General features: G+C 37.5%; 2 pseudogenes; both read left to right on the top strand.

Annotated features, from left to right (window-relative positions):
• Positions 1-2755: 2755 nt before the first annotated feature.
• Positions 2756-7378, top strand: LOC106007921 (R3H domain-containing protein 1 pseudogene; annotated as a pseudogene).
• A 22357-nt stretch (positions 7379-29735) lies between these two features.
• On the top strand, positions 29736-66054 carry LOC106007922 (uncharacterized; annotated as a pseudogene).
• Positions 66055-72089: the final 6035 nt, after the last annotated feature.

The raw sequence follows: 72089 nt of genomic DNA, 5'->3' as shown, positions 1-72089 counted from the left end.
ACATTTTGAATCAGTTTAGGACACTGAGACAGCCAGAACAGCCCAACTAAAGAGACTTCCAGAACTACTTTAGAAAGTGAGAAAAATGATGGGATAAGTGTATTTGAAGCATGGGGGATATTTTGAAGAGGATTCATGTCAGTGTGTCTTTTACTGTAATTTAAAAAAATTAAAAATTCATACTTTTTATCACACCTCATACAATGAAAACAGCAACCATAAGAGAAGTAGAAAGGGCATTATAAAATAAAAGTATATTTTAAGATAAAAATTGTTATTAGAGGTAATTAGCTCTACTTTATAATAAAAGGGTCTATCCTCAGGGAGATAAACCAATTATGAGTATATATGCACTTAACAAAAGGGCTCCAATACATGCAGTAAAAAGTGACAATTGTAGAGAAGTATTTCAGCAATATTCTTTGGCGACTCCATATCTCACTTTCAGTAATAGAACAAATAAGAAGAGAACCAACAAGGATATACTCTACAAGGCTTCAGCAATGTAACACACCATGCCGGAGATGTAGCTCAGTGGCACCACACCTGCCTGGTAACCGAAAGGTCTCAAGTTCGATCCCCGGCACCAAAAAAAGAGTACGAACAATGTAATACAACAACTAGACCTAACATATATAGAGCACTCCACCCAATAAAAACAATACGCATTTTTCTCAAGTGCATATATCCTCTGGAATATACTATATTCAAGGCAATAACAAGCTTTGATTTTTAAAGCCAAATTTTAAGGTTGAAATCATACAAAATATGTTCAACTACCATAGTGGAGTGAAATTAAGGATCGAAGATAAGAAGAGGACTTCCAGGAAGATGATGGAGCAGTAAACAATCACAAATCAGCTTCTCCAAGATTTGGAATTCAGACTGGAATGCAACAATGTGGGGAAGAAATGAAGAGAGAGGTGGATCTCTGAGACTCAGGATGTGTCTGAAGGGAGAGAGAATTGGAGCCCACAGGGAAAGTGAAGAAACAGACCTCAGTGCAGAAAAAAGAGGTGGCCAACTGCACTTTCTCCCAACTCCTGGCTTGTGGCATGAGAGAGGAGGCCCAAATCTATGGAGACAGAATGATAGCAGGTGACTCCACAGAGAAACACAACAGTGGACTGGAGTAGTGGATGCTATGAACTACAATAGCTGGTGACTCCAGTCCCATCATTCCTGGAGAGAGTGGTTGGCCAGATGCCATTTTAGGGAGTGGCCAACTGAACCCAGGACTAGGAGCAGCCCTGAGTTGGCTTCCTTTCAGGGCTCCTAGGGACTGGGTGAGGTACAGCTGTGGAACACAACTAGGGTCAGTGAGCCAAGGCCAGGTTGGAAAGAGACACCCAGAGTGTTGTAGGTTGAACAACTCAGACCCCAACACCACAACCAGAGGCCAGTATCAGCCTTAACTTCTGTGGAGTTGAAAGCACCAGAATCAGCACCCCACCCTATTCCTCCTGCAAGCTTGCTGGGATTATTCAGCACCCCACCCTAATCCTACTGCAGGCTTTCTGGTATCATCCAGCATGGATCTGATCTCTGTGTGCCTCCTTTGACTGCCAGTGACAATGGAGACATGCCCAGAATTGGGCACTACAGCCAAACCATAGATTCCAGAACATAAAAACAAGCTTGAAATTGCAGGGAAATCTTTTCTCTCTTTGCTTTTATTTTTTCCTTGATTGTTTGTTGTCTTCATTATTTTTCTTATCACTGAGACAAAATATCCAACACCCATGAGTTCAGAAATGAAGGGTTTATTTAACTCACAGTTTGTAGAGGTCTCAGTTCATAGTTGGCTGGCTCCAAGGCAGGGTGGCATGGCAGAGGGGCATCACAGAGGAGAAATAGTTCATAGCAGGCAGAAGACAACAAAAGAAAGCAAGTGACAAGACAAGCCTTTTTCGGTCCCTTAGATCTTATCCAGACTACCTGCTCTTACAGCGGGTAGCACTCACACCCTTAATCCTAGTGCCCTTAATCCTAGCACTGCACCATGAATCAATCCCAGCATCACACACTATAGATCCATCCACCTCTGAAAAGCACCACCTATGATTTCATGAGACTTTGGGGACACATCTAGACACAAGCTATAACAGTCCACCCCTTGCCTCACAAAGACTCATGCATATCCCTTTGTGAAAAAGGCATTTAGTCCATCTAGAAGAGTTGCCAAAGTCCGAACAGTTTCAGCATTGCTAAAAAGCCCAACTCCAAAGGCTCTTCTGAGACTTAAGGCAAACTCAGCTTCAAGTCCCTGTACAAATGAAAAGAAAGTTTAAAATGTGCAACATTCAATAGCACAAGATAGACATTTCCATTACAAAAGGTACAAATACGGGAACAGAACGGGATGGGAACAAAGCAAGTCTGAAGTTCAGCAGGGCATACATTAAGTCCCGTAGTTCCATGTCCACCATCCCTAGCAATCTATGACAAGATGTGAACTCCAAAGGCCTTGGGTAGCTCCACTCCTATGGCACTTCTGCTGGTTTTATCTCCCATGGCTTCTCTCTCTGGCTGGATATGTTCCTTTCTTGTAGTTTTCCTCAAACAATCCTCTTTCCTGCCCTCTCCAAATTTCCAGAGTCTCCACTGCATCTTTGGGTTCACACTCACAGCTTCACACATTACCATCTCAGGGGCACACTACATGGCCTCTCTGGCCTTCAGAAATCTAGGTGGAAGCTTTCCTGACCCCCACAACTCTTATATTCTGCACACACCTAAAACCAGCACCGCCTGAATGATGCCAAGGTCTGTTGCCAGCTGGAGTAATAACCAGGCTCCCTTATCACTTGGCTATAGGGGTGAGTGCCTATAAACCAAATCTCAAGCATAGGAGAAACTGGTCCCTGAAAAGACTAGCAAGAAGAAGCCAAGTATTTCAGAAAAAGGCAACAGAAAAGATGACCCGAGGACATCACAAGAAGCAGCAGGACTCCACCCTTTGAAGCCTCAAAATTGCAAAAATGAAAGACTTTGCTTTGAGAAGACAGCCCCAGAGCACTGTATTCCAGAATGGAAGCAGTGTAGGGAGTTGAGATTTCCAAACCTTTCCAAACTCTTCCCACAAGCCAGTTCCAAAGGCTCCTGAAACATATGGTCAGGTACAGTCCCAGCAATGATCTCACTTCTCTGGTGCCAAATTCTGTCTTAGTTACTTTTCTCATTGCTGAGACAAAATACCCAACACTCATGAATTAAGGGAGGAAAGGTTTGTTTAGCTCACAATAGTTGGCTGACTCCAAGGCAGGGTGGTATGGCAGAGGAGCATTACAGAGGAGAAATAGTTCATGGCAGGCAGAAGACAGCAAAAGAAAGCAAGTGACAAGACAAGCCTTTTTCTGTCCCTTAGATCTTATCCAGACTACATGCTCTTACAGAGGATAGCACACCCTTAATCCTAGTGCCCTTAATCCTAGAATCAATCTATTGATTAATCACTATGAATCAATCCCAGCATCACACCCTCTAGAGCCAGCCACCTTTGAAAAGCCCTACCTGTGACTGCATGAGGCTCTGGGAGGACATCTAGACAGAAGGCATAACACTTGTTTTTCTTTTATTCTGAGTGTGAATATTAATTTTAGTTTTTAAAGTTTAGCTTAGTTTTGTTTGTGTTTGTGTTTTGTCCTTCTTTCTTTCCCTCCAGTCTTCTTCAAGACTTTCCCAAAGCTTGGATAATCTTCCTTTGTCCTTCAGCCTTGCTTCTAATTTCCTTCTCTTTTTTATCTATTTTTTTCCTCTCATCCCTTTTAAATTTTCTTCCATGAGGGTAAAATTACTCTATCAAGGGGATATTTACTGTATATCATTTTCTGATTTGTTTTAGGTTTTGTTACATAACTATAAATCTTATACCTATGGTTAAAGGAGGCAACTGTTATCACAGTTTATCATTTTCTAGATTGTGCTTGATGCTATTGGGTATTAGTTATTGTACTACTTTAGTCAAGGTGACATAGTTGTTGTGATCAGTTGTTCTACCTTGTGTGGCAGAACTGAGATTGTCTGGCAGTCATAAACAATACCATAGTTCAGGAGCAAAGAACTGGGTAGTAGGCTAAATAGGCAGCAACTTCTCTTCCATAATAAACTGAAGAGACATGATCTTGGTACAGACTAAAAAGACAAAGCCAGCTATACCTAGATGATATCTCTGAAAAGTAGTCATTTCCTAAGGAGGTTTCAATACTAGTAATGAAGCAATTTGCAAGGCAGAAACTAAATTTTAAAATGTAGAAACTGAAAAGATACAAAACCAAGATGTAACCTCAGACATCCAGCTCATCCAAGGCAAATCAAGGGGGCATTTAGGTAGAAGAAATCAAAAGCCACACAGCTGAACTTTCTGAAATGGTAGTAGTGGAGGTAATAAAGTAGATGAATGAGGCTCTAGAAAAATCAAATCAGAAATAATTTCACAGATAACTAAAGAGATAGTGGCCATAATGAAGAACATGCTTAGGGAATCTAGGTAGGTAGAGATTTAAAAAATAGTGGAGCTTAGGAATGTGATGAAAACCATGAGGGCCCTACATAGGAAATAACTGGTTCCATGAAACAAATTCAAGCTGACATCAAGGAGATTAAAAATTCTATTGAAAGTATATGCAGCAAAAACAACCAATGTGAAGACAGAATATCAGACCTAGAAGACAGGTTTGCTGCTAGGAATCATCAAATGAAAGACTTCCTAAAAATAGCATGTGGCCACAAAAACTCAATCCAACAGCTGCTGGATAATGTAAAGATAACACAAGATTGATAGGAATTAATAAAAATAAAAAGATACCACAAGGAAATAATCAGCTTATTCACAGAAGTAGTGCATAGAAAAGAATTTGAATTTAATAATAATAATACAAATGTTATTTTTAAAATTTTTAAATCTAGGCAATTAGGAACACAAAGGATGAAATCACAAGGGACTGCCAGTATCTACTTCAAGAAGCAGTACTCTAATAACATGGAAAATGCAAAAAAAATGGACAAATTTCTAGATACATATGAATTACCAAAGCTAAATCAAGAAGATATAAAAATTCTAAATCATCCAATATCAGTCAATGAAATTGAAGAGGTAATTTAAAAATCACTAACAAAGAAACACCCAGGTCCTGACATATACGCTGTTGAATTCTACAGGAAATATAGAGATAATCTAATGCCACTACTCCTCAAACTCTAATAAAATTGAAAGGGAAGCAATACTCCCTAAGTGATTCCTCAAAGCAAGCATTACCCTGATATCAATACCAGAGAAGGATCCAACCAAAAAAGAGAGCTGGATCTGGAGGTCAACCTCCCTAATGAACATAGGTGCAAAAGTCCTCATTAAGATACTGACAAACACAATGCAGAAAATCATCAAGCAGATTATACACCATGACCAAGTAGGATTCATCCCTGGGATGCAGGGATGTTTCAACATAAGCAAATCAATTAATGTAATACACTATATTAACAGAGCCAAGAACAAAAACCACATGATCATCTCAATAGATGTAAAAAAAGCATTTGACAAAGCCCAATACTAATTCATGATAATGCTACCGAAAATTGGAATAGATGATCTTCATGTCAAGCTGATAAAAGCCACCTATGAAAAACTAGAAGCCAACATCATACTAAATGGTCAAAAACTGACAGCTTTCACTCTAAAATTAGGAACAAGACAAGGATGTCCACTGCCACCACTCTTATTCAATATAATTCTGGAAACATTAGCTAGACCAATTAGACAAGAGAAAGAAATAAAAAGAATAAAGATATGAAAGCAAAATGTTAAATAATCATTATTTGTGTGTGACATGATACTATACATAGTAGACCCCAAAAACTCTACCAAAAGACTTTTAGATTAAATAACCAAATTCAGTAGTGTACCTAGATACAACGTCTACACTTAAAAATCAATTCCTATATACAAATAACAAACTCACCAAGAGAGAAATTAAGGAAAGCACACCTTCCATAATAGCAACCAAAAAATTTGAAATATTTAGGAATCAATCCAACAAAAGAAGTAAAAGACACATCGAAAGCTACAGTACCCTGAAAAGGAGACTGAAGGGGATATCAGAAAATGGAAAAATATCTCAGCACTGGATTTACCTTCCAGGTGCAGCACTCAGGCAGTCTTCTCATGGCACAGCAGTTATCTATCCAGCTGTCAACACTCATAGTTCTCTTTCTTTCAATGGTGGCCTAAATGGGGAAGTCACATCTCCTAGTACTACCTTCCTTTTGCTTCCTTTGAAAGTAGCAGGCATACCACCTGGCAGTATTCTGATCAACACATGAATAGGTCAGGCCTTCATAAACCCAGATTGGAGTTCAGTCATATATAATCCTCCTACGACTCAACAGCCAGTTAGAACCCAAGTGCCTGAACTTCCACAGCCACCTCTGTAACCCTTACCACCTCAACAACCAGTAGCTAATCACATTTTCTCACAACAGGATAACCTTGGTTCTCAGTTCAGCCACATGAGTTTTGCCTGCCAGCCATATGCTGGTTCTGACCCACATGCCACCACATTCTAGTCTACCATTGTTCTTCAGTCTCCACAGCAATCCAGTTATATTGTGACAGCAGCACCCCCATCCAATCCTCCTCCTCCACCTCTGCCACCTCAACCTGGGCACCTCTGCCACCTCCGACCTGGGCAGAGGGTCACTACTGCTGGCTATTCTGCCTCTGGTTATGCTGTCAGCCAGCCTGTGCTCCAGCAGCAGGCATATATTCAGCACCTCTCACCACAGATGCCAGCCTGTTATTGTGCAGGCCACTATGACTCCAGTCAGCCTCAGTATCACTCTATCCCTTCTGTCCATTGCAGTTCACATCTAAACCAACCACTGTCAAACCCTGCACAGTAAACAGGTTATCAAGTTATGGCCAACCAGCACCAAAACCACCAAGGAATAGTTGGAGTTCAGCAGCCTGAGTCTGAGCCTAGTTGGAGGCCAAGCCAACAGCATTGGAAATCAGATTCAAGGAGTGGTCATCCCCTATCCTTCAGTGCTATTATATCAGGTTTCACTTCCTCAAGGTTCTCAAGGAATAGCCCATCAGACTTATCAACAGCCTGTTATGTTTTCTATTCAGTCTAATCAAGGATCTATGCCCACGGCAGGAATGCCAGTTTACTGCAGTGTCATTTCACCTGGCCAACAAAATAATTTAAGGTATGGTCAGCACAGCTGCTTTAAAGGCTGTTAGATTCTGGATCTGGAGGACTCTTATTAAGGAAAAGATTATGCCAGGCAACAAAAATAAAGGTAAAGAAGTGGGAATACATCAAACTAAAAATATTTCTATACACCAAAAAAACCAACAGTACAAACACAGCTTGAAGAATGGGAGAAAATATTTGCAAATCATGTATCTGATGAGTTAATATGTCAAATATAGAAGGAATTCTTATAATTCAATAGCAAATAACCGATTTTTTAAATGAGTGAAAGATTTAAATAGAAACTTCTCCAGAGAAGTTTTATAAATTGCCAACAGGTATATAAAAAATGCTCAAAATCAATAATAATCAGAGATATACAAATCAAAACCATCTCACACTTGTTAGAATGGCTATTATCAAAACAATGAAAGATAAAAAAAACAATGAAAGATAGCAAATGTTGGTGAGGATGTAGAGAAGAAAGAACCCTTGCACACTGCTGGTAGGAATGCAAATTGGCCCAGCAAATATGGGAAACAGTACGGAGGATACCCCCAAATTAAAAGTAGGACTACATTATGACCCATAAATCCCAAATATTTTTGAATTTTATCCCAAAGAATTGAAATCAGGATATCCAAGAAACAGTTGCACTCTCTTGTTCATTACTGACAATAGGCAAGATGTAGAAACAATCTAAGTGTTCATCCACGGATGAATGGAAAAAGAAAAGGTGTGTACATACAATGGAGCATTATTCAGTCCTAAAATTAAGGAAATTCTACAGTGTGCAGCACGACTGAACACTGAGGACATTATGCTAAGTAAAATAAGTCAATCGTAGGAGGATAAACACTGCATGATTCCACTTGTATTAAATATCTAAACTAGTCAAACTCAGAAGGATGGAAAATGGATAATTGCTCATCAGTGGATCTAAAGTTTCAGTTGTACAAGATGGTTATGCTCTATCAACTGTCCAACATTGTGGCTTTAGTTAATAATACTGTATCACACACTTAAATTTTTGTTAAAAGAATAAATTTCATTAAGTGTTCTCACCACAGTTAAAAAAAAAGAATAAACCTGAGATATTTTTAGGTAAATGGATGCACCTTGAGACTATACTTTTAAGTGAAATGAATGGACCACATATGTTTAAATATTGCATTATTTCTCTTGTGTGAGAAACCAAAAGTGTAGATCAAGACCAAAATGGATGATACATATTGGGCAATAGGAATAAAATGTTCAAATAGGAAAGGGAACAAGGGAGGGAGGAAGGAGAAGGGAAGGAAGTGAAAAGGAAAATAAAAGAGAATTGAAGGAAAAAATGGAAGGAAGGCTTTTGTTAATAAGGAGAGGAAGTTGAAAGAAGCAGAGGGCAATTGAAACAAAAGAATCAAGATATATTATGTACAGGTATAAATTCCCTATGATGAATGTGATCATTATGCATATCAAAAGAGCACCAATTAAATTAATGTTTCAAAGTTAGACCTGTCAGAAAATTACAAGCATGTGGAAGTTCAACAACACACTCCTACATGATCAACATGTCAATGAAGAAATCAATAAGAGATATACCCTGAGATGAATAAATACAAAAATGTCCCAAGAATTATGGGAACAGCAACAATACTGCTTAGAGGGAATTTATCATTATAAATGCTTATATAAAAAGTTGTCAAACCAATAACCTAGCTTTCCAGCTTAGAAAATTGGAAAAAGAATAGAAGACTAAAGCAAGCAGAGGAAAGAAAATAATAAATGTTTTTTCAAATAAAAGCTACAAAAATAATAGAGAATATTAGTAAACCAAAAAATGACTGAAAGTCCAAGATCAAAGTGCTGACAGGAATGATTTCTTCTAAGGCATCTCTCTTTAACTTACAAATGGGAGAAATCAAGAGACAAAAAGAAAGGGGGGGACTTGAAGTCACATAAGAACATCACCACTGCTCATATTAGATTAGAGCCTCATCTTTATAACTTCATTCTATTCTAATCATCTCCAAAAACTTTATCTCCAAATAAATCCACTTGGAGATAAGAGGTTCAACATCTTGTGTGAATTTAGGGAAGGATACAATTTAGTCTATAACCAGCAGAATACAAATAAATTAGATAACTTAAATGAAATACACAAATTTCTAGAAAGACAAACTACAAGAACTGACTAAAAATAAATTGAAAATCTGGATATATCTATAACAAAAATATTGAAGTAGTGATTTTTTAACTGCCTACAAAAAAGTTCCAGTCCTAGATGACTTTACTGGTGAATTCTATCAAATATGTAAAGAAAAATTAACACTAATCTGTCACAAACTTCAGCATAAAATAGAAAATAAAATTTTCCAACTGTGATGCCAATATTACATTAATATCAAATCTGACAAAAACATAAGAAAACTACAGAACAATATTCTTTTTGAGCATAGAAACAAAAATCACTCCAAATACTAACAAGTAAAATCCAGTATCATAGAAAAAGTTACATGGATTGTGACTAAATTGGATTTGTCCTAGAAAGCGTGTGGTTTTAAAATGGAAAATCAGCTAATGTAATACACCACACTAATAGAACAGAATGAAAACCACATGATCTTGCCATTACAATCAGAAAAAAACACTTTGTAAAACAGAACACCATTCATAATAAAAAACGTTTAGCAAATTACGAATGTAAGGGAAATTCCACAAGCTGATAATGGACATTTGTGTGAAACCTATAGCTAATCTCATACTTAATTGTGAAATGGAGAATGTTTTCCCCTTATGATCAGGCTATCCAATGAAGACCAGGATTTCTGCTCTCACTACTTCTATGGAGGTCCTAACATGAGCAATTGTTTTAGAAAGGGAAAATAAAAAGAATAAAAGACATTAAGAGTGGAAAGAAAGAAGGAAAACTATCAATATTTTGGGATATCATGTTCTTGTATAGTGAAAATCTTAAATGCATATTAAAAGAGCTGAGTACAAGTGCGTATGATATAATAGGACAGAAAAATCAATTATAGTTTTATACCTTAGTAGAGAAGTTTCCAAAAATGAATTCACAGAGGCTATCCTATTTACAGTAGCATAAATAAACTTATGAACAAGTTTAGAAAAGTAAGTGCAAGAAGAACACACAGAAAAATGTAAAACATTGTTGAATGAAAGTAAGGACACCTACAGAAATGGAAAGGCATTACATATTCATGGTTTGGAAGATAGTTAAGATGACAACATCCCCTAAACTGATCTTCAGATTTTACAAAATCTCTCAACAAATCACAGCTGGCTTTTTTGGAGAAACTACAGAATTCATAGAAATGCAAGAGATGCAGAATAGCCAAAACAATCCTGAAAAGAAAATGAATTTGGGGATTCATACTTCTCCAAGTTCAAGCCTTACTAAAAGCAACTCTCAGAAATGTGGTACTGACACAAAGACAGACATGTAAATCAATGGAATACAAATGAGAATCTATAAATAAGCCTATTTGTGGGGCATCAATTGATTTTTGATAATGATGTCAAACAATTCAGTGGGAGTAAGAATAGTTCTTTCAAAAATAGTGCTGGGAAAAAATGGATATCTATGTGCAAAAGAGTGAAGTTGGACCACTACTTCATACCATATGCAAAAATGAACTCACAATAGATGGAAGACATAAAGACAAGAGCTAAAACTATAAAACATTTAAAAGAAAATGTAAGTGTAAATATTTGTTGTTAGGTAATTGCTTCTTGGATATAATGCCTACAGCACAAACAAACTAAAAATGTAAAGTACACTTCACCAAAATAAACCTCTTTTGTGCCTCAAAGGACACTATTAAGAAAGTCAAATATAACCCATCAAAAGGAGAAAAATATTTGTAAATCATACATCTCATAAATAGCTACCAGGATACATATAAAGAGCTCTTATTTATATCTCAACAAGAAAAGGATAAACAGGTCAATTTAAAAATAGACAAAGTATTTGAATAAGTAATTCTCAAAAGAACATTAAAAAATAACCAATAGTCACATGAAAAGTTTCTCAGCATCAATGTCTATCAACTGATGTATGTATTATTCAGCAAAAAAAAAGGATTGAGGTATACTGATATATGCTATTTAAAATGTCATATATTGTATAATTTCATTTATATGAAATGTGCAAAATAGGCAAGAAGAGATAGAAAGTAAATTACTGACTCTTTTGAGCTAGGGTGGGAAGGGTGAGATGTACTAACAGGTATTATGTTTTTTGGGGGGCATAACATTCTATAATTAGATCACAGTAATGGTTGTACACTTGTGAAAACCACTGAAATTTAAGACAGTGAACTTTATTTTATAGTATATAAATTATATCTTGATGATATGTTAAATGTATAGTGCTTGGAATAAGGATAAACTAATAAAATTGGTTTTCTTTAAAGTTAAAAAAGCTTCTTGATCAAAAGTATAGTCTTGATTTTAGAATCTTTAAAATATTTTCCTCTTATATCTACAATGGAAAAATTTAAAACAAACAGAAATGACAGTTTAGAGGAATATCTCTTTTTTGGGGGGGACCAGGATCGAATTTGCACTTGCGAGGCAGGCGTGGCACTTCTGAGCTAAATCCCTGGCCCCCTTTGCTATTGATATTTTATTAATATTGATATTTTATTCACAACTTCCACCACATCTCAGGCAACTACCTATTATAATGTGGAAGAAATATGAATGGTATCCAGTACTGGACACTACAAATAATTTATTGAAGGGTACTTGTTTGTACCAATCCAGGCCAAAATGACTTGAGATTTGAAATCGTAGCCTGAGTTTATCATGATATAGTTTAAATATGGAGATCCAGTGCCCAAACTGAAAAACTACCATGAGCTGTGGCAAGAGCTGAACCATTTGTATCTCCAGCTTCTTGGAGAATATTGGAAGGTCATCACCTACAGCAATACCAAAACCTTCTTAGGAGAGTTACTCATATTTCCCAATCTTTGGAAATATACAAGATAGGTGTTCCTCCTTCATCTTGTAAAATGATGATGTGAAATTGTTAATGACCCTCATCCAACAGATGAAGTTACAGTTTTTCAAGACCTACATACTTCTATTACTTGATATTAAAACTGTAGTTTTTCCCCCTACAGTCACATTCTGACCTCCAAACACTTCCTCTTGAAACAAAACAGGGAGCAGACTTGGATAGGGGAATGAAGGGATAGCCATAAAAATGGTGATACCCCAAAGATTATCCAGATTCCTTACTCTGACTCCAAACCTCATTTGTTCCAAGAAATTATTATCAGCTGATACACAGTGAAGCCTCTATATTTTTGTACTGCAATTCATAAATGACTTACTACCACACCTTGGCCCCAAAGTTTCTGAGGCTATATGCTCAAAACCATAAAACTATGAACGTTTAAATTTTAATTTTATTTATTTTGTTACTAGGACATATCTCTGATACATAAATACATTCATGGTTGGGAGATGGTACATATACATATACTTTCCTAATCCTTTTTACTTTCCCATCCCTCCCTTCTTTCCCTCCTCCCCTCCTTTCATTCCTAGATCCACTTACCTTCTCCAAAAATTCTCTCTTCTCCTATCACAACATCCTTCATTTGGAAGCATCTCAAACCGTTTCCCCTCCTTAACATCAGTAGTGTCTAAAGTTATTGTCCCAACCATGAGTTTGTAGAAAAAAATACAGAAAATGATCAGTCATTTCGTTTATAGTAGGATTTACTTCCAGTAGTGTTCTCCATCATAAGAATAAAGAAATCATCACTTAATTCATTTTTTTCCTTTAAATTTATTGGTACATTTTAGGTATACAATGCAGTTACATTCATCTTTGGGATCTTGTACCTTTAAATGATGTATCTTGGTTCTTATTTTTTCCCCACTCCCCTGCCCTCCCTTCAGCCCCTCCACCCTTCCCTATTTACAAAGACTTTGTTTCCATTTCTTTCCTTTTCTCATATTTTTCTTTTCCCTTCTTTCCTTTCCCCTACCCCCACTTCCCCTACTCCTTTAGAACATTTCTCCCTATTTCACAATATCAATTATACATTTTGATCCTTATTTACACTTTTAGTTTTTCACACCAGAGAAACTATACAGTATTTACACATGTGTGTCCTATTTATTTTACTTAAGAGTATGGCCTCAGTGTCCAACCACTTAGCTATAAATGTCTCTAATTTTTCATGCTTTATGACTGAGTAGTACTCCATTTTATAAAAACACCCACATCTTCTTTATCCAGTCTCCAGTTGAGGGGCAATTGTATGAAATACTGAATTGAGATTTAGAATCTTTCATAGTTTAACTGTACTTATATAGTACATTGAAAATAAAATTTAAGAGGCAGGTCTGTGGATGCAATCCCGAGGTTGCCAGTTGCACTGAAAACATGTAATCAGCCTGCTGCAGACAGGCAGGTCTGTGGACGCGGTCCCCAGGTCGCTAGTCGCGCTGAAAACACCGAATCAGGCCATGCCCCAGCAGCAATCCACTGGACCCTCCACTGGCTCCTTTGGCCTCTTCTCTGTATAGCCATCTGGTCCCACACTACAAAGACGCAGAGGACACCGGACCACCAGACCACTGTACTAGAGCTAATCAAGTTCTCAGCATTTAAAGAATTACTGCCCAGAGGTAGGGGCTTCTGAGTCGCCGTCCCACTGCTCCTGGTCCAGGGGAAGGGGCTTCCGGGACACCAACCATCCCTCCAATCCCGGCCAAGAGAAGGGGATTTTGGGCCACCATCCCTACCACTGCTTCCGGCCCCTGGCCCACCTCTCTCAGCACCAACCCGCTCCCCCAATCAAAATGAGAAAACAGGTACATAAGTCTCAAAACCAGACTTCCAGATCACCTACAGCAACCCTAAAGGGAAATGAGATGGAACCCTCTGATACTCAACAACCTGGACCCACTGAACTGGCAACAAAAGGGGATCTGGAAAAAATGAAATCAGAACTAATTTCTCAGATAACAGGAGAAATTGTGCTCCTAGTGCAGCACATGATTACTAAATCTAGAGAGGAGCTGAGGAACATGATGGAATCCTAACATAGGAAACAAATGGAATCCATAAAACAGATGCAATTAGATTTCCAGGACATGAAAAACTTCATTGAAAGTCTACACAGCAGAATGAGCCAATGTGAGGACAGAATTTCAGATATAGAATATAAGATTGCAATTAATGACCAGGAAAAGAAAAATTGCTTCAAAATTATAAGGGAACATGAGAAATCAATCCAGCAGCTGCTAGACAATGCAAAGAAGAATAACATAGGACTGATCGGAGTCCATGAGGCAACAGGAGAGAGTGCAGATGAGATAAGTGAAGCATATAGGACTCCAAATAGACTTGATCAAAAAAAATCTACACATAGGCATATAATTGTTAAGATTCCAGAAACTCAACAGAAGAACAAAGTTCTACAAGCAGTTAGAGAAAAGAAACAAGTCACATACAAAGGAAAGCCCATCAGAATCACAGCAGACTTCTCTACACAAACCATAAAGGCAAGAAGAGCTTGGAGTGACATATTCCAAGCCCTAAAAGAAAACAGCCTCCAAACCAGATTGCTGTACCCTGCAAAACTATCTTTCAAAATGGATGGAGAAATAAGATACTTTCATGACAAAGAGCACCTTAGGAATGTCATGAATAAAAAACCAGCACTCCAAAGAATTTTACACAATATCCTAGGAACAGACATTGAGGATCACAACCCCAGGAAGCAAAGCAGAATGAACCCATCTGGCATGAGAAGAAATTAAATGTAGAGGGGGAGAACCCAACAAAAAGAAAAAGTCATGGCAATGATTAGCAGTACGTTTCAGTTATAACCATCAACGTTAATGGTCTCAATTCACCAATCAAAAGAAACAGACTGGCAGAATGGGTCCAGAAGCAAAATCCAACAATATGCTGCATACAAGAAACACACTTAATTCAAAATGAAACACATAGACTGAAAGTTAAAGGGTGGAAAACAATACTCCATGTGATGGGAACCCCCCAAAAAGCAGGAGTAGCTATCCTCTTTGCAGATCAAGTAGATTTCAAGCCAATACTGATTAAGAGAGATGAAGAGGGACACTACATCCTTGTAAAGGGAACAATCCAAGAGGAAGAGATGACAATCATTAATATCTATGCACCAAACACTATTGTGCCCAACTATATAAAACAAATACTAATGGACATGAACAGTCATATATGCATTAATACAATCGTAGTGGGGGACCTCAACACCCCACTGTCACAAATCAATAAAACAACTAGACAAAATATAAGTAATGACATACTAGAACTCAAACTCTTGAACAAATGAATTTAACAGATGTTTACGGTCTTCCACCCCACAAAATCAGAATACACATTCTTCTCAGCTGCACATGGGTCATTCTTCAAAATAAACCACATACTCATTCATAGAACATGTTTAAGTAAGTGCAAAGGAATTGAAGTTATCCCCTGTATATTATCAGACCATAGTGCAATGAAATTGGAGATCCATAGCAAAAGAAACTCAAAAAATTTCATAAACACATGGAAATTGAACAACACACTTCTGAAAAACCAATGGGACACAGAGGAAATTAAAGAAGAAATCAGAGAGTTCCTTCAATTGAATGACAGTGACAATACAACATATCAGAATCTATGGGACACAATGAAAGCAGTCTTACGAGGGAAATGCATAGCAGTGAATATGCATATTAGGAAAACAGAACGAACTCAATTAAACAACCTGATGCTGCACCTCAAGCTTCTAGAAAAAGAAGAGCAGGACAAACCCAAAGCTCATACAAGGAAGGAAATTATAAAGATCAGAGCAGATATCAATGCAATGGAGATTAAGAGAATGATACAAAAAACCAATGAAGCCAAGAGTTGGTTCTTTGAAAGAATCAACAAAATTGACAAACCCTTAGCCAAACTTATCAGAAAAAGGAAAGAAAAGGCCCAAATCCATGCAATTAGGAATGAAAAGGGTGAAATTACAACGGACCCAGCAGAAATCCAGAGGATCATCAATACCTACTTCCAGAATCTATACACCAATAAGATGGAAAACACAGAAGAAATGGACAAATTCCTAGATACATGTGAATTACCAAAGTTGAATGAAGAAGGCCTAAAAATTCTAAACAACCCAATATCAACTAATGAAATTGAAAGCATAATTAAAACTTATCAACTAAGAAAAGCCCAGGCCCTGATGGCTTCACTGCTGAATTCTACAAGACATTTAGAGAGGAACTGCTGCCACTACTGTTTAAACTCTTCAATGAAATTGAAAGGGAAGCAATATTCCCAAATTCATTCCTGGAAGCAAGCATCACCTTGATCCCCAAAGCAGAGAAAGTCCCAACTGAAAAAGAGAACTATAGGCCAATCCCACTAATCAACATAGATGCAAAAATCCTTAATAAGATACTGGCAAATAGAATGCAGAAGATCATCAAGAAGAACATGCACCCTGATCAAGGGGGATTCATCGCAGAGATGCAGGGATGGTTCTATATATGCAAATCAATGTAATACACTATATCAATAGAGCCAAGGAAAAAAACCATGTGATTATCTTCATAGATGCAGAAAAAGCGTTTGACAAAATCCAACATGCATTTATGATAAAACTCTACAAAAAGTTGGAATTAGATGGTCTCTACCTCAAACTGATAAAAGCCATCTATGAAAAACCAACAGCCAATATCATACTAAATGGTCACAAACTGAAATCCTTCACACTAAAATCAGAAACAAGACAAGGATGTCCACTATTAACCCTCTTGTTCAATATAGTTCTGAAAACATTAGCCATGGCAATTAGACAAGAGAAAGAAATAAAAGGAATAAAGGGAGGAAATGAAGAAGTCAAATTGTCAGTATTTGCAGATAACATGATATTCTATATAAAAGACCCCAAGAACTCCACCAAAAGTCTTCTAGACTTAATAACCAAATTCAGTCAAGTAGCTGGTTACAAGGTCAACACACAAAAATCAATAGCTTTCCTCTACACCAATGACAGACTCACTGAGAGAGAAATAGGGCAAACAATTCCATTCCCAATAGCATCCAAAAAACTGAAATACCTAGGAATCAACCTAATGAAAGAAATCAAAGACCTTTTCTCTGAAAACTATAACACTCTGAAAAGACAGATTGAACATGATATCAGAAAATAGACAGACATCCACTGCTCCTGGGTAGGAAGGATTAATATAGTGAAAATGGCCATACTTCCAAAACTGCTATACAGATTTAATGCAATTCCAATTGAGATCCCAGCAGCATACTTCACGGACCTGGAAAAAAACAATCCAAAAATTCATTTGGAACAAGAAGAGACCCAAAATAGCAAAAGCAACTCTAGGTAACAGAGACATGGCAGGGGTTATCACAATCCCCAACCTGCACCTATACTACAAAGTTGCTGTGATAAAAACATCATGGAATGGGCAAAGAAACAGACCTGAAGACCAGTGGAACAAATTAGAAGATGCAGAAACAATGCCAGACACACTCAGCCACCTCATCTTCGATAAAGGAGCCAAACACCCTCACTGGAGGAAAGATAGCCTCTTTAGTAAATGCTACTGGAAAAATTGGCTTTCAACATGCCAAAGATTAAAACTAGACCTATATCTCTCGCCATGCACTAATTTAAAATCGAAATGGATTAAAGATCTAAATATTAATATAGAAACTCTGAACCAGTTGGAACAGAGGTTAGGTAGAACTCTTGAAGACATCGGTGTAGGAAAAGATTTTATGAACAAAAGCTCGGTTGCCCATGAACTAGCACAAACAATCAACAAGTGGGATCTCTTCTTATTAAAAAGCTTCTACACAGCAAGAGAAACCACCAGCAGTGTGAAGAGACAACCCGCAATGTGGGAAAAAATCTTCACCTGCTTTTCCTCAGACAAAGGTCTATTATCTTGAATCTATAAAGAACTTAAAAAGATCAGACCTCCCAAACTTAAAGACCCAATCCAAAAATGGGCATCTGAAATGAACAGACATTTCTCAGACAAAGAAGTAGAAATAGCAAAGAAATACATGAAAAAATGTTCAACATCACTGGTCATTCAAGAGATGCAAATGAAAACAATGCTGAGATCCCACCTCAGTCTAGAAAGAATGGCTGCTATCATGAAATCAACCAATGACAAATGCTGGCAGGGCTGTGGGGAAAGAGGAACCCTGCTCCACTGCTGGTGGGAGTGTAGACTGATGCAACCACTGTGGAAATCAGTATGGAGATACCTCAAAGAACTAGGACTGCATGTCCCATTTGACCCTGCTATTCCACTGCTGAGTATCTTCCCCAAAGAATTAAAAGAATCATACTACAGTGATATATGTATACCCATGTTCATAACAGCACAGTTTGTCATAGCTAAAACTTGGAAACAGCCCAAATGCCCATCAACTGGAGACTGCATAAAGAAAATGTGGTTTTTTTTAATAAACGGAGTACTACTCAGCCATAAAAAACGAGAAATTGTAGACATTTGTAGGTAAATGGGTGCACATTGAGGTGATACTCTTAAGTTATATAAATAGGACACACATGTGTAAATACTGAATAGTTTCTCTGGTGTGAGAAACTGAAAGTGTAAATAAGGACTAAATGTATAATAGGTAATGTGAAATAGGAAGAAAGGGGGCAAAGGGGAAGGAAGTGGGAGGGCTAGGGGAAAGGACAGAAGGGAATGGGATTAATATGAGAAAATGGAAAAATAGGAACAAAATCTTTGTAAATAGGGAGGAATGGAGGGGTTGAAGGCAGGGCTGGGCAAGGGTGAAAACTGGGAACCAAGAGAGACTATGTAAAGGTGCAAATTTCCAATGATTAATGTCATTATATTGTATACCTAAAATGTACCAATGATTAGAATTAATAATTGATAATGTAAAATAGGAAGAAAAGGTCCAAAGAGGTAGGGGTAGTGGGAGGGGCAGAGGAAAGGAAAGAAGGGAAAGGAAAAATGATGAGAAATGGAAAAAATGGAAATAAAGTCTTTGTAAATAGGGAAGGGTGGAGGGGGTGAAGGGAGGGCTAGGAATGGGGAAAAAATAAGAACCAAGATGCATTATGTAAAGGTACAATTCCCAATGAGAAATGTAATTGTGTTGTATACCTACAATGTACCAAAAAAAGAATTTAATACAAAAAAAAGAAATACTTAGGAATCCATCTAATGCAGGCAGTAAAGGATCTTTACATTTAAAACTACAGTACTCTGAAAAAGGCACTCAAAGAGGATATTAAAAAATGTAAGAAATATCCCTTGTTCCTCAGTAGGAAGAGCCAATATAGTGAAAATGACCATACTTCCAAAATTATTATACAGATTTAGTACAATCCTGATCAAAATACCAATAGCATACCTCACAGAATTAAAGCTGACAACCCTAAAATTCATTTGGAACCAGAAGAGACCTAGAATAGCAAAGGGCAATGAAGACAAGGCAAGGGACATCAGAATCCCTGATCTGAAATTGAACTACAAAGCTTCTGTGATAAAAGCAGCACGGTACTGTAAAACTTAAGCAGACCCAAGGTTCAATGCAACAGAAGATGCAGAAACATCTACAAACACACTCATGCACCTTATCTTTGACAAAGTGACCAAACACCTTCACTGGAAGAAAAATAACTTCTTTAATAAATCATGCTGTAAAAACTGGATTTCCACATGCTGAAAATCAAGCCTAGATCTATAGCTCTCACAATGCACTAAAATAAAATTGAAATAGAAATGCTAAATCTGCTGGGAGACAGAGTAGGTAGAGTTCTTAAAGACATAGGTATAGGCAAAGACTTTATGAACAAAACCCTGATCACACAGGAAGTATTACAAAAAATCAACAACTGAGATCTCATTTTATTAAAAATCTTTTGCACAGCAAAAGAAATTGCCAACAGAGTGAAGAGACAACCCAAAAAATGGGAAAAAAATTTAGCTATTGGTACCACAAACAAAGGACTAATATCTAGACTATATAAAGAACTCAAAAAATCAGAACCCCCTCAAATTTAAAGACCCAGTCCAAAAATAGGCATTTGAAATGAATGGACACTTTGATGAAGAAGTAAAAACAGCAAATGAATATATGAACTATTTTATCTCTTTTCTTTTTCCTCATTTCTTCCCTTATCCTCAACATACTAGCCTACTGAATCACTAAACAAGTTTCAAATTATATGATAGATATATGGTTGTTTCTGTAGCTGCTGATATAACAGATAATTTTTCTCTTTTTGCAACCCCAAAACTAGGACTAATTCCATTATGTTGATTCAGTTTAGGAGGTGTATAAACACCAACATAAAACCAAACCCAAGGATATATCACAGAGATGAGTTAGAATAGGAGAAAAAAAAACATAGTGAAAAAAGGAGAGAAGGAAATCGTAACTAAAAAATTGTCTTAAAAAATTGTCTTAAGAAGACTGGAACCAGCTGAAATAATCTAAGGCAATATATATTAGCATTTTGTGTTAAATTTAGACTCTTTTCAAATAGACCAATTATATTTTAATTTTTAAGGAATATTAAAAGTCCATAAATTGGATTAATTGAGAAAGTAAGGCAAAGAGCTTGATCCCAAGATAAATGACCAGATTGAACAAACTCAGAATGTTTAAATTGTCTATTTTTCAAAAAATGCCCATACCTATAAAATGGGCCTGTGCACTTCTGGGATGTGGGCATCCTTTTTTGAGAGGTTTGCCCACCCCTTCAAGAGAGGTACAAATGTTCCCAGTTCCAAAGTGTAATGCATCACATTTTTTAAAACACATGTACTTTGCTCTTTAGTGTGTCCTAAATCTCTGTCTCATAAACACTTTCTGAGCTTCTTAGGCCAATGTAAATCTTTCTGAAATCCAAAGATTGTACTATAACAATTCTCTGTTTTGAAGTTGCAACATTTCATTTGGAATATCTGCTTTGTTCCTTCATACAGTTCCTGCACTGTTCAACCTGTGCTCTGTTACTAGATGTAAGATCAATTGGAAACTGGTAAACTAATTGTTGAATATTATATTCCAATTAGATTGGGAGATGGGAGCAACAAGTTTGTTCACAACATCATATGGTTTATTACTATACAAATAAAAACCTGATGGCTGGATTCCAGGATAAATGTCTTAAAATGAAAGCATAATAATTCTTTGCATCTTCAAGGGCATACATTTTTATGCCATATTTTGACCCATTACTTTTCCATAAATCTTTTACATTCCTTTGATTACCATGAGAAATCCCACTAAGTATATAGCAGACCTATACCAGACCTATAAATGCTTTCAGTTCAGCTGTGAAGTGTCATAATAAATATAGTTTTTAATTCTGTGCATACAGAATATTTTACTTGAATTTCAATCTTTGTGTATTTCATAGCATCTTGTAGAATTTTGTTTGTTACAATTTCCAATACTGAATGGCAGTGCTGGCATTCTGTCCTCTACATTTCACCCCTGCCAAGAACCTCACTATATTTTTAGACTTAGTTCTAATATTGGATTGTTCCATTTGGTTCCATGGCCATTTTACAACATTCAAACTAGTCAAATACATACTCACATTGCTGTTTTCTTTGTCATCTGGATCAAGGAGATTTGCATTCCTTGTGTCTGTATCAGTCAATTCTTGCTCCATTTCATTGTCACAGGAACTTTGTCTCATATGGCCAATATCAAAGTTGTCATCATCATCATCATCATCATCATATACCCACACTACCCTTCTCTTATGAAAACGTGTATTTTACCATAATGAATCATCTTCATCATCCATGAATGAGTAATCTGATGATTCACTTTTGACCTTCTCCAAAACTTGCAAATCTGGTTTTTCATGTGCCATTGTACTGAATTGGGCTATGTATATTCCTTCATGTTTTCTGTATTCATAGTTTTGTGTGAATAATATGCAGGACAAAGCATTTCAAACACAAGCATGACAGCTCAGGAGATGATCCAGGACACCATCTTCCTGTAAGATGGGGCCCCAAGAGCCAAGAGCCGATCAGATGGGTGCTGAGAGCACAGAGCAGGCTACCTATGGCAGTTCATGGGCTCACCAGCTCCTCATGTTCCCCAGGGCCATGCCTCACCCTTCATGGCCAGCCCTAAGCTGCACAAGGGTCAGTCTGCACATCCCTGCCTGCCAGCTGAGCCACCTCGAGCCATAAGATTGTTTTCTTTTAGAACCTGAAATATTTCACTCCAGGCTCTCCTAGACCTGAGTGTGTTGAGAAGTCTGCTATGATTCTGATGGGCTTTCCTTTGTATGTGATTTGTTTCTTTTCTCTAATTGCTTTTAATATTTTGTTCATTTGTTGGATTTCTGGAATCTTGACTATTATATGCATAAGGTGTAGTTTTTTTATTATGGCTAGTTGGACTTCTATATGCCTCACTTATGTTTACGTAAAATTCTTTTTGCCTATTTGGGAAGTTTTCTGGGATTACTTCTGTGAAAATTTTATTTATGTCTTTTATTCTATTTTCTACTTCTTCACTGACTCCAATCAATTTTAAATTACTCTTTTTTGCATCATCTAGTAGGTTTGGATTGATCTCTCATGGTCCCTTGCTATTTTTAAGAAATCTTTCTTTTTGTTTTCACTAACTGCTATCTTGTCTTCTATACCTGAAATTCTGTTCTCACATTCATTTTCTCTGCTGTGGAAATTTTCAATGGAATTTTTAATTTCTTGAATATCTGCTTGGATGTGTTTTATGGTTTCCAATTCTTTTCTATTTTGAGTATTCATGAATTCCATCATTTTCCTCAGCTCCTTATTATTTTTTTTATCTGTATCTGCTCTAGAGTTTTTAATCATGTCTTTCATTATGATCACCATCTCTGTTGATATCTGAGAAATTATTTCTGATTTCAGTTTTTCCAGAGCCTCTTTTTTTGAGCCTCTTTCATTATTTCCCTTGTTACCAGTTCAGGGAGTCCAGGTGGTTGGCTTTCAGATTGTTCCATCTCTTTGCCCACCGAATTTGCTTTTGGTGATCTAGAGGTATGGGTTTGCATCTTGTTTAAGTGTCTTCTCATTTCTATTTTGTTGTTGTTGCTGTTAATGTTTTTTATTTAATTCCTTGCTTGATGCTTGTATATTGTTTATTGTGACTATCTTTATTGCCAGTATTTAGAACCCATAGGGGATTACTACTTCTCAGGGGTGTCTTCTAGGTATAGCTTGTCTTTGGGTTTTGAGTCTGCAATGACCCTTAGGCAATCTCAATCTTGGTATACCAGGACAAACAACTGAATAGAATAATTGTGTCACCTTGGCCAAGCAAAACACTCATCATCAACAATAGCATGAAGTCCACACACAGAGGAGGAGGCTTCCGGGCCACCATAGCACCACTCCACGTGCAGAGGAGGAGCCTTCTGGGCTGCCATACCACTGCTCCCAGCACAGAGGAGGTGAGCTGCACTGGTGGCATCAGCACATAAAAACACCCTCCTGCCCCATCAAAATGAGAAAACACATAAACAAGTCTCAAAACCAGACTTTTAGATCACCTACAGCAACCCTAAAGGGAACTGAGATGGAACACTCTGATACTCAACCACCTGGACATCCTGAATTGGCAACAAAAGAGGATCTGGAAAAAATGAAATCAGAAATAATTCCTCAGATAACAGCAGAGATTGTGCTCATAGTGCAAGACATGATTACTAAATCTAGAGAGGAGCTGAGGAACATGGGGAATCCCAATATAGGAAACAAATAGAATCCATAAAACACAAGCACAGAGATTTCCAGGAGATTAAAAACTCCATCGAAAGTCTACACAGCAGAATGAGACAATATGAGGACAAAATTTCAGATATAGAAGATAAGATTGCAATTAGTGACTAGGAAAAGAAAAATTTCTTTAAAATTGTAAGGAACCATGAGAAATCAATCCAGCAGCTGCTAGATGATGCAAAGAATAATAACATAAGAATGATTGAAATCAATGAAGAAACAGGAGCGAGTGCAGATGACATAAAAAACTGTTCAGAGAAGTGATGGCAGAAAACTTCCCAAGCAGGGGAAATGAACTTGACATACAGATAAGTGAGGCATATAGGACTCCAACTAGCTTTAATCAAAGAAAAATCTACACATAAGTATATAATAGTTAAGATTCCAGAAAACAAACACAAGAAAAAAATTCTACAAGCAGTTAGAGAAAACAAACAAATCATATACAAAATAAAGCCCACCAGAATCACAACACACTTCTCAACACAAACCCTCAAGACAAGAAGATCTTGGAGTGACATATTTCATGCCCTAAAGGAAAACAGCCTCCAACCCAGATTGATGTATTCTGCAAAATTATCTTTCAAAATTGATGGAGAAATAAGATACATTCAGGACAAATAGCACCTTAGGAACTTCATGAATACAAAACCAACACTCCAAAAAATTTTATACAATATCTTAGGAAAAGAAAACAAGGATTACAGCCCCAGGAGCACAGCAGAATGCATTCATCAGACATGATAAGAAATTAAATGGAAAGGGGGAAAATCCAACAAAAAGAAAAAGTCAAGACAATGATAAGTCAATACATATCAGTTATGACCATCAATGTTAATGGTCTCAATTCACCAATCAAAAGAAATAGACTGGCAGAATGGGTCAAGAAGCAAAATCTAACAATATGCTGCATGCAAGAAACACACTTAATTGAAAAAGAAATTCATAGACTGAAAGTGGAAGGGTGAAAAACAATACTCCATGAGACAGGAACCCGAAAAAAAGCAGGAGTAGCTATCCTCCTTGCAGATCAAGTGGATTTCAAACCAACACTGATTAAGAGAGACAAAGAAGGACACTACATCCTGGTAAACAGAACAATCCAACAGGAAGAGATGACAATCATAAATATCTATGCAACAAACACTAGTGTGACCAACTATATAAAACAAATACTAACAGACATGAAAAGTCATATATGCACTAATAGAATTGTAGTGGGGGACCTCAGTACCCCACTGTCACAAATAAATAGATCAACTAGACAAAAAAAATAAGTAATGAAATACTAGAACTCAATCAAACTCTTGAACAAATGAACTTAACAGATGCTTACAGAGTGATCCACCACACAAAATCAGAATACACATTCTTCTCAGCTGCATATGGGTCTTTCTCCAAAATAGACCACATACTTGCTCATAGAACATATTTAAGTAAGTTCAAAGGAATTGAAGTTATCCCCTGTATATTATCAGACCATAGTGTGGTGAAATTGGAGATCCATAGCAAAAGAAACTGCAAGAATTTCAGAAACACATGGAAATTGAACAACACAGTTCTGAATAACAAATGGGTCACAGAGGAAATTAATAACAAAATCAGACAGTTCCTTCAATTAAATGACAATGACAATATAATATATTGGAATTTGTGGGACACAATGAAAGCAGTCTTATGAGGGAAATTCATAGCAGTGAATATTCATATTAGGAAAACCGAGCAAGTCCAATTAAACAACCTGATGCTGAACCTCAAGCTTCTAGAAAAAGAAGAGCAGAACAACCCCAAAGCTCATACAAGGGAGGAAATTATAAAGATCAGAGGAGAAATCAATGCAATGGAGACCAAGAGAATGATACAAAATATCAATGAAGCCAAGAGATGGTTCTTTGAAAGAATCAACATAATTGACACACCCTTAGCCAACCTTATCAGAAAAAGGAAAGAAAAGGCCAAAATCCATGCCATTAGGAATGAAAAGGGTGAAATTAAACAGACCCAGCAGAAAGCCAGTGGGTCATCAATACCTACATCCAGAACCTATATGCCAATAAGATGGAAAACACAGAAGAAATGGACAGATTCCTAGATACATATGAATTACCAAAGTTGAATGAAGAAGACCTAAAAATTCTAAACAACCCAATATCAACCAATGAAATTGAAAACGTAATTAAAAACTTACCAACTAAGAAAAGCCTGGGTCCTGATGGCTTCACTGTTGAATTCTACAAGATATTTAGAGAGGAACTACTGCCTCTACTGTTTAAACTCTTCAATGAAATTGAAAGGGAAGAAATACTCCCAAATTCATTCCTGGAAGCAAGCATCACCTTGACCCCTAAACCAGAGAAAGACCCAACTGAAAAGGAAAACTATAGGCCCATCTCACTAATGAACATAGATGCAAAATTCCTTAATAAGATAATGGCAAATAGAATGCAGAAGATCATCAAGAAGATCATACACCCTGATCAAGTGGGATTCATCCCAAGGATGCAGGGATGATTCAACATATGCAAATCAATCAGTGTAATACACTATATCAAGAGAGCCAAGGACAAAAACCATATGATTATCTCCATAGACACAGAAAAAGCATTTGACAAAATCTAACATGCATTTATGATAAAAACCCTACAAAAATTTGGAATAGATGGTCTCTACCTCAAACTGATAGAAGCCATCTATGAAAAACCAACAGCCAATTTCATACTAGATGGTCAAAGACTGAAATCTTTCACACTAAAATCAGGAACAAGACAAGGATATCCACTATCACCACTCCTGTTCAATATACTTTTGGAAACATTAGCCACAGCAATTAGATAAGAGAAAGAAATAAAAGGAATAAAGATAGGAAATGAAGAAATCAAATTGTCATTATTTGCAGATGATATGATACTCTATATAAAAGACCCAAATAATGCCACAAAAGTCTTCTAGACTTAGTAATCAAATTCAGTAGAGTAGCTGGATACAAGTTCAACACACAAAAATCAATAGCTTTCCTCTGCACCAATGACAGACTCACTGAGACAGAAATAGGGAAAATAATTCCTTTCACAATAGCATCCAAAAAACTGAAATATGTAGGAATCAACCTAACAAAAGAAATCAAAGTCCTCTTCTCTGAAAACTAGAGCACCCTGAAGAGAGATTGAAGATGATATCAGAAAATGGGTAGGAAGGATCAACACGGTGAAAATTGCCATACTTCCAAAACTGCTATATAGATTCAATGCAATCCCAATTGAAACCCCAGCAGTGTACTTCATGGACCTTGAGAAAACAATCCAAAAATTCATTAGGAAGAAGAAGAGACCCAGAATAGCAAAAGCAATTCTAGGTAACAGAGACATGGCAGGGGGTATCACAATGTTCAACTTGAAACTTTACTACAAAGCTACTGTAATAAAAACAGCATGGTACTGGCAAAGAAACAGACTTGTGGACCAGTGGAACAGATTAGAAGATACAGAACAACTCCAGACACACTCAGCCACTTCATCTTTGACAAAGGAGCCAAACACCCTCAGTGGAGGAAAGATAGCCTCTTTAATAAATGGTACTGGAAAAATTGGGTTTCAACTTGCCAAAGATTAAAACTAGACCTGTATCTCTCACCATCCACTAAACTATAATCAAAATGGACTAAATATCTAAATATTAAAACAGAAATGCTGAACTGGCCGGAAGAGAGGTAAGGTAGAACTTTTGAAGGCATTGGTGTAGGAAAAGATTTTATGAACAAAACTTCAGTTGCCCGTAAACTAGCAAAACAAATCAAAAAGTGGGATCTCTTCTTATTAAAAAGCTTCTGCACAGCAGGAGAAACCACCAGCAGTGTGAAGAGACAATCCACGATGTGGGAAAAAATCTTCACCTGCTCTTCCTCAGACAAAGGTCTACTATCTAGAATCTATAAAGAATTTAAACAGATCAGACCTCCCAAATTTAAAGACCCAATCCAAAAATCAGCATCTGAAATGCACAGATATTTCTCACAAAAAGAAGTAGAAATAGCAAACACATGAAAAAATGTTCAACATCGCTTGTCTTTCAAGAGATTCAAATGAAAGCAACACTGAGATCCCACCTCACTCCAGAAAGAATGGCTGCTATCACGAAATCAACCAATAACTAATGCTGGTCAGGCTGTGGGGAAAGAGGAACCCTGTTCCACTGCTGGTGGGAATGTAGACTGGTGCAACCACTGTAGAAATCAGTATGGAGTTCCCTCCTAGAACTAGGACTTGAAGTCCCATTTGACCCAGCTATTCCCCTGCTGAGTATCTTCCCCAAAGAATGAAAAGTATCATACCACAGTGATGTATGTGCACCCATGTTTGTACCAGCACAATTTGTAATAGGTAAAACTTGGAAGCAGCCCAAATGCCCATCAACTGAAGACTGGATAAAGAAAATGTGTTTTTTTTTTTTAATAAAATGGAGTACTACTCAACCATAAAAAATGAGAAATTAGAGACATTTATAGCTAAATGGATGCACATTGAGGTGATAATCTTAAGTGAAATAAATAGGACACACATGTGTAAATACTGAATAGTTTCTCTAGTGTGAGAAATTGAAAGTGTAAATAAGGACTAAAAGGTATAATAGATAATGTGAAATAGGAAGAAAGGGGGCAAAGGGAAAGGGAAAGTAAGATGGATAGGGGAAAGGAAAGAAGGGAATGGAATTAATATGAGAAAATGAAAAAGTGGCAACAAAGTCTTTGTAAATAGGTAGGGATGGAATGGTGGAAGGGAGGGGAGTGGAAGTGGGACAAATAAGAACCAAGAGAGATTATGTAAAGGAACAAATTTCCAATGATGAATGTCATTATACTGTATACCCAAAAGGTACCAATAAAATAAAATTTATAAAAAACCTATAAAATAACACAAAAAACAAAACAGCAAAAAAAGTAGCATCAAACACAGCTTAAAAAGTGGTAAATTGTTGTAGCTGTTAATGTCACCTTTCACCTCTGAATTGGACTTGTGGTTATATATCAAAATCAAGGAACAATCAGAAATATGTTTGCAGTAAATAAGCCCTTTGATATAGCAGACTTACCCTCTGGGAAAAAGACTTAAATGGAGTTGAGGGAGTAGAGAGAGAAGGAGAGGAAAAGGTTGGAAATGGGGCTAGAGAACACAAGATGATCATGCAAACTGGGAAGCTGGTGAAGACAGGAGAAAAAGAGAATGATGGAACAAAAAGAAGATCATAACAAACTAAAAACAATAGCAAAACTAGAAACTGTATTCAGGCTCCTATAAAAATAAGAACAATCATGAAGAAAACAGAATAGGACAAAAGCAGGAACAAGAAAGGAGAGAAATGAAGAAGAAAAGAGAAGTAAAAGAAAAGAAAAAAGGAGTCCCCTTCAAGGTATTTCTCTGGTTTACAACATGGGCAGCAGCGTGCAGAATCAAGTCAATGAATCTCTGTGAACCAGCCATAGTCCACTGAGATTCAGGCTGGTTTCTGGCTACAATCCAAAATTGAGCTCCCTGACCTGCAGGTTTGAGCTGCCCTTCCCCCATACCAAGTCCGGGTTCAATAGGAGTTGCTGGTCCCAACAACTCACCAACTGCTGTAGTCCGCTGCATCTTTATTCTCTCAGTGGCTATCAATTTTCAAAAATCCTTGGAGAAGCCCTCTCTCTGCTGCTCACCACCACACCACCTCCCTGAACTAATAGCAATGGCCTCTCTGACCCTGGTTGACTCTGCCATACAGATTCAGATCCCCACGCAGCAGTGTGAGCTGCCCTCGAAGGTGTGGGCAGCATATGTCTCATGGTATCTGGTGGTGGGCAGTGCAAGTCTTGCTGTGTATACTTTCATAGAATTTTTACTCTCTTAAATATCTGTAAATCTGTTTAATGGACTCCAGTTCTTTCCTACGTTGGGCATTCATGGTTTCCATCACTTTCACAATCTCCTCTATGGTTTTATCTGTATGCCCTCTAAATTGTTTATGGTATGTAGGTTTATACTAGTATTTAGAACATCTTAGGGAATGACTACTTTTCAGAGATGTCTTCTAGATGCAGCTGGATTTTGTCTTTTGTGTCTGTCCCAAGATACTGCCTCTCCAATTTATTAGGGATGAGATGTTGCTACCTATTAGGCCTACCTCCCAGTTTTTTGGTTCTGGAGGTTGTTGTTTATGACCTCCAAACAGTCTTGGTTTGGACATACAAGGAAAAACAACTGATCATAGTTCTGTCACTTTTTTTGTTTGTTAGTTTGTTTTGGTACCAGGGAATCAAACTCCAGACCTTGCACTTGCAAGGCTGGGAGCAGAACCACTGAGCTAAATCTCTGGCCTTGTCACTTTTGCTAAAGTAGTACAGTCAGCAATAACAATAGCATCAAGCATAGTCTAGAACATGACTAACTGTGGTAATTGTTAATTGTACCTTTAACCATTGGTATAAGATTTATAGTTGTTTAACAAAATCTAAAGCAAATCAGAAAATTATATACAGTAAATATCAGCTCAAGATAAGGATTTCACTCTCAGGGAAGAAAATTTAAAATGAGTAAGAAAAAAATAAGGAAATAAAAGAAGAGAAAGAGCTTAGAAGCAAGGATGAAGGACAAAGGATGATTACTGAATCTTTGGGAAAATGGTGAAGACAGCAGGGAAAGAAAGAAGAAAAATAACAAAAACAAACTGAAACAAAACCACTAAAACCAATGTTCACACTAATGAAAAAACAAAAAAATCAAGAAACAACCAAAATGAAAGAACAAATTTTCTCTGTGATTTCAAGCCTGTGGTTATCTTCTGGGATCTATGGTTTTGTGGTAGTGTCCAATTCAATGCAAGTCTCTCTTGTCACTGTTAGACAGAGGCTAGATCCATGTTGAATGACCTCAGCAAGCTTAAAGTAGAATTACAGCAAAGAGATAGATAATCCCAGAAAGCCTGCAATTGGAATAGGGTAAGGTGTCATTTCTTGTGCTTTCCACCTCACAGAAGATCAGCCTGAGGCTGATCTTGTCCTCTCATTGTGGGATTGAGTTGTTCTGCCTACAACACACTTCATATCTTTTCTGGCCTGACCTTGGTTCCTTGACCCTAAATGTCTCTCATGGTTGTGCCTCACCCAGTCACTAGGAGTCCATAGATGAAGCCAACCCACAGCTGCTGTGTGTCCTGGGTTCAACTGGCCTTTCCCTAAAATGACATCTGGCCAAACACCCTGTGTTTTAGCTCACAGAATCCACTGCTCCATTTCACTTGTGTATTTCTTCCTGGAGGCCTCTGGAGTCATCCACCCTCAATGTGACTCTGTAGATTCAAGCCTCCTCTGTCACACTGTGAACTAGGAGTCAGGGAAAAAGTACACTTTGCCACCTCCTTTATCTGCATTGAGCTCTGTCTCTTCATTTTCCGTGTGAGCTCCAATTCTCCCTTCAGAACTTCCCTGGGTCCTGGGGATCCACCTCCCTCCTATCCTTCCCCAAGTTGTTATATTCTAGCTTCTAGATTCCAAATCTCAGAGAGGCTGATTTGCTCCTGTCTATCACTCTGTCATCTTCCCACCAATTTTCTTATAAATTAGCTTGGATAAAGACAAGTATTGTACTCAAGATCATGTGTAATTATAGATATATACTTCATTGAACTATAGTCAGTTTGGAAATTTAAAAGCTCAGATCTCTTTCCTTTACTCCATATAACTTTGCCTGGTCATCCCAGATTCTAAATTTGCAATAAGTCTGCTAATTAAAATGTATAGTAGTTAATTTTCTTATTTGGTCAAATCTTATTTCTGTCACTTATCTCTCACAGGTAGCAATCTTGAAAGCACTTTTGATATGATTTGGATTTTTTTTATTAAATTATTTTATTGGTACATTGTAGGTATACAACACAATTACATTTCTCATTGGGAATAGTACCTTCACATAATGCATCTTGGTTCTTATTTTTTCCCCATTCCTCGCCCTCCCTTCACGCCCTCCACTCTTCCCTATTTACAAAGACTTTATTTCCATTTTTTAAATTTCTCATCATTTTTCCTTTCCCTTCTTTCCTTTCCCCTGCCCCTCCCACTACCCCTACCCTTTAGGACCTTTTCTTCCTATTTTGCATTATCGATTATTCATTCTAATCATTGGTACATTTTACGTATACAATATAATGATATTCATCATTGGAAATTTGTAACTTTACAGAATTTCTCTTGGTTCTTATTTTTCACCCTTGCCCAGCCCTCCCTACAACCCCTCCATTCCTCCCTATTTACAAAGATTTTGCTCCTATTTTTCCATTTTCTCATATTAATCCCATTCGCTTCTATCCTTTCCCCAGCCCTCCCACTTCCTTCCCCTTTGCCCCGTTTCTTCCTATTTCACATTACCTATTATACATTTTAGTCCTTATTTACACTTTCAGTTTCTCACACCAGAGAAACTATTTGGTATTTATAGCTGTGTGTCCTATTTATTTCACTTAAGAGTATCGCCTCAATGTCCATCCACTTAGCTGTAAATGTCTCTAATTTCTCATTTTTTATGGCTGAGTAGTACTCCATTTTATTAAAAAACCACATTTTCTTTATCCAGTCTCCAGTTGATGGGCATTTGGGCTGTTTCCAAGTTTTAGCTATTACAAACTGTGCTGCTGTGAATATGGATGCACATATATCACTGTGGTATGATTCTTTTATTACTTTGGGGAAGATCCCCAGCAGTGCAATAGTGGGGTCAAATGGGACTTCCAGTCCTAGTTCTTTGAGGTATCTCCATACTGATTTCCACAGTGGTTGCACCAGTCTACATTCCCACCAGCAGGGGAGCAGGGTTCCTCTTTCCCCACAGCCCCGCCAGCATTTGTTATTGGTTGACTTCATGATAGGAGCCATTCTTTCTGGAGTGAAATGGAATCTCAAGGTTGTTTTCATTTGCATCTCTAGAATGACCAGTGATGTTGAACATTTTTTCATGTATTTCTTTGCTATTTCTACTTCTTTGTCTGAGAAATGTCTGTTCATTTCAGATGCCCATTTTTGGATTGGGTCTTTAAATTTGGGAGGTCTGATCTTTTTAAGTTCTTTATAGATTCGAGGTAGTAGACTTTTATCTGAGGAAAAGCAGGTGAAGATTTTTTCCCACATTGTGGGTTGTCTCTTCACACTGCTGATGGTTTCTCTTGCTGTGCAGAAGCTTTTTAATAAGAAGAGATCCCACTTGTTGATTGTTGGTGCTAGTTCATAGGCAATTGAGGTTTTGTTCATAAAATCTTTTCCTACACCAATGTTTTCAAGGGTTCTACCTAACCTCTGTTCCAACTGGTTCAGAGTTTCTATTTTAATATTTAGATCTTTAATCCATTTCGATTTTAGTTTACTGCATGGTGAGAAATACAGGTCTAGTTTTAATCTTTGGCAAGTTGAAACCCAACTTTTCCAGCACCATTTATTAAAGAGGCTATCTTTCCTCCAGTGAGGGTGTTTGGCTCCTTTATTGAATATGAGATGGCTGAGTGTGTCTGGCATTGTTTCTGCATCTTCTAATCTGTTCCACTGGTCCTCAGGTCTGTTTCTTTGCCAGTACCATGCTGTTTTTATCACAGTAGCTTTGTAATATAGTTGCAGGTTGGGGATTGTGATACCCCCTGCCATGTCTCTGTTACCTAGAATTGCTTTTGCTATTCTGGGTCTCTTGTTCCAAATGAATTTTTGGACTGTTTTCTCAAGGTCTATGAAGTATGCTGCTGGGATCTCAATTGGAATTGCATTAAATCTATATAGCAGTTTTGGAAGTATGGCCATTTTCACTATATGAATCCTTCCTACACAGGAGCAGGGGATGTCCTGTCCATTTGCTGATATGAACTTCAAGGTCTCTTTTCAGAGTGCCACAGTTTTCAGAGAAGAGGTCTTTCATTTCTTTCATTAGGATGATCCTAGGTATTTCAGTTTTTTGGATGATGCTCTTTTGAAAGGAATTATTTGCCCTATTTCTCTCTCAGTGAGTCTGTCATTGGTGTAGAGGAAAGCTATTGATTTTTGTGTGTTAACCTTGTATCCAGCTACTTGACTGAATTTGGTTGTTAAGTCTAGAAGACTTTTGGTGGAGTTCTTGGGGTCTTCTATATAGAGTATCATGTCATCTGCAAATAATGACAATTTGACTTCTTCATTACCTATCTTCCTTTTATTTCTTTCTCTTGTCTAATTGCCGTGGCTAATGTTTCCAGAACTATATTGAACAAGAGGGGTGATAGTGGGCATCCTTGTCTTGTTCCTGATTTTAGTGTGAAGGATTTCAGTTTTTGACCATTTAGTATGATATTGGCTGTTGGTTTTTCATAGATGGCTGCTATCAGTTTGAGGTAGAGACCGTCTATTCCAATTTTTTTTAGGGTTTTTATCATAAATGCATGTTGGATTTTGTCAAATACTTTTTCTGCATCTATGGAGATAATCATATGGTTTTTGTCCTTGGCTCTATTGATATAGTGTATTACATTGATTGATTTGCATATGTAGAACCATCCCTGCATCTCTGCGATGAATCCCACTTGATCAGGGTGTATGATTTTCTTGATGATCTTCTGCATTCTGTTTGCCATTATCTTTTTAAGGATTTTTGCATCTATGTTCATTAGTGAGATTGGCCTATAGTTCTCTTTTTCAGTTGGGTCTTTCTCTGGTTTAGGGGTCAAGGTGATGCTTGCTTCCAGGAATGAATTTGGGAATATTGCTTCCCTTTCAATTTCATTGAAGAGTTTAAACAGTAGTGGCAGCAGTTCCTCTCTAAATGTCTTGTAGAATTCAGCAGTGAAGCCATCAGGGCCTGGGCTTTTCTTAGTTGATAAGTTTTAATTACATTTTCAATTTCATTAGTTGATATTGGGTTGTTTAGAAATTTTAGGTCTTCTTTGTTCAACTTTGATAATTCATATGTAGCTAGGAATCTGTCCATTTCTTCTGTGTTGTCCATCTTATTGGCGTATAGGTTCTGGAAGTAGGTATTGATGATCCGCTGCATTTCTGCTGGGTCTGTTGTAATTTCACCCTTTTCATTCCTAATTGCATGGATTTGGGCCTTTTCTTTTTTTTTCTGACAAGGTTGGCTAAAGGTTTGTCAATTTTGTTGATTCTTTCAAAGAACGAACTCTTGGCTTCATTGATTTTTTTGTATCATTCTCTTAGTCTCCATTGCATTGATTTCTCCTCTGATCTTTATAATTTCCTCCCTTGTATGAGCTTTGGGGTTGTCGTCCTCTTCTTTTTCTAGAAGCTTGAGGTTCAGCATCAGGTTGTTTAATTGGGCTTGTTCTGTTTTCCTAATATGCATATTCAATGCTATGAATTTCCCTCGTAAGACTGCTTTCATTGTGTCCCATAGATTCCAATATGTTATATCGTCATTGTCATTTAATTGAAGGAACTGTCTGATTTCTTCTTTAATTTCCTCTGTGGCCCATTTATTATTTAGAAGTGTGTTGTTCAATTTCCATGTGTTTATGAAATTTTTTGAGTTTCTTTTGCTATGGATCTCCAATTTCATTGCACTATGGTCTGATAATATACAGGGGATAACTTCAATTCCTTTGCACCTACTTAAACATGTTCTATGTGTGAGTATGTGGTCTATTTTTGAGAATGACCCATGTGCAGCTGAGAAGAATATGTATTCTGATTTTGTGGGGTGGAAGACTCTGTAAACATCTGTTAACTTCATTTGTTCAAGAGTTTGATGGAGTTCTAGTATTTCATTACTTATTTTTAGTCTAGTTGATCCCTCTATTTGTGACAGCGGGGTGTTGAGGTCCCCTACTACAATTGTATTAGTGCATATAAGACTTTTTATGTCTGTTAGTATTTGTTTTATATAGTTGGGTGCACTAGTGTTTGGTGAATATATATTTATGATTTTCATCTCTTCCTCTTGGAGTCTTCCCTTTACAAGGATGTAGTGTCCCTCTTCATCTCTGTTAATCAGTATTGGCTTGAAATCTACTTGATTTGCAAAGAGGATAGCTACTCCTGCTTTCTTTCGGGTTCCTGTCACATGGAGTATTGTTTTCCACCCTTTCACTTTCAGTCTATGAGTTTCCTTTTGAATTACGTGTGTTTCTTGTATGCAGCATATTGTTGGATTTTGCTTCTTGACCCATTGTGCTAATCTATTTCTTTTGATTGGTGAATTGAGACCATTAACATTGATGGCTATAACTGAAACATATTGACTTATCATTACCATGACTTTTTCTTTTTGTTGAGTTCTCACTCTTTACATTTAATTTCTTGTCATGCTAGATGGGTTCATTCTGCTTTGCTTCCTTGGGTTGTGATCCTCAATATCTGTTCCTAGGATATTGTGTAAAATTCTTTGGAGTGCTGGTTTGGTATTCACAAATTTCCTAAGGTGCTTTTTGTCATGAAAGTATCTTATTTCTCCATTAAATTTGAAAGATAGTTTTGCAGGGTACATCAATCTGGGTTGGAGGCTGTTTTCTTTTAGGGCTTGGAATATGTCATGCCAAGCTCTTCTTGCCTTGATGGTTTGTGTTGAGAAGTCTGCTGTGATTTTGATGGCTTTCCTTTGAATGTGATTTGTTTCTTTTCTCTGATTGCTTGGAGGACTTTGTTCTTTTCTTGTGTTTCTGGAATCTAAAAAATTATATGCCTCTGTGTAGATTTTTTTGATCAAGGCTATTTGGAGTTCTATATGCCTCACTTATCTGTATGTCAAGCTCTTTTCCCTTCCTTGGGAAGTTTTCTGCCATTATTTCTGTGAAAAGATTTTTTTATGTCATCTGCACTCTCTCCTGTTTCTTCATTGAGCCTAATCAGTCTTATGTTATTCTTCTTTGCATCATCTAGCAGCTGCTGGGTTGCTTTCTCATGTTCCCTTATAATTTTGAAGCAATTTTTCTTTTCCTGGTCACTAATTGCAATCTTATCTTCTATATCTGAAATTCTGTCCTCACATTGGCTCATTCTGCTGTGTAGACTTTCAATGGAGTTTTCATGTCCTGGAAATCTATTTGCATTTGTTTTATGGATTCCATTTGTTTCCTATGTTGGGATTCCATCATGTTCCTGAGCTCCTCTCTAGATTTATTAATCATGTCTTCCACTAGGGGCACAATTTCTCCTGTTATCTGAGAAATTATTTCTGACTTCATTTTTTCCAGATCCCCTTTTGTTGCCAGTTCAGTGGGTCCAGGTGGTTGAGTATCAGAGTGTTCCATCTCATTTCCTTTTGTGGTTGCTGTAGGTGATCTGGAAGTCTGGTTTTGAGACTTATTTACCTGTTTTCTCATTTCACCTCTGGCGGGGGGCTGTTAGTTCCTGCAAGGATTACCTCCTGTGAGCTGGGAGAGGTGGGACATGGGCCGGGAGCAGTGGTAGGGATGGTGGCCCAAAATCCCTTTCCTGTGGGCTGGGAGCAGCAGGAGGGTTGGTGGCTGGGAAGCCCCTTCCTCTGGACCAGGAGCAGCGGGATGGTGGCTCAGAAGCCCCTACCTCTGGGCCAGGAGCAGTTGGAGGGCTGGTGGCCCAGAAGCCCCTTCCTCTAGGCCAGGAGCAGCAGGACAGAAGGTGGTCCAAAAGCCCTTTCATCTGGGCTGGGAGCAGCGGGAAGGATGGTGACTGGGAAGCCCCGTCCTCTGGACCAAGAGCAGTGGAATGGCAGCTCAGAAGCCCCTACCTCTGGGCCGGGAGCAGCGGGACTCAGTACCATGGTCTGGTGGACTTGTGTCCCCTGTGTCTTTGTAGTGTGGAACCAGCTGGCTGACTGTCTGCAGCGTGGTGATTCAGCATCTTCCACATGACTTGGGACCTTGGTAGGGCATGCACAGACCTGCCTGTTTGCAGCAGGCTTATTTGGTGCATTCTGTGCAACTCGGGACCTCGGTAGGGCATGGGCAGACCTGCCTGCCTGCAGCAGGCTGACTCGGCATGTTCCGTGAGACTCGGGACCTCCGTAGGGTGTGCGCAGACCTGCCTGTCTGCAGTGGGGTGATTCAGTGTCTCGATTTGGATATTGAATATCTCCCAAAAGTCCTTATGTTAAGACTTCATCCCTGGGGTCGTGGTATTGGGAGGTTGTGTGAGTCTTTAGATGGCAGAATCTAGTGGAATATCTTTAGGTCATGTGAGTATGTATTCCTACATGTGCTGGTGTCATAATAGGCTGTTATCCACAAACCTCACCAGAGAACAAGGCAAAGGGGTTAAATATTATGAACTTGAAAATATATTTTTAGTAAAATAAAGAAGCAAAGCGGACATAATTGAGAAGGTTTTTAAAGAGAGCTGTGGAGAGGTTTAGGACTTCTGGGAAGATGGCAGAGTGACAAATAGAAATAAAACAGCCTCGCCAATATTTGGAATCCAGAAACTGCAAAATAACAACTTGGTGAAGTAAAGAAGGAGGGAGTTGGATTCCTGGGACCCAGGAAGGATCTTTATGGGAAATTGGGGCCTACAGAAAAATTGAGGAGATAGACCACAACACAGAAAAGGAAGGGGCAATCTGAACTTTCTCCCTGACTCCTAGCTTGTGGCAAGAGAAAGGAAGATGGAACCTACAGAGACACAGTGAAAGTGGGTGACTCCACAGGCTGTCAGAAAGAGACATATCAATGGAATGGAGCAGTGGATGTTGTGCATTACAATAGCTGGTCAGTAACTCTAGTTGAAGCATCTGCCATATACCTTGGAAACTACTTGGTCAGACACCATTTTAGGAAGGAGCCAAATGAACCTGGGATTTAGAGCAGCTGTGGGATGGCGTCTCCTCAGAGTTTCAAGTGTTAAACTTCCACAGTGACTGGGTGAAGTACAACCACAGGACACACCCATGTTCAAGGAGCTGTAATTAGGCCAGGAAGAGACACCAAGGTTATTATAAGTTAAAAGACTCAGGCTCTATCCTCATGAAGAGAGTTCACATTCAATGTGAATTTCTGTGGATTTGAAAGTTCCAAACTGGAACCCTGCCCTGAACTCACTGCCAGAGATTACACAGCATGGATCTGGGCTCTGACTACTATCCTTGCCTACCAGTGAGAGCAGAGTCACACTTGAATTAGACACTGCCACAAAACTGTAGACCCCAGAAGATAACCACTGGCTTGAAATCACAGAGATTTTTTTTTTTTTGCCCTGTGCTTTTGGTCTTTAGTCTTTTTGTTATTGTTCATTTGTGTTTTTTTATTGCTTTTTTTGTGAGTGTGAACATCAGTTTTAGAGATTTTTTTTGCTCTTGTTTTTGTTTTCTCCTACATTCCTTCCCTCCTGTCTTCTTCACCAGTTTCCTGAGAAAGGAGTAATCTTCCTTTGTCCCTCAGCCTTGCTTCTAATCTGTTTTTCTTTTTTCACTTCTCTATCTTTTCTCTTTTTCCTTTCAAATTTCCTCAGCATATGGTAAAATCACTCTATTTAGTGGATGTTTACTGTATATAGTTGTCTGGTTTGTCATAGATTTTGTTACATAACCGTAAATCTAAACCAAGGGTTAAAGGTGGCAAATTATTAATTATAACAGTTTATCCTTTTCCAGTCTGTGTTTCATGGTATTATTAATTATACTACTTTAGCTAAGGTGACATAGTTGTGATCAATTGATCTTCCTTGTATGCAAATACCTAGACTGGAAGGAATATAAAGAATATTGCAGCCCAGTACCAAAGAACTGGGTGCTGGGGCAAACAGGGTACAATCTTTCATCACTAATAAGCAGAACAGATAGGATTCTGGGATAGACTCAAAGGCAAAAAGTCAGCTATGCCTAGAAAACTTCTCTGAAAAGTGGTCATTTCCTAAAGAGGTCTTGATAATACTAATAAAGCTGCCTACCATAAGCAATTTACAAGCCTTGATGCAAACAAATGAAAAATAGATAATGTGAAAACATGGAAGCTAGATGCAACTCAACACCCCCAAATCACTTAAGGCAAATCCAGAGGCATTGAGGTGGAAGAAATGAAAAGCCATTCAGCTTAACTTTCTGAAATGGTAGCAGGAGAAGTAACAAAACAGATGAATAAATTTCTTGACAAAAGAAAAACAGATATAATTACACAGATAATTAAAGAGATACTGACCATACTGAAGGTATGATTAGTGAATTGAGAATAGATACAGATAGAAAAAAATAGAAGAGCTTATGAAAAACAGGGAAACCAAAGAAGATTCAAAGAGATATCCAGAAAATTAAAATTTCTATTGAAAGTATATACAGCAGAATCATCCAACATGAAAATAGAATATCAGATCTAAAAGAGAGGGTTGAAGTTGGCAATCATCAACTGAAATACTTCTTAAAAATAGTAAAGGACCATGAAATCTCAACCTAACAGCTACTAGATAATATAAAGAATAATAATATAATGTTAATTCCAATCAATGAAAAAGCAGAAGATAGCACAAAGGACATAAAAATAGTTCAAAGAAGTAATAGCAGAAAATTTTCCAAGCATGGAAAAAGAATTTGACATACAGATAAATGAGACATGTACAACTCCAAATAGCTACTATCAGAAAAAATATATAGCAAGGCATATAATAGTCAAGATTCCAGAAATTCAGCCTAAGAACAAAATATTAAAAGTGATTATAGAAAAGAAACTAATTATCTATAAAGGAAAATCAATCAGAATCACAGCAGACTTGTCAAGACACGCCCTTAAGTCAAGAAGAGCTTGGAGCTTGGAGTGCAGTATTTCAATCCTTGAAAGAAAATAACCTCCAACCCAGATTGTTGGACCCTGCCAAATTATCTTTCAAAATTGAAGAAATCAGATATTTTCATGATGAGCACATGAAGAGAGATTCACGACCACTAAACCAGCACTCCAAAATGTTCTGAAGGGTAACCTAGGAAAAGAAAACAAATATAAAAATTCCAAGAATTGCAATAGAATGAACCCAGCAAACAAGGCAAACAAATGAAAGACAAAGAAAGGGAACTGAAAAGAAAAAATAACATGACAAGGATAAGTCAATACATATCAGTTATAATCATTACTGTGAATGGCCTCAATTCACCAATGAAAAAAAAGATTGGCCAAATGGATCAAGAAATAAGATTCAACAGTATGCTCCATACAAATACTCTATGCAACAGGAACTCAGAAATGAACAAGAGAACATATTCTATTTGAAGACAAAGTGGATTTCAGGCCAAGACTGACCAGAAGGGTCAAAGAAGGTCATTATATACTTGTCAAGGGAAAAATCAAAGAAGAAGAAATAACAATCATAAATATAAATACATTAAATACTGGCACACTCAACTGTTAAATACCAACACTAATGGACATGAAAAATCAGATTACCATGCATACAATTAAAATGGAGAACCTTAATACTCCACTGTCACAAATAGATCAACCAGACAAAATATCAACAAAAAAATATCAGAGCTGAACCAAAATTTTGGACAAATAGACTTAGTAGATATATACGGAGTGTTCTACACAACAACAACAGAATACACATCCTTTTCAGCACCACATGAAATTTTCTCCAAGTTAGACTCCATAATAATTTAAAGAACATGCTTAAGTAAATGCAGAGGAATTGCAATATCCAGTGTATATTATCAGATCATACCATAATGTAATTGGAAATAAATGGCAAAACAAACCACAAAAACTACATAACACATGGAAATTAAATAATCCCCTCTTAAAGAGCAAATGGGTCACAATTGAAATTAAAGAAGAAATTAGGCATTTTCACAATTGCACAATGCCAATACCACATACTGGAACCTATGGGATACAGTGAGAGCAGTCCTATGAGGGAAGTTTATAGCAGTGAACTTCCACATCAAAAAATCAGACCAAGCTCAAATAAATAACCTAATGTTGAACCTCAAGGTTCTAGAAAAAGAAGAACAAGCTGAACTCAAAGATATTTTAGGAAGGAAATTTTAAATATCAGAGCAGAAATTAATGCAATTGAGTCTAAAGAAACAATACAAAGAATCAATGAATTGAATAGGAGTTTCTTTGAGGGATTAAATTAGACAAATCCTTAGCCAACCTCACCAAAACAAAGAAAGACCCAAATCCGTGCAATTAGGAATAAAAAGTGTGAAACCACAATAAATCCTGAAGAAATCCAGAGGATCATCAGTACCTACTTTGATAGCCTGTACTCTAATAAGATGGAAGATTCAGAAGAAATGGAAAGATTCATAGATACATATGAAATACCAAAGTGAATCAAGAAAACATAAAAATTATTAAAATTCTAATATCAATCAATGAAATTGAGGATGTAATTTAAAAACCACCAAAAAAGAAAAGTCTAGGTCCTGACTGATTCACTGCTGAATTCTACAAGAACTTTAGAGAAGATCGAATGCCACTACTCCTCAGACACTTTAATGAAATTGAAAGGGAAGCAATACTCCCAAATTCATTCCTAGAACCAAGCATTACCTTGATATAAAAAGCAGAGAAAGGCCCAACCAAAAAAAGAGAACTACAGGCCAATGTCACTCATGAACATGGACACAAAAATCTTCAATAAAATACCGACAAAAAGAATGTAGCAAATCATCATAAAGATTATATACCATGATGAAGTAGGATTCATCCCAGGGATGCATGGATGTTTCAACATATGTTAAACAATATATGTAATACACCATATTAACACAATCAAGTACAAAACCACATGATCAACTCTTTTGATGCAGAAAAAGGATTTGATAAAGTCCATCACCCATTCATGATAAAAAAAACCCTGAAGAAAATGGATATATAGAGCTGACGGCTGGGCCGAACAGAGCCAGCGGGGCTGAGTGGGGCTGAGCGGTTGCAGGCCGACTGGGACCTGCTTGTCCGGATTGCTCCACCAGCTTTCCAGCAGCCACCAGGACAGGGTGAGGAGGACCCCCCCCAGGCAAGCCCACCAGCTGACAGCTTGGCCGCGCGGGCGCCTCCAACAATACCTCCCCTGGCCTCTGGCCTTTTGGCTGTGCAGCTACTTGGTTATACACTGCAGAGGCACAGAGGGACAAAAGCCATTGTCCTGAGCTCCAGAAACGAACAAAAGAGAGAGTGCCTGTCTCAGACTCCCTGACTAAAACAAGCCCACTGGAAAGGTGAAGAGAATCTCTGCAATAAAGTCACACCAGACCACGATGATTGGTAAGTTGGAGGGATAATCAGCTCCCATCGGAAGCTGGACTTTCTTCAGGGGAAAAGCAGCTGAAACTTTCAGTAGACACTTGCAGAGTGCAATCCTGCAGGAGGACAGGGAGCTCAACTTGGGACTTGCAACCAGAAATCTGCCTGAATCTCACTGGTCTGGGACTAGCTTACTGAGACTCATTGACTTATAACTGCACACTGCTGCCCACATTGTCTATTGTGACAGCAAAGACACACCCTGAAGGAGGCCCTTTATTTTTTAAAGGTGATAGATTAATAACTACCACAAATTGTCATTCTTTAAGAGGTATTTGATGCTATGGTGTTGCTGATTGTATGACTTGGGCTAAGGTGTTGTGATTGATCTAAACAGTTTTCCTTTCTGGTATAATGAAAATGAGACAGCCTCAGAGTCATTAGAGACTCAAAACCTAAAGACCAGTTATATCTGGTAGACACCTCTGAGAAGCAATTATTCCATAATGGTTTTAAATAGATCAGCAAAGATACAATAAACAACTTCAAAATATCAACCCAGGAACTAAACCAGGGACAGTACCAAAAACAAAAATGAGAAGGCATTTAACCAAGTCACAGACCCAGACTTTCACTCCACAAAAGGCAATTTCTGGGGGAAAGGAGGTGCAAAAGTCTGATAATCAACCACCTGGACACCCTGAACTGATAGCACAGGAAGTAAAAAACAGATGAATGAGGTTCTAGAAAAATTCAAAGCAGAAATAATCTCCCAGATAACTACAAAGATGGTGAGCAGAGTGAAAGACATGATTAGAGCCTCTAGAACAGAAACTGATAAAAAAATAGATGAGCTCAGAAACATGCTGGAAGCCATAAATGCCCAGCATAAGAAAGAAATGGAAACCATGATCAACCAACATAAGAAAGAAATGGAATCCATGAAACAGATTCAAATAGATATTCAGGAGATTAAAAACTCCATTGAAAGCATGCAGAGCAGATTAAGAGAATCTAAAGATAGAATATCAGATATAGAAGACAGGATTGCAGTGAAGGACCATGAAAACAGAGATTTCTTAAAAATAATAAGGAACCATGAGAAATCAATTCAACAGCTGCTAGACAATGCAAAGAAGAATAACATAAGACTGATAGGAGTCCACGAAAAAACAGGAGAAAGTACAATTGACATAAAAAAATTGTTCACAGAAGTAATAGTAGAAAACTTTCCCAACAGAGTAGGAGAATTGGACATACAGATAAGTGAGGCATATAGAACTCCACCCAGCCATGATCAAAAAAAAAATCTACACCTAGACATATTAATAGTCAAGATCTCAGAAACCCAACAGAAGAACATAATCCTACAGGCAGTTAGAGAAAAGAAACAAATCACCTATAAAGGAAAGCTCATCAGAATCATGGCAGACTTCTCAACACAAACCCTCAAATCAAGGAGAGCCTGGAGTGAAGTATTTCAAGCCCTAAAAGAAAATAACTTCCAACCTAGACTGTTGTATCCTGCAAAATTATCTTTCAAAATTGATGGGGAAATTAGATACTTCCATGACAAAGAACACCTGAAAAATTTCATGAACACCAAACCAGCACTCCAAACAATTCTAAGCAATATCCTAGAAAGAGGCAATGAAAGTCACAACTCCATGAGGCTCAACAGAGGGAAGCCACCAGACAAGGTAAGAAACTAAAGGGAAAGGGGCAAAAAGAAATAAGAGCCAGCAACAGTAAAACATCATGACAAGGATGAGTCAATATCTCTCAATTATAACTATCAATGTTAATGGCCACAATTCACCAATCAAAAGAAGTAGACTAGCAGAATGGATTAAGAAGCAGAATCCAACAATATACTGTATACAAGAAACATACCTAACTCAAAAAGAAATTCATAGACTGAAAGTAAAAGGATGGAAAATGGCTCTCCACGCGACAGGAACCCAGAAAAAAGCAGGAGTAGCAATCTTATTTGCAGACAAAGTAGATTTCAAACCAAAACTAATTAAGAGAGACAAAGATGGTCATTACATCCATGTGAAGGGAACAATCCAAGAGGAAGAGATGACAATCCTAAATATATATGCACCAAATATGAATGCCCCCAACTATACAAAACAAATATTAATGGACATGAAAAACCAAATAAGCACTAATACAGTTGTAGTGGGGGACCTCAATACCCCACTACTACAAATAGACAGATCAGCTAGACAAAAAATTAACATCGAAATTCTAGAACTGAACCAAGATATTGAACAAATGGACTTAATAGACATTTACAGAGTGTTCCATCCCACAAAATCAGAATACACATTCTTTTCTGCTATGCATGGGTCATTCACCAAAATAGACCACATGCTAGCTCACAGGACATGTCTAAGTCAATGTAAAAGAACTGAAATTACCCCCTGTATATTATCAGACCACAGTGCAATAAAATTGGAGATCAATAACATGAGAAACTGCAAAACTCCCACAAACACCTGGAAATTTAATAACTCCCTCCTGAACAAACAATGGGTCACAGAGGAAATTAAAGAAGAAATTAGACAGTTTCCACAAGTAAATGATGATGCCAGTACAACATTTAGGAATCTATGGGACACAATGAAAGCAGTTCTACATGGAAAATTCATAGCAGTTAATGCCCATATTAAGAAAACAGAGAGCTCAGATAAAAAATCTAATGCAGAGCCTCAAACTCTTAGAAAAAGAAGAAAATAACAAATCCAAAGCCCACACAAGAGAGGAAATTATAAAGATCAGAGCAAAAATCAATGCAATGGAGACTAAGAGAATGATACAAAAAAATCAATGAATCAAAGAGTTGGTTTTTTGAAAGAATAAATAAAATTGATAAACCTTTAGCCAATCTTATCAAAAAAAGGAAAGAAAAGACTCAAATCCATGCAATTAAGAATGAAAAAGGGGAAGTCACAACAGAACCAGCAGAAATCCAGAGGATCATCAATACCTACTTCAAGAACCTGTACTCTAATAAAATGGAAAACACAGAAGAAATGGACAGATTCCTAGATACATATGAATTGCCAAAGTTAAATGAAGATGATATAGAAATTTTAAACACCACAATTACAATGAGTGAAATTGAAAATGTAATAAAAAATTTAGCAACAAAGAAAAGCCCAGGTCCTGATGGCTTCACTGCTGAATTCTACATGACATTTAAAGAAGAACTAATACCATTACTCTTTAAACTCATCAAGGAAATTGAAAGGGAAGCAAGGCTTCCACACTCATTCCTGGAAGCAAGTGTTACTTTGATTCCAAAACCAAGAAAAGACCGAACCCAAAAGAGAACTACAGGCCAATCTCCCTAATGAACATAGATGCAAAAATCCTCAACAAGATACTGGCAAACAGAAGACAGAGGGTCATCAAGAAGATCATACACCCTGACCAGGTCGGATCTAACCCAGGGATGCAAGGATGGTTCATCATACATAAATCAATAAATGTAATACACCATATTAACAAAGTCAAGAACAAAACCATATGATCATCTCAATAGATATAGAAAAGGCATTGGAAAAAATCCAACACCCATTCATGATAAAAACCCTACAGAAAATTGGAATAGAAGGTCTTTATCTCAACCTGATTAAGGCTATCTATGAAAAACCAACAGCCAACATCACACTAAATAGTCAAAAACTGAAAACTTTCACGCTAAAATCAGGAACAAGACAAGGATGCCTACTATCACCATTCCTGTTCAATATAGTTCTGGAAACAGCCACAGCAATTAGAAAAAGAGAAAGAAATAAAAGGAATAAAGATAGGAAAGGAAGAAGTTAAACTCTCATTATTTGCTCATGATATGATACTTTACATAGAAGACCTAAAAAACTCTACCAAAAGACTTCCAGACTTAATTGACAGATTCAGTAGAGTAGCTGGATACAAGGTCAACACTCAAAAAACAATAGCCTTCTTATACACAAAAAGCAGACTCATTGAGAGAGAAATTAGGGAAACAATTCCTTTTACAATAGCATCCAAAAACATGAAATATCTAGGAATCAATCTAACAAAGGAAGCAAAAGACCTCTACACTGAAAACTACAGCTCCCTGAAAAAGGAGATCGAGTAGGGTATAAGAAAATGTAAAGACATCCCTTGTTCCTGAGTAGGAAGAATCAATATAGTGAAAATGGCCATACTTCCAAAACTGCTATATAGATTTAATGCAGTGCTGATTGAAATTCCAACAATATACTTCACAGAGCTAGAGAAAACAACCAAAAATTCATTTGTAATCAGAAGAGACCTAGAATAGTTAAAGCAATTCTGGGCAACAGAGACGTGGCTGGGGGTATCACAATACCCAACTTGAAGCTATACTACAAAGCTACTGTGATAAAAACAGCATGGTACTGGCAAAGAAACAGACCCGAGGATCAATGGAATAGATTAGAAGATGCAAAAACAACTTCAGACATACTCAGCCACCTCATCTTTGACAAAGGAGCCAACCACCCTCATTGGAGGAGAGATAGCCTATTTAATAAATGGTATTGGAAAAACTGGATTTCAACCTGTCAGAGACTAAAACTAGATGCATATCTATCACCATGCACTAAACTAAGATCTAAGTGGATTAAAGATCTAAATGTTAAGACAGAAACACTAAACTTGCTGGAAGATAAGTTAGGTAGAACTCTTGAAGATATTAGCATAGGAAAAGAGTTTACGTACAAAACCTCAGTAACATGGGAACTAGCAGAAAGACTCAACAACTGGGATTTCATCTTATTGAAAAGCTTCTGCACTGCAAGAGAAACCACCAACAGAGCTAAGAGACAACCTACAATGTGGAAAAAATTTTAATTCAGACAAAGGGCTACTATCTAGAAAATATATAGAAGTGAAAAAAATCAGACCCCCTAAATTCAAAGACCCAATTCAAAAATGGGCATCTGAAATGAACAGACATTTCTCAGACAAAGAAGTAAAAGCAGCAAATAAACATATGAAAAAATGTTCAACCTCACTGGTCATTCAAGGTATGCAGATGAAAACAACACTGAGATTCCACCTTACCCCAGAAAGAATGGCTGCTATCAAGAAATAAATAACAAATGCTGGCGCGGGTGTGCAGAGAAAGGAACCCTTCTCCATTGTTGGTGGGAGTGCAGACTGGTGCAACCACTATGGAAATCAGTGTGGAGATACCTCAAAGAACTAGAGCTGGAGGTCCCATTTGACCCAGCTATTCCCCTGCTGGGTATTTTCCCAAAATAATTAAAAGAATCGTACCACAGAGATATATGTGTACCCATGTTTATTGTGGCACAGTTTGTAATAGCTAAAGCTTGGAAACAGCCCAAGTGCCCATCAACTGGAATCTGGATAAAGAAGATGTGGTTTTTTTTAATGAAATGGAGTACTACTCAGCCACAAAGAACGAGAAACTAGAGTCATTTATAGCTAAATGGATGCATATTGAGGCCATACTCTTAAGTGAAATAAATAAGACACGCATGTGTAAATGCTGAATAGTTTCTCTAGTGTGAGAAACTGAGAATGTAAATAAGGACTAAAAGGATTAATAATTAATAAGTGATGCTTTGAAATAGGAATAGGTCCAAAGGGCTAGGGGTGGTGGGAAGGGAAGGGGAAAGGAAAGAATGGAAAGGAAAAATTATGAGAAAAGAAATCTAATTGGAAATGGAATATGTAAATAGGGAAGGGTGGAGGGGTGAAGGGTGCACAGGTAATGATGAAAAAATAAGAACCAACATACATCATGTACACAGGTACAAGCACCCAAAGATAAATCTAAATGTATTGTATACCTAAAATGTACCAATAAAAGAATTTAGGAAAAAAAAAAGAAAATGGGTATATAGTAGGTCTTTATCTGATATAAGTGCTCTATGACAAATCAACAGCCAACATCATAGTAAATTGTCAAAAGTGAAAGCTATAAGTCATTCTAAAATCAGAAAGAAGAAACAACTGGAATTAAATCAAATTACAAAGCTTTCGCATAGCCTAAGATTCCACCAATAGACTGAAGAAATGATGCACAGAATGGGAAATACTTTTATCAACTACTCCTCTGAAAAAGGACTAACATATGGAAAAAGAATTCAAAAAAAATCAGACACCCTAAATTTGGAAACCCATTGCAAAAAAATAGGCATCTGAAATCAATAGGTATGTCTCAGATGAAGAAGTGAAATTAGAAAATAAATATATGAAAAAATGTTCAGCTTCAATGGTCATTCATGAAATGCACATTAAAACAGCACTTAGACTCCATCTCACTCTACAAAGAATGGCTATCCTAAAGAAATCAACCAATAACAAATTCTGGTGAGTCTGTGGGGGAAAAGAAACCATTCTTCACTGTTTGTGGGAGTAAAAATTGGTACAACCAGTATGGAAATCAGTATGGAGATTCCTCAAAAAACTAAAACTAGAGGTTCCATTTGATCCAGCTATTCCCCTTCTAGGTATTTTCCCAAAAGTGTTAAAAAGCATAATATCACAGTGCACACCAGTATTAAAAGCAGCAAAATTTATAATAGCTAAATCTTGGGAAAAAGCCCATATGCCCATCAAATGCATGGGTAAAGAAATGTGGTTTTTGTATACAATGGAATACTACTCCTCCATAAAAAACATGAAACAAGAAACTTGACAAATTTTTAGGTACATGGATGCACCTCAAGATCATAATTTTAAGTGAAATAAGTTAAACATATGAGTTTAAATATCACAATTTTTGTCTTGTGTGAAAAACCCAATGGAGCAAAATGGAGGATAAATATTTGGAAGTAGGGAGAATATGTTTAAATGGGAAGAGTAACACAGGAGGGGGGAGAGGGAGGATAGGAAGGTAAAATATTTTAGTAAAAATAATGGAAGGAAAAATGGAAACAAATTTTTTGTAAATGGGGAGGGATAAAGAGTTGAAGGGAGGGGAAAGGAATGGGAAAAAGAATAATTAAGATGTATTATATACAATTACAAATTCCCTATGATGAATTTGATCATTATTTAGGGAAAAATGGAACCTTTAGGTAGTGTTAGAGTAAGGGACACAGGCTCTTTTAGAAGGGAGGAGAAAAGTAACTTCTGTGACTAAGATCAAGCAGCTTTGTGGTTTTACTTCTGAAGTAACATGCCCACCACCCAATAGATAACCTTGGACTGGCTTTCAAACTTTCTCTCACCCCTTGTGCTTTAAACTTCCTGAAATGTTCCTAAACTGTGTGCTGTAATTACCCTGACACACTGTATGACCTGGTACTATTAGTAATGAGCCCATTAACCAATTAAATTCAGACCCTCTGGGTGGGTGGAGATGGCCTCATCCCATAAAGAAAAAATGCTGCCTTATTTCTAGCAGCCACCCAGCTCTGGAGACCCCTCTTCCTGGAGTGGCAATAAATGTACTTTTACATTGCTGAAGTAAATCTACTTTTCCTCAGCACCGTGACTTTGGACTCCTCTTCCTCTTTCTGGCTCCAAAGTAGAATGGCATGCTGGAAATGTATGGGCACAAAAAAATTGCTCATGGCATGGCATTGGAGAAACAGAATGAAAGTAATTGACAAACTGAAAAGGGAGATAAATCCTTCCAGGCTATGCCCCCAGTGACCTGTCTCTTCTGACCAGAACCCACCTCCTAACAATAAGTCAGCTGTTAACTCTCATCATCCAATCTCCTTCCAAAAGCCCTATCCTTGAGTGTATGCAGCTTTGAGGGGGAACATCTAGATATAAACCATAACATTCAAAAAGAGATAACAGTGAATGTACTAGGTAGTGTTAGTTGCAGAGGTGGTGAGAAGTGGTTCATTGAAAATATGGGTTTTTTTTTGGTACAGGGGATCAAACTTGGGTCCTTGTGCTTGGGAAGCAGGTGGTGGAAACACCGAGCTAAATCCCCAGCCCTGAAAATATGTTTTTAAGAGAAAGAGCAGGTGGTGTGGGATTTGAAAATATAGAGTAAAACAATAAGCACAGTTAGGCATTTTGAGGAGAAGATGGGGCCAGAAATGAAATATTTTTCATATCACTGAGTGCATATTTTTTAAAGTCATGAATGAGAATAGATAGCTGTAAAGTCCATATAGATAAAAGAACTTAAATCTTTCAACTTAGTAAAAGGGGAACACATATTTGATACAAATAAATCACTTAATTTATAGCAAATGGTAGAAACCTAAAGAAGTATTAAAAATGGGCAATAACTTAAAACAGCATGCTAGAAATATGACCAATATCAATATGATACACTAATTATTTAAAAACAAAGGGACGTACTTGAAGCACCAGGGATATAGTAGTGAATTAAGACATAAAAATTCCTTGCACACACAGGGTATTCATTCTACTGAAAGAGATGAAAATTTAGGAAATATGAATAAAAAATACAGACATGTATTCATATTTATATATATCCAGGTGGTGAGAAATGTTACAGCATTTAGGTAGGGAAAGGACTGCATGTTTGGATGAGGGAGGATATTGTTAAGAATGAACTTTCTGAGGAGCTAATGTTAGAAGAAATCCTTATATTCAAATTTTGTTAGTCATCTCAAACAAAATGACTCAGAAAAATGAAAGTATAAGGATAAGTAACAACAGAGTTGCAGTTACAATGTTAGACAAGTTTGAATTTACAAGTCTATAGTAAACAAAATACATGATGAGTACTTCATATAATGTATAATACATAATGAATTTCTAAGAGTCATGAACCTATGTATGGCACACATTAAAATAATGAAACAAACACAAATAAAAACAAATACAATAAATCAAACCTTAGTAAGAATAGAGAGGATCTAAATAAGTCAATTGTACAAAGGTGATATAATTGATATAGGAATAATACAGGGACAAATAATCCAAATTATATAAGGGAAATATTATAACTCCCAAACTGCCAGATGTCTGATACGCCAAGTTTGTATTCCCCCAAATCAGAGAATGAATTCTGAGGAACAATGGAGGTTAAGAGTGGAAAGTATTGAGGGAAAGATAGCTTCTGTCTAATAGAGACAGAAGGGAACCCAGAAAGTTGGTTGCCACAGACTCCACTTATAGGGGAAGTTTTATATAGCAAAATCAAGAGATAGGTATGACATCATGAGGTGGGTATAAGGTAGGACAAAATTATGGTCAACTAATAAGATTACAAGTATAGTTGCTCAGGTAATATTGATCCAATGGGGAAACAAGTCACATAAAAATAAAGACCTTTTCTGGAAGGGATGGGCCAGGGGCTTTCCCTAGAAGGGATAGGTCAAGGTCTTGGTCCCCCACCCAGGTGATTAATGCCTATTTAGAAAGCCAATCATTGTTGTTTATCCTGGGGGAAGTAGATATAATTATTTCATCTTTATCTTGTGGTCTGGCCTTTAAGGAATGTGCCTCCACACCCTACAAGTATTCTTATCTTCTGCAATGGCTTCTTCAAGGGCCTAGTCCTGTCTGACTGTCTATAATATTTCAAACTATCTTTGCTGTCTATAATAGAATGATACTAAACTGTTGTTTGATACCAGAAAATACAGCTTCTGTTTATATGCCTCTGGAATATTATTATATTTAGATACACGAGACCACTAAGAAAATCACAACAAAATAAAAATATGTGAAAAGAATGATTGCACTTATTTAAAAAAATTCTTTTTATAGTTGTAGTGGTATTTATTTTGATTATTTTAATCCATTATTGTCTCATCTATGTTTATTATAGTTGTTTCTTCAATGAAGAGTCAATCGAAAAATGTTATAGATTGCATTTGTGGTGCTAGGTAACACCCTATCCTTTGAAATGAATCATGCATAATGTTGATATTATTCTATTTTAATTTTGTATCACTTGCTTCTTATATTTTTACTGTGTCAGGAAATATAACATAGTACTTAAGAGGATAAGTTTTAAAATTGGAGTACCTGGATTTACATCTAAATTCACAACTTGATAGCTAGACAACATGGGAAAATTTTCTTAATCTTTCAGTCTTTCAGCTTGGTGTATAAAAGGAAAATAACAATCATACTTTTCTCAAAGAACTGTTGTAATAATTAAAGATTCTCATAAATGAAGAACATTTATAAAATTGTCAGGCACACAGTAAACCTGACTAAATGTTAGCAATTTTTATGGTTTTTATCTTTTGATTCAATGTATTAGACATGTTTAAAATCTGTTCAGCAATCCTACCAGAGAATGGTTGTTAAACTCTTATAGCATGGAAATTCCTGTGGGTTGGGTTGGTCTATTCTTCCTTTATTTTTATTTTTTAATTTTAATTTAACTTTTATTTGTACATGTTTGTAGTATATAATATTTTCATTCTTTGTGTTGAGTTGGCACATGTACATAACACATCTTAATTCCTTTTTTATCTCCTTTTCTTCCCCTTATTCCCCTCCCTCTCTTTTTTTTCCTCCCTCTATCTCTTAATCCCATTCACATTTAAGAAAGATCTACCTCCATACTTCCTACAATATTTCTTTTATTTTGCTCTTTATTTAGGATTTCCATAGAAAAATATGTTATTATGAATAGAAGACACTGAGTACATTCTTAGAAGAATATAATGTTTTGCCTGAGGCCTGTGCTGGAAAGTGAGGAGTGGGGCAGTGGAAAGAGGTGGCCTGATGTGTATAGGAACATAATTTAGGAGGCCTGACTTCTATGACCAACTATGCCACCAATATGCTAATATACCTGGAACATGTTCATTTGTTGATAAACAACAGAAAAGGAGAAGAAAAAAGTGGCTTTTATGATGTCAACATTTGGTTCTGATACCCCTTTCATGGGTATGAATTGGCATGAGAGCAAGTTTGAGGTACAAGTTTACAATTATTGGGCAATAGTGTTTAATACTTTTTTTCTAAAATCTGAACAATATAGTCAGGTACCACAATGTGAATCCACTATTATATGAGTATTATATGATAAGTTATAGATAAATTGAACACAAGATGGACTCACATTAGAAGATTCTGGATTCAATTTTCTTGTACAATTCTGGCATCCGCAGCAGTACCTACAATTCTTTTAGATGTATGGTAACAATTGTAGGAGTATAGTGAACCCCAGTCTACTCAGATCTGTCTTAAAAATTCCTTATCTTTTAGGTCTTCCTTGAGTGTGATGAAAGTTCTTTCATTATGTAAACAAACAGGAACATTTTGACATTCAGGAAGGCAAAACAATGACATGTTTGTTTGAAAAATTCCAGACAATTCCAGGCTCTAGAGGAACAGAACGGTAAAGATGAAGTTTTTAAAAATAGCTTTAATTGTTCCTGGATTTAGTTCTTTAATTTAATGAGACATGAAGTTGCCATAGTGTCTCCTGATAAAGTGGGAGAATACTGATAGTCTTTGGTGTGAACTTTTAAGAGTAGTACCCAATGTAGATGTATTTGATTATCCTAATTAACCATTTGTGAGATGTAGGAATTTAGCAACTCCATATATGATATTTTGAATATTTTTGCAGAGTAGGAAATATAATGATGTTGGCTGGTTGCTCTTAAAAATCTCTGGACAAACTAGTGAAGGAAAGTAATGAGCTTGAAACATGCATAGGAAATCTAAAATATTTTAACTGTAAAGAAAATTAATGAAAAGAAAGAAGAAGCTCCAAGATTCAAATTCTCAGGTGCAATCACATATAAATAATCTAAGAGTTTCTAAGTGTTTTTTTTTTTTTTTCTGGTACTGGGGATCAAACTCAGGACCTTGTGCTTGAAAGGCAGGCATGGCACCACTGAGCTAAATCCCAGCCCTCTAAGTGTATTCTTGATATAGGGGGAATAAATGAAACTCCCAAACCTGCTAGATACCCAAAACGCAAGTTCATATTCTCTGAAATTGAAGAATCAATTCTAGGAACAAAGGAGGTTAAGAATAGGAAAAATTTATTGAGAGGAAGATAACTTCTAAGAGAGACAAAAGGGGGACCAGAAAGTGGGCTGTCCACCTACCCCACTTTTCAGACGTGTTTTATTGAGCAAAGCCACTAGTTGAAGAGGGTTCATGGTGAGACAAAACTGTAAGACCCAATGGAAAATTACAAAGTGGGCATGAGGTTAAACAAAACCATGACCAACCAATAAGATTACAAATACAGTCATCCAGCTAACATTGATTAAATGGGGATCAAATGGGAAGACAAGTCATGTATAAGGAATTTCTGGAAAGGAAATGGGCTAGGGAGATTGATGTCCATTTAGAATATCAATCACTGCTATTCATCTCTAGGGGAAGTAGTACCTCTTTTCTTTTTATGATGCTAACCAGTGAATGTGCCTCAATTATTTTTCTATGCTGAGGGCCCAGCTTTGTCTAACTGCCTTATAATAATTTCTAACTAACATAGCTATCAGCAATATTCTGAAAGAGAACCTCCTCTCCTTTAGCCACAGGGCTGGGATTGCAGAAACCCAAACACAGATCTTTATAATTTGATTGCCTGAAATATAGCACAAATTTAATGCTCAGCCTCAAAGGGTATCTAAAGTAAAGATGAGAGTGTTGACTGGAAAAGAATAGATTCCTGTAAAATGGGATGGATATGTTTGGGAGGGTTCTAATAAGGCTGAAGATGTTGAGGTCCTAGGCTCTAATGAGATTATTTTGCCAGAGGAAGAGATTTCTTCACTCACAGTAGCAGAAATATCCCCATCCCTACCTCCTGTAGTGTTGGCCTCTCCTAGTGTACCAGAGGAATATAATCCTGTATTAACCGAGCATGATAATGCCAACACTCCTCAAGACCCACCCTCAACACCCACATTTGCCTTTAGACCTATAACCAGGCTCAAATCACAGAAGGCTCCTAAAGATGAGGTACACAGTGTTGTAATAGGGCCAGGTGAGTTGGAACTATAGAGATGTGCCACACTCTGAATTAAATGGAATACTTTATTATAAACTGGCCAATCCAGAGCAGGCTTAGGCTTCCTAAAACTCTGGACAAAGGAAAGGCAGATTGCAGGGTCCTTTTAAGGGCTCTTCTAATTGGGGAGGGCTCAAGGAGTGGGGAAGCACAAGCAAAATTTCACAGGAGCAGAACTTCTCTAAGCTAGCGGGGATCTGGGAAGTTTCATGCAGTTTAGTTAAAACAAAGTATCACACAGGTGTGGGAGTCTTCTGTTTACAAGGTAGTAAAGATAACATAGTTGCAGACTCACACAGTATGTGGTGGGTTGTAATGCATTAACTGAGGGGACACCCAAGGGTGGGGGTGGGGGGGAGGAAGGGGAAGGTTACCACCCAGAATAACTCAACTTTACACAAATGGAGCCAGGTTGGCTATCACAGTGTAACTCTTGAAGAAGTCCACTCTTCTCACAAAGAACTTGAATTTTCTAACTCTTATAAGCAGAAGCTCTATGAGCAATTGTGGGAATGGATTTTATAGGTGTGAAATAATGGTGGCAAAAACATACATCTGGATCAGACTGAGTTTGTCAATATGGACCTGTTAAGTAGAGAGTTTGAATTTAATGTTGAAGCTACTGGAGTAAAAGAAAAAAAAAAGGTGTTACTAGTTTATTTGACTGGTTGGGAGAAGTATGGATCAAAAGATTGCCCACTGCACTTTTTTTGAATGAGTTAGAGATGCCTGATATTCCGTGGTTTACTGTTAATAAGCGGATTCAAAGGCTCAGTGAAATGGGAATGCTGGAGTAGATTTGTCATGATAAACTTAATTCTCCACATCAGGACAATCCAGAAAGTGTACCCTCACTAACCCCTTGAGAAACAGATTCATGAGGGAGATTCATGAGTGGAGTACCAGCAACCCTGAAAAGCTCTGTTCATTGTTCTCTATAAGCCAGACCTTACAATGAGGACTGCAGTTACTCAATTGAGAAATTTAAGGGCAAAGGTCTTAAGTGGATCGCAAAATGGCAGGAGTCAGGTGGTAGCACTTAATCCCCAAAGGCAAGGTGCACACACTTACCATAAGAGACAGCAAATGTAGAACAATGATCAGAATGGTCTGGGATGTGTAGACCTATGGCACTGACTGATTAGCTGTGGTATTCCCAAAAGTAAAATAGACAAGAAGCCCACAAATTTCTTTCTTTCTTTTTTCTTCAGTTTTTATTGAGTTTAATGGTACATTTTAGGTTTACCTTATGATCACATTCATCATTGAGAATTTGTGCCTGTACATGATGTATCTTGATTCTTATTTTTTCCGATTCCCTTGCCCTCCCTTCAACCCTTCCACCCTATTTACATAAGCTTTGTTTCCATATTTTCTTTCTTACATTCAATTTTTTTCTTTCCCTTCTATCCCCCCCTTAGTTCCCCTTCTCCTAGGTACATTTTCTTTCTCTTTCACAATATCTATTATACATTTTGGTCCTCATTTACACTTTCAGTTTCTCACACCAGATAAATGATTCAGTATTTAAACATGTGTGTCCTATTTATTTCACTTATGAGTATGATCTCTAGATGCATCCACTTAGTTATAAATGTCTCTAGTTCATCTTTCTTTATGGCTCAGTAGTATGCTGGTTTATTAAAAAACCACATCTTTTTTATCCAATTACCAGTTAATGGGCATTTGGGCTCTTTCCAAGATTTAGCTATTATAAACTGTGCTACTATAAATAAGGGTGCACATATATTGCTGTGGTATGATGCTTTTAATTCTTTCAGGAACATACCCAGCAGAGGAATAGCTGGGTCAAATGGGACCTCTAAACCTAGTATTTTGAGGAATCTGTATGCTGATTTCCCATAGTAGTTACACCAGTCTACACTCCCATTAACAGTGGTGAAGTGTTCCTTTCTCCTCCCCTCCCCACCAGCATTTGTTATTGGTTCATTTCTTGATAGCAGCCATTCTTTCTGGAGTGAGATGAAATCTCAGAATTGTTTTCATCTGCATCTCTCAAATGACCAGATGTTTATTTGCTGCTTCTATTTCTTCCTCTAAGAAATATCTATTCATTTCAGATGCCCATTTTTTAAAATTAACTTTATTGGTACATTTAAGGTATACAATATAATGACATTCATCATTGGAAATTTGCATCTATACATAATCCATCTTGGTTCTTATTTTTTTTCTGATTCTCCTGCCCTCCCTTCAACCCCTCCAGCCCTCCCTATCTACAAAGACTTTGTTTCAATTTTTTCTTTTTCTCATATTAATTCCATTCCCTTCTGCCTTTTCCCTACCCCTCACATTTCCCCTTCCCCTTTGCACCTTTTCTTCCTATTTCACATTATCTATTATACCTTTTAGTCCTTATTTACACTTTAAGTTTCTCACACTAGAGAAACTATTCAGTATTTACACATGTGTGTTCTATTTATTTCACTTGAGTATCACCTCAATATGCATCCATTTAGCTATAAATGCCTGTTTACGGCTGAGTGATACTCCATTTTTTTTCTTAAATTCTTTTATTGGTACATTTTAGGTATACAATACATTTACATTTATCATTGGGTGCTTGTACCTGTACATGATGTATCTTGGTTCTTATTTTTTCCCCATTACCTGTGCTCCCTTCACCTCCCCATCCTTCCCTATTTACAAACTTCATTTCCATTTTTTTTTCTTTTCTCATAATTTTTCCTTTCCATTCTTTCCTTTCCCCATCTCCTCCCACCACCCCTACCCCTTTGGACCTATTCCTATTTCAAAGCATCACTTATTAGTTATTAATCCTTTTAGTCCTTATTTACACTCTCAGTTTCTCACACTAGAGAAACTATTCGGTATTTACACGTGTGTCTTATTTATTTCACTTAAGAGTATGGCCTCAATATGCATCCATTTAGCTATAAATGACTCTAGTTTCTCATTCTTTGTGGCTGAGTAGTACTCCATTTCATTAAAAAAAACCACATCTTCTTTATCCAGATTCCAGTTGATGGGCACTTGGGCTGTTTCCAAGCTTTAGCTATTACAAACTGTGCCACAATAAACATGGGTACACATATATCTCTGTGGTACGATTCTTTTAATTATTTTGGGAAAATACCCAGCAGGGGAATAGCTGGGTCAAATGGGACCTCCAGCTCTAGTTCTTTGAGGTATCTCCACACTGATTTCCATAGTGGTTGCACCAGTCTGCACTCCCACCAACAATGGAGAAGGGTTCCTTTCTCTGCACACCCGCGCCAGCATTTGTTATTTATTTCTTGATAGCAGCCATTCTTTCTGGGGTAAGGTGGAATCTCAGTGTTGTTTTCATCTGCATACCTTGAATGACCAGTGAGGTTGAACATTTTTTCATATGTTTATTTGCTGCTTTTACTTCTTTGTCTGAGAAATGTCTGTTCATTTCAGATGCCCATTTTTGAATTGGGTCTTTGAATTTAGGGGGTCTGATTTTTTTCACTTCTATATATTTTCTAGATAGTAGCCCTTTGTCTGAATTAAAATTTTTTCCACATTGTAGGTTGTCTCTTAGCTCTGTTGGTGGTTTCTCTTGCAGTGCAGAAGCTTTTCAATAAGATGAAATCCCAGTTGTTGAGTCTTTCTGCTAGTTCCCATGTTACTGAGGTTTTGTACGTAAACTCTTTTCCTATGCTAATATCTTCAAGAGTTCTACCTAACTTATCTTCCAGCAAGTTTAGTGTTTCTGTCTTAACATTTAGATCTTTAATCCACTTAGATCTTAGTTTAGTGCATGGTGATAGATATGCATCTAGTTTTAGTCTCTGACAGGTTGAAATCCAGTTTTTCCAATACCATTTATTAAATAGGCTATCTCTCCTCCAATGAGGGTGGTTGGCTCCTTTGTCAAAGATGAGGTGGCTGAGTATGTCTGAAGTTGTTTTTGCATCTTCTAATCTATTCCATTGATCCTCGGGTCTGTTTCTTTGCCAGTACCATGCTGTTTTTATCACAGTAGCTTTGTAGTATAGCTTCAAGTTGGGTATTGTGATACCCCCAGCCATGTCTCTGTTGCCCAGAATTGCTTTAACTATTCTAGGTCTCTTCTGATTACAAATGAATTTTTGGTTGTTTTCTCTAGCTCTGTGAAGTATATTGTTGGAATTTCAATCAGCACTGCATTAAATCTATATAGCAGTTTTGGAAGTATGGCCATTTTCACTATATTGATTCTTCCTACTCAGGAACAAGGGATGTCTTTACATTTTCTTATACCCTACTCGATCTCCTTTTTCAGGGAGCTGTAGTTTTCAGTGTAGAGGTCTTTTGCTTCCTTTGTTAGATTGATTCCTAGATATTTCATGTTTTTGGATGCTATTGTAAAAGGAATTGTTTCCCTAATTTCTCTCTCAATGAGTCTGCTTTTTGTGTATAAGAAGGCTATTGTTTTTTGAGTGTTGACCTTGTATCCAGCTACTCTACTGAATCTGTCAATTAAGTCTGGAAGTCTTTTGGTAGAGTTTTTTAGGTCTTCTATGTAAAGTATCATATCATGAGCAAATAATGAGAGTTTAACTTCTTCCTTTCCTATCTTTATTCCTTTTATTTCTTTCTCTTTTCTAATTGCTGTGGCTAATGTTTCCAGAACTATATTGAACAGGAGTGATGATCGTAGGCATCTTTGTCTTGTTCCTGATTTTAGCGTGAAAGTTTTCAGGTTTTGACCATTTAGGTTTATGTTGGCTGTTGGTTTTTTTATAGATGGCCTTAATCAGGTTGAGATAAAGACCTTCTATTCCAATTTTCTGTAGGGTTTTTATCATGAATGGGTGCTGGATTTTGTCGAATGCTTTTTCTCCATTTACCGAGATGATCATATGGTTTTTGTCCTTGACTTTGTTAATATGGTTTATTACATTTATTGATTTACGAATGTTGAACCATCCTTGCATCCTTGAGATAAATCTGACTTGGTCAGGGTGTATGATCTTCTTGATGACCCTCTGTATTCTGTTTGCCAATATTACATTTTATAAAAACCCCACAGTTTCTTTATCCCATCTCCAGTTGATGTCTGATGCCCATTTTTTTATTGGGTCTTTAAATTTAGGGAATCTGATTTTTTTAAGTTCTTTATGCATTCTAGATAGTAGACCTGGTTCTGAGGAACAGCTGGTAAAAAAATTTTCCCTCATTGTGGGTTGTCTCTTCACTCTCTTGGTGGTTTCTCTTGCTCTGCGAAGCTTTTTAATGATGATATCCCAGTTATTGATTCTTTGTGATAGTTCTCGTGCTACTGATGTTTTGTTCATGAAGTGTTTTTCTTTTTCTTTCCTTTTTTTTTTTTTGGTAGTGGGGATTGAACTTGGGACCTTGCACTTGCAAGACAGGCAGTGGAACCACTCAGCTAAATCCCCAGCCCTTGTTCATGAAGTCTTTTCCTATGTCAGTGTGTTCAAGAGTTCTGCCTAACCTCTCTTCCAGCAAGTTTAGTGTTTCTGTTTTAATATTTAGATCTGTGATCCACTTCAATTTCAGTTTAGTGCATGGTGAAATATAATCTTTGGCTAGTTGAAACTCAGTTTTTCCAGCACTATTTATTAAAGAGGGTATCTTTCCTCCAGTGAGGGTGTTTGTCTCCTTTGTCAAAGATGAGGTGACTGAGTGTGTCTGGAGTTGTTTTTGCATCTTCTAATCTGTTCCACTGATCCTTGATTCTGTTTCTTTGCCAGAAGGATGATGTATTTATCACAGTGCCATTGTAGTATAGTTTCAAGTTGGGGATTGTGATACCCCCTGCTTTTTCTTTGTTGCCTAGAATTTCTTTTGCTTTTCTAGGTCTCTTCTGGTTCCAAAGGAATTTTGAATTGTTTTCTCCAGTTCTATGAAATATACCATTGGGATTTCAATCGGAGTTGTATTGAATCTATATAACAGTTTTGGAAATATGCCATTTTCACTATATTGGTTCTTCTTACCCAGGAACAAGGGATGTCTTTCCATTTTCTGATATCCTCTTTGATCTAGTATGTAGAGGTTTCAGTCCATAATCAGCCAGCTCCAAGTCAGGGATGGCAAACAAGTATGGCAGAGCAGAAACAACATGGTGCATACAAGGCAGCAAAAAGCCCATAAAATTTATAGTAGATTTACATAATTGAAAATATTTAAGGACAAATAAACAGAAACCTACTTCAAATCATAGCAACAGAGAATCATGGCCCATCAAACATTTGTAGGATTTAAGACAGTTTACAGACCCAGTCCCTTTGAATGAAACGGTGGCTGGTTTTGAGAAAGGACCCTGGTGCACCACCAAAAATTTATATGGTGAATCATCTATCTTTCCCCAAAGGAACTGAAGGTCTTTTACTAAAGTAGATATATTGGAAGAAGGGAAATGATTAGACATTTAAGGGACTACTGGACACTGGTTCTGAATTAACACTGATACCAAGTGATCCAAAATGTCATCATAGCCTTCCAGTAAGAGTAAGGGCCTGTGGAAGTCAGGTAATCAATGGAGTTTTAGCAAATGTCTGACTCACAATGAGACCAGTATGTCCGGGAATCCATCCTGTAATCATTTCCCCTGTTTCAGAATGCATAATTGGTATAGATATACTTAGTACTTGGCAGAACTCTTACATTGGTTTCTTAACCTGTAGTGAGAGGGCTATTATGTTTGGAAAGGATAAATAGAAGCCATTAGAATTGCCTTTACCTGGTAAAATAGTAAACAAAAAAACCACATCTCTAGAGGGATTGCAGAGATTAGTGCCATCATTAAGGATTTGAAAGAGGCAGGGGTGGTGATTCCCAGTACATCTCCATTTAATTTTCTCATTTGGCCTATTCAAAAGACAGATGGATCTTGGAGAATGACAGTGGATTACTGTAAATTGCAGCAAGTGGTGACCCTGATTCAGCTGCTTTACCAAATGTGGTGTCCTTGCTTGAGAAGATTAGCATATCTCTTGGTAGTTGGTATGCAGCTATTGATTTGGCAAATGCCTTTTTCTCCATACCTACCCATGAGGCCCATCAGGAACAATTTGCTTTGAGTTGGCAAGGCCAGCAATACAATTTCACTGTCCTACATCAGCTTTATAATAACTGTCCATCCCTGTCTCACAACTTACTTCACAGAGATCTTAATCACATTTATCCCCCACAAATTTCACACTAGTCCATTATATTTATAAAATTATGCTGATTGGACCAAATGAGAAGAAGGCAGCAACCGCTCTGAGCAACCACTCTGGATTTGTTAGTAAAACATTTGAGAGCCAGAGGATGGGAAATATCCAAATATAATTCAAGGTTCTTGTATCTCAGTGAAATTTCTAGGAGTCTAATGGTGTGGGGCAGATATCCCTTCTAAGGTAAAAGATAAGTTGCTCCATCTGACTTCCCATGCAACCAAAAAGGAGACATAATGCCTGTTGGGACTATTTGGATTTTTGAGGTAATACATTCCCCACTTGGGTGGTTTACTTCAGCCTATTTACTGAGTGACTTGAAAAGCTGCTAGTTTTGAGTGGAGCCTAGAACAAGAAAAGGCTCTGTAATGAGTCCAGGCTGCTGTGCAGGCTGCTCTGTTACTGGAGCCATATGATCCAGCAGATTCAATTGTTCTATAAATGCCAACGGCAGGTAAGGATGTTGTTTCTCCAAACATGACCCCCATAGGTTAATTGTAGTGGAGGCCTTTAGAATTTTGGAGCAAGGCTTTGCCTGCAGGCAACTACTCTCCCTCTGAAGAACAGCTCATGTCCTGCTGCTAGGCCTTAGTTGAAATTGAACACTTGACCATAGGACACCAGGTTACCATGTTACCTGAGTTGTCCATAATGAGCCAAGTATTATCAGATCTACTAAATCATAAAGTTAGACATGCACAGCAATAGTCCATAATTAAAACAAAATGATACATATATGATCAAGCCACACCAGGACCAGAGGGCACGAGTAAGTTACATGAAGAAGGTACCCAGATGCTTATGCCTCCTACTCCTGTTAAATTGCTTTCTCTCTCCCAGCATGCACTTATTGACTCATGTAGTGTACCATATGTTCAGCTGTCAGAGAAAGAGTAGGCTAGGGCCTGGTTTGTGGATTGATCTTCACATTATGCAGCAACCACGTGTAAGTGGACTGCTGCAACATTACAGCCCCTTTCCAGGATATCTCTGGAGGACCATGGTGAAGGGAAATCTTCACAATGGGCAGAACTTTGGGCAGTGCACTTGATAGTACACTTTACCTAGAAGTAAAAATGGACAGATGTGTGACTGTATAGTGTTTCATGTGCTGCAGTCAATGATCTGGCCAGATGATCAGGAACTTGGAAGGGACATGACTGGAAAATTGGTGACAAAGATACTTGGGGAAGTTATGTGGATAGACCTCTCCATATGGGCAAAAGGTGTAAAAATATTTGTATTCCATGTAAACACCCACTAAAAAGTGACCTCAGCAGTAGGGAACTTTAATAATCAAGTGCATAGAATGACCCGTTTTGTAGATAATGGTCAACCTCTTTTTTCAGCTACCTCTGTCATTGTTTAATGGGCTCATAAATAGAGTGGCCATGTTGGCAGGGGTGGATACCTTATGGGTGGATGCCCAATGCAGGCATGGGCTCAGTAACATGGATACCTACTCACCAAGTCTAATCTGGCTATTGCCATTGCTGACTGCCCAGTGTAGCAGAGGAGACCAACACTGGGTCCCTGATATATCACCATTCCCCAGGGTGATCAATCTGCAATGTGGGGTCAGGGTGATTATATTGGACTGCTTACATCATAGAAAGGACAGCACTTTGTCTTTACTGCCATAGACACTTATTCTGGATACAGATTTCCCTTTTCTGAATGTAATTCTTGTCCTTGGAATTCAAGAATGCCTTATCCACCAATGTGGAATTCCACAGAACATTGTCAATGACCAAGGAAAACACTTTCTGGCCAAAGAAGTGAGGCATTGGACATATGCTCAAGGAATTCACTGGTCTTACAATGTTCCTCATCATCCAGAAGCGACTGGATTGATAGAAGTGTGCAATGCTCTTTCTGAAGATGCAATTACAGTGCCAGCTATGTGGAAATACCTTTCAGGGCTGGGGAAAGGTTTTTCAAAAGGCTGTATATGGTTTGAATACGAGCCACTATATGGTACTGTGTCTCCCATTGCCAGGATTCATGGGTCCATGAATCAAAGGGTAGAAGTGGAAATGGTACCACTCATCAATGATTCCTTTGAACTGCAAGCTGGCCATTTTGGTCTCCTCATGCCTCTGAGTAAAGAGGCTAGAAAGAGAGTTACAGTGTTGGCAGGGGTGATTGACCCAGACTATAAAGGGGAAATTGGATTTACTCCACAATGGAGGAAAGGATGAATATACTTGGATTGCAGTAGATGTCATAGGGCATCCACTCATATTACCATGCCCTGTTATTTAGATCAATGGGAAACTACAACCCAATGCAGGCAGGATTACAAATTCTCCAGAGCCTTCAGGGAAAGAAGTAAGACCTGTTGATGTGCTTGCTGAAGGCCAATGGAATGCAGAAAGGGTAGTAGAAGAAGATAGTTCTAAATATCAGCTACAACCCTGTGATCAGTTATAGAAATGAGGACTAATTGTAAGAGTTATCTCCTAATGTACTTCTTATGTATTATAATGTTGATAGACTTAATATTCATTCTTAATATTGTTTCTATGTAATAATGTTCAAGTTATGAAATGTTAAGTGTAAGCATCACCTAAAGAAAACTTGGCTTTTATTCTAGTGACGGAATTAGTGCATTTCCATTCATAAGCATGATAGCTTTAACATTCTAGGCACAATTATGCCTAAGGGTGGATTGTAAGAGTTAACTGAGTAAGATATGCCCAACTACATTGAAGCAGCATAGTTCTGGTTGTGGCTGAAGGGACTTACTGATGACAGAAGATCCACCTGGGTGTGAGTGCCACCAACCAAAAGACTTGTGACCTGAATGAAATAAAAGAAAATAAAGAAGGAAAGCTTGCTTCAGATTCTCTGGAGTAACTGCAGTCTTTACTTTCACCTTGGACATCATTTCCTGGTTTCAAGTGTTGACTCTTCAGCCTTCCAGCACAGACTCTTCAGCCTCCCAGTACAGACCTCTCAGCCTGCCAGGGCAGACCCGTCAGCCTTCCATTGCAGATTCTTCCACCTACTGATATGGACTCACACAGGACACTACAGTGAGCTCCAGGCCTTCAACTGGATCTTTTCAATCTCCAGGACATAGACAGCCCTTTTGCAACCTTCCATACATGACTCTGTGGGTGGTCATTGTAAGCCTATATTGTAAATACTTATGTATTTGTATATCTTGCATTAAATCTGTTTCTCTTGTAAGCACTAACTGATTTGATTTTCTTGGCTATAGTATTAAAGTCAGCAACAATAATAAAGTGAAAGACCCACTGGATATTGACATGCCATATGAACTAAAAATATACCATCTTTAAGCATAGAAAAGCTATCTATAATTATAGTATGAGATATAAGACAGAGGAAATATTGAACTAAGGTACATATCTGTTAAATGAAGACTATTTCAACAAACAAAACAGTATTCAAAAGTGATATCGTAGACTTAACCATGCATCTAAAAATTCATAAAGCTTAATCATTATACTTACTAGAAAAGAGAGAGAGGGTGGTGAACCATAGAATGGGAAAATAAAAATTTGAAGTATTAATCTATAGAAGATTAAGACATAAAAGTAAAATAGACCATCCCTGAGGAGTAAAAGAAAACTAATAGTATTAGATAACAGTATCAGAAAGAAAAAGCAAGAAAAAATCAGCAAAATAAGGACAAAAAACAAAAATAAGCAGGAAAAAAATTAGAAAGAAGAAATAAAAGAAATAAAAAAAAATGAACCCCCCCCCCAAAATCAATGAAGGGAAAAGAAAGAAAAGATTGAATAAAAAAAAAGTTTACTTGTCTTCTTTAATGAATGATTTCTTTTCAGTATCTGCAGTCATGGAATCCAGCAAGTCACAATTTTCTGTACCTAGCTTTATTGCCTGTGAGTTGATGAGGTACTCTCCCTTCTCTGGAGGACCCTGCCCATACACCTCAGGCTGTGGTAACTGTTCAGATCAAGGTTTCCCCTTGCTTATTTTGAAAGGTGGGAAAATTAATCTGGCATCTAGTCTCTGCTGGTGTGGGAAAGGAGTTCAAGCAGACTTTTGAAAACAGTGCCAACTCTTACATCCAGCATCCTCCGAAAGCCACATTTTCTGGCCTAGTTTCCCACAACATAGCAAAGCTTATGTCCTTCCTGACATGAACTTTAATATCTCAGGGAATCTATGTCTAGCCTGTACCCTCTCTGTAGCTATCTCTCAAGGCTGTTTCACACGGAGCTACTGTAGTAGTGTAACCTTGGAAAACCTGATGTAGAGTTGTTTTGTGGTTTTTCTGTGGCTGAATCTTAAAACAGCACCTTCCCACATTGGAGCCTTCTGACTATATGGTGTGTGCTTCACTGCATTTCTTCTCTAATTCTACCATGTGGTGAAGGAGTCACTTTCAGGGTAAAACCCTATGCTGTTTTTGTAGTTTACAGTACCTGTGGGCTTTTCTTAAGGCTAGAGCTTCTGGTGATGCCTTTCCTTTCTCTCTGGGTCTGGTGAACCTCCAGGCTTGCCTTCTTTCCCTGGATGTCAGCTTGTCCATGATCATGTCAGTCAGGTAGCTGATGCCTCTTCTCTCTCAGAGTGTTGACCTCAACCATGATCAGGTCCATTAGGTGGTGGGTGCCTGTGATATCCCATGTTAGGGGAAATAAAGTGCAAAGCCAGGTCAGAGATGGCCAGTGGACATGTCCAGGTGCATAATCTGTGGACATGGAGTTGTCTCAGGGCAAATGTGGCACTGCTGTCCATCATGCAGCAAAAACTTTCCCATTATTCTTAGTGTTGTACATTTCTTTTTGTGTTTTTGAGTTACCATAAGGTGAGTGATTAAGAAATATGGGGCCAGGGATTTAGCTCAGTGGTTCTACCACCTGCCTCGCAAGCGCAAGGTCCCAAGTTCAATCCCCAGTACCACACACACACAAAAAAAGATATATGGTAGCTGTCAATCCCTGGTACCAAAAAAGAAAAAAAAAAGAAAGAAATATGGTGACTGAATAAGATCTCCTGGTAAACTCTCTCCAAGGACTAATCAAACTGAACAGCTATTCAGGGAGCAAACCATTTGCACAAAAGCTTAGACAATCAGGTGTGATACTAGTGTCTGCTTTTAGTATAAGTAAACAAAACAAATTGCAGAAGACAGGAAGGAAAGAGTTGCCTTTGTCACTTCTCCCCCTTATTTTATGTGTCCCAATACAGACAGAAATGTTTCCTATTTGGAGGAGGAAGAAAGAATTAAATCCAGACTTTAGACCCAAAATCTGGTACCAAACCTGCCATAGTGAGACTCACTGCTTGAAAAAGCCCCATGACCATTACCAACAGGCCAATACTTGTTGAACAGAGTTTCTGAAACTCCATTAGGTCAGGCAGAAAAATTGCTTCCACTATCCTTTCTCCAACCTCTGTCAGCAGATCAGGGAAGACTCTATCTGCTGAGGAGCCGGGCTTGAGAGATAGTACAGATCTAGTCTCAGAGGCCAGTGCTGGACTTTCAGTGGTCAGAATAAACACCCATTGGAACCTGATGGCTCTATTTGCAGAGCATAACTCACAGGCCAGCTTTAGCATCAGGCAGAGACTTAAATGCCTGTAGAATTGATCTGAGTTTCTGATATATCAGTTCTAGCCTTGATGTGAGCCTGGGAAACACTCATCCTTTTCCTGAGACTGTAGGGCCCTGCATCTGTGAGACTCTAGTATGACACAGTTTAACACTAGTCTTGTTGGCCAAGAGACTGTGTCCATCACCTCTCTCATAACCTTTGGCAGCACAGTTATCATCATAGCAGTGTTCACATGTGAGGCTCTAGAACTGCCCTAGAACCAGGAAAGGATCTGCAGCCGAAGAGTCCAAGTTTATGGTTTGGCCTCCATTACCCCTGACTATAGTATGGGTCTCAGTTTAGCCCTGAAACTCTATGAGTGTTTGCTGCTGTGTGACTCACACATAGCCCATTTGTTCAGCTGGTTAAAGGACTGCCTTCAACAGTACCTAAATGTTGAGCAATATAGTCTGATGTAAAACTTTTCACAAAATTTAGTGCTGGGCTGGAAAAAATCTTTACAAGGAGCACATCCTAAGTGCTCATATCCCCAGGCTTACCTGTGAGTGGTGCTTCAGGAAAAACTCCAGTACTATGGTAAGAAACATGAGTCTCACCCACCAAACTTATCTTACAAATAGTATCTCCTGTGGCTGGTTGCAACAGTCTTGGGACATAAGCCCACCTGTGCAGTAGGTAGCCTAGAGTAGTTTAGGCCTTGGTCCTAGCCCACTGTTTTGCTCTTGGCAGGATGTGGGCTCATGGAATCACAAAATATGGAGAAATTTATGGCCACAAACAATGGCCTGGGGCTAGTCTATCCACAGCGACTCTGCCCAGAACAGGTCAGAATTCCACAGTGGTTGGCTAGACAAGAAATCTGGGCATAACCCATCCCGTGGGAGAGGTTTGTAGGGACAGACTGCCCTTTATAGGTACTCTCTTGTTTCTTTCAAAACAATATGCCAACAGAGTATTTTGGAGAATTCTGGACTTGGATTGTCCTCTAGTACCAAGTGACAGCATAAGCAATAGCCAATTCCTGAGTAATCTGGACCTGGGTGCCATTGGGTTCTGAAAGAGTGAAAGTGACTGCAAACTCAGGGAAAATAATCAGCCTACTTAGAATTTCAGGAAAGTTAGGCACAAGTAAAGCCAGATTTACAATACTGGAATAAATAATCTAACCTTTCAATGCCTGGACAATGTCATTCACCAACAAGCATCAAGATCTTTCAGGAAAAATTCACCTTACCTAATATTAAAAATGTGGTAGAACTGGATCAGGCATTAAGTAGTATGGGAGAACCTTCAGAGAATTTAAAATAGCTGTTTTTATGGAAACAACACACTTGAAAAGTTACCACAAACTATTATTACTATTATTCCCTGACTCCAAGAGTTTTACCCTTGCCGGCCTCTTTGTGCTTTTTAAAAATATATTTCATGTCTATATGTTATTCCCACAATATACTTACATATATTGCTCTATATAATTATTTCACACATTTATTAATATTATTCATAAAATTGCCTCTATTTAGGATATGCTACAAAATTTCTGAACATATGTATACACTGTAAAATTCAAGCTAACTAATGTTTTCATAACATCAGATTTTTAAAAATAAATTTTATTTTATTTTATCCCATTCCCCCCCTCAGGTCCCCTCCCCTATGTAGAGACTTTTTTTTTTCATTTTTCCTTCTATTTTCACTTTTTTCTTGTCCTTTCCTTTTTCCCTCCCTCCTCCCTTGTTCCCCTTCCCGTTTGAATATTTTCTTCTCAATTCCCAACATCCATTATACATTTTATTCCTTATTTCCACTTTAGGTTTCTCACACCAGACAAGCAATGTGGTATTTAAACACATAACATCAGGTTTTATGTTTTTTGTGGTGAAAACCACAATAACTTAACAAATTTCAAGTATCCAATGTAATATTATCAACTACTGTCAACATGCAGAGCAGTAAGTCTGCAGTACTTACACATATTATACTGGAAGGTTTGTAATCTTTGATCTACCTCTCCTTTTTCCAACATTCTACAGCCCCTGGTAACCAGCATTTTACTGTCTTCTACTATACATTTAACTTTTTTTTTAGATTATATAGATGAGGTCATATAGTATTGTCTTTTTTATATCAGTCTTATATCACTTAACAATGTCCTCTATGTTCACCCACATTATCATAAGTTAAAGGATTTTATTATTTAACTTTTGGTGGTTCTAGGCTAGGGTTTGAATTGGGTCTCACATATGTTAGGCAATTGCTCTACAAGTGTTGAGCAAATGTTTATTTACTGTTACGTTTATTTAATTTACATTCTCAGCCCATTTTAGTTACCTTTGGAACAAGGTCTCACTAAACTGACCAGGCTGACCTTGAACTAAAAATCTTCCTGCCACAGACTCCTAAATAACTGAGATTCCAGTCATGAATCGCTGAGCCTGAGTAGGATTTCTGTATTTTTAAAGGGTGATTAATACTCTATTGTATGAATGTGCATGTGTATTTGTGTGTAATATATGGTATGTATGTCATACATGTATACATATTACGTATAACACACATATGTAGCAATTCTTTATCTGTTCATATGTTCATGGTCACATATATTGTTTGCACATTGTTACTGTGAATAAAGCTGCCATGAATGTAACAATTTAGGTTATCTCTTTAAATTACTAATTTCATTTATTTTAAATATACCCAGAAGTGGGATTACTGAATCAAATGATAGGAATATTTCAATTTTTGAGGAAGATCTATATTGTTTTCAATAATAGTAGTACTAATTTAAATTCTCATAAACAGTGCATAAGTGTTTCTTTTTCTCTTTATCCTCACCCACATTATCTTTTAAGTTTTTTATATTAACTATCCTATCAATGGTGAGGTACCATCCCATCTCAATGTAGTTTTAATTTGCATTTTTCTGATGTTTAATAATTTTGACTGTTTCTTCAATACACGTGTTGGTCATTTGTATGTATTCTTTTTTGTTGACTACTACAGATTAATTATATTGAAGTGTGACATTGTGTTATATGAAATATGCATCTAACTTCCTGTCTGCCCTACCATAATCCTCCCATAAGCTTGCCTCCCAATTTCTTGGATCCCTTACATCCTGCCTGATTCTCATTCTTCCACTTTCATGTTGTCCTTTTTTTCCCTAGATTCCATAAGTGAAAGAAAATACTTTCAAAAAAATAAGTATAGCAATGGTTGCTTAACATGATGATCTCCAATTCATTCATTTTTCTGCAAATGACATAATTTT

Source organism: Heterocephalus glaber, unplaced genomic scaffold (assembly GCF_053883595.1).
Source record: "Heterocephalus glaber isolate CG9 unplaced genomic scaffold, H.glaber_assembly_v1.0 deba00001613, whole genome shotgun sequence".
In the NCBI taxonomy this organism is placed as follows: Eukaryota; Metazoa; Chordata; class Mammalia; order Rodentia; family Bathyergidae; genus Heterocephalus; species Heterocephalus glaber.
This window is presented reverse-complemented; position numbering and strand designations above follow the sequence as displayed.